The 72089-nt window shown below is 36.2% G+C and overlaps 1 pseudogene; it reads right to left on the bottom strand.

The window, feature by feature from the left end:
• Window positions 1–18140: 18140 nt before the first annotated feature.
• Window positions 18141–57548, bottom strand: LOC113926649 (annotated as a pseudogene).
• Window positions 57549–72089: the final 14541 nt, after the last annotated feature.

Below are 72089 nucleotides of genomic sequence, written 5' to 3'. Positions count from 1 at the left end.
GATCTATCAGGTCCTCACAGTGAATATCAGAGAAAAATCCCTTCACGTTTCTGGCAAGTAGAGAAAAGTTACCATTGTGAAACTCAACAAAGTATTTTCTTCTTAATAAAGCCTCCCCTCAGGAGAAATTATTTTACCAGAGCTTAACCTCCTAGGATTTTTTTAGTCTGGCCTACCTGGGAGAAAGGAAATAGCAAACTCAGCTCCCACTAGCTATCCTCTCTCACTAAGAAACACTGGTGAAGTTTACAGGCCAGAGACATAGGTTCACCAAAAGACTAGGGCATAACCAGAAGACTATAGAATGCTTCCTCTCTCTCCATGCCTCAGAATTATATTACTTTACCATTAAGAGTTACATCAGACTTCTCCTCAGGACCCATGCAAGAAAGAGTAGAGTGAAATATTTAAAGTGATGAGAGGAAAAGGAAAAAAAAACCCACCAACTTAGAATTCTGTACTCTGCAAATTTATCCTTCAAAAGTGAAAAAAAAATAGAATTTTTCAGAAAAACAAAAATTGTGGGAATTTTTTAATGAGTAGATTTGTAGTGCCAGAAATACTAAAATAAGTTCCTCAGACAGCAGGAAAATGATTTAGGTCAGAAACTCAGATCTACATAATGGAGAGCATAGGAGAATAAATAAATGAATTTAAAATAAAAACTTTTATGCTTTTCTATTCTTAATTAATATAACACAACAATTTGTAATAATAGAAACAATGTCTTTGATTATGATTCATACATATTATATATATTATGTTTATATAAGTAAAATAACAGCAGGGATACAATAGATGGGATGGAGGAATTTGGAATATTTTATTATAATAAGATACTTGGACTTCATGTGAAACAGTATAGTGTTAATCGAAAGTGGACTTGGATTGGTTATAAATGCATATTGTAAATTCTAGGGTAGCCACTATATATATTTGTACATAGAAAGATATAGATATATGAAAGATGTACTAGGGACATAAAATTGAATCATATAAAAATGAGCAGTTGAACCCACAGAATTCAGAAAAATGCAAAAATTTAGGAATAAACAATCAAGACAGCAAGTAGAAATCTGTAGCAAATAAGGTAGATAATCATGCAACTATATCAATAATTACTTTAAGCAGTAATGGTCTAGATATACAAATTAAAAGACACAGGTGGTCAGAGTGGATTGAATAACAAGAGCCAACTGTATGTTGCCTACAAGAAATCTACTTCAAGTACAAAGACATATGTAGATTAAAAGTAAAGGAATGGATAAAGAGATATCATGCTAACAATAATTGAAAGGAAGCAAAAGCAGCTATATTTATTTCACTCAGTGCAGATTTCATGGCAAAGAAATTTGCTAGAGATAATGAGGGACTTTATACAATTATAAAAGCTCAATATTTCAAGAAGACATAGCAGTACTTATCATGTATGTGCCTAAGAACAGAGTATCAAAATCCATGAGGCAAAGCTAATAGGACTACAAGGATAAATAGATGAATCCACTATTATATTTTGAATTTGAGACTTCAACATCATTCTAACAGTAACAGGAGATAAAGCAGGCAGAAAATCAGTAAGGACATAATTAATGTTAATAATACCATCAATCAACTGTATATAATAGATGTCTGTAAACTACTTCATCTAATAACAGAATACATATTCTTCTAAAGCTGGAACACTCACCAAGATAGAACACATTCTAGGTCATAAAACATACTTTAACAAATTTAAAAGAATAGAAATCATACTATGTCTGATCTCTGACGAAAATGAAATTAAACTGGATTTAGAACACCAAAACCAAGAGATAGCTTTTTTTAAAGATTTTATTTATTTATTTGACAGAAAGAGAGAGAGCATAAGCAGGCAGAGTGGCAGGAAGAGGGAGAGGGAGAAGCAGGCTCTCCACTGAGCAGGAAGCCTGATGTGGGACTCAATCCCAGGACCCTGAGATCATGACCTGAGTGAAGGCAGCTGCTTACTGAGCCACCCAGGTGCCCCAAAATAGCTCTTTTTAAAATCAATAAAATTGTTAAGTCTCTAACCAAAGAAACTAAGAGAAAAAATAAATTAAAGAGAAGACACAAATTACTCGTAACAAAAAAGAAAAAGAAAGAAAGAAGGGACATCATTACAGATCCTATAAACATGGAAAGGATAATAAAAGAATGCTATGAACAACTCTACACCAACACATCTGGTGATCCAAATGAATTTGAACAATTCCTTGAAATAATCATTTAAGAAGTAGATAATCTGAATAGGCCTATATCTATTAAAGAAATTGATCAGTAATTAAAAAAAAAAACATTTCAAAACAGAGAATGTTAGGCCCAGATTGGTTCACTGATGGATTCTATCAAATAGTTAAGGAAGAAATTATACCAATTTTCTACAATCTATTTCAGAAGCCAGAGAAGCAGAGGGAATATGTCCCACCTCACTCTGAGACCAGCACTTAATACCAAAACCAAACGAAGATATTACAAGAAAAGAAAAACTACAATATATCTCATAAATATAGATGCAAAAACACTCTATAAAATATTATCAAATAAAAACCAACAATGCATAAAAATAATTATGCACCACTACCAAGTGGGGTTTATCCTAGGTATACAAAGCTGGTTCAACATTCAAAAATTAATGTAATCCAATACAACAGTACTCTAAAAAAAGAAAAAAAATCATATAATCATATCAATTGATGAAGAAAAGGCATTTGAAAAATCCAATAACAATTCATGATAAAAACTTCACTAGGGTAGGATTAGAGGAGAACTTCTTCAACTTGATAAAGAATATCTACAAAAAATCTATGACTAATATCATACTTTATGGTGAGAAACTTGATGCATTTCCACTAAAATCAGGTAAAAGGTAAGGATGTTCTCTCTCATCACTGTTTTTCAACATCTACTAGAAGTACTATCTAATGCAATGAGACAAGAAAATGAAATAAAAGGTATTCAGACTGGAAAGGAAGAAACAAAACTGCCCTTGTTTGCAGATAACATGATTACCTGTCAAAATCCAAAAACCCAATTTAAAAAATCCAGAAATTGATTATGACAAGGTTTCAGGATAATAGATTGGTATACAAAACTCAATTGCCTTCCTACAAGTAAAATTTGATTAAAAATGTATTACCATTTACGTTAGTAGCCGAAACAATAAAATACTTATGGATAAATATATCTAAATAAAGATAAGATATATATGAGGGAAACTACAAAACTGTGATGAAAGATATCAAAGAACTAAATAAATGGAGAGATGATCCATATTCATGAAAAAAAGGATCATATTGTCAAGGTGTCAATTTTTACCAACTTGATCAATTGACAGATTCAATAAGATCCCAGTCAAAATTCCATCAATTTATCTTATGGATATTGACAAACTGATTCCAGAGTATATAGAGAGGCAAAGGACCTAGCATAGCCAACTTAATATTGAAGGAAACTATAATTGCAGAACTGACTCTTCTACTTCAAGTCTTACTATAAAGCTATGGTAACCAAGACAGTGTGATATTACCAAAAGAATAGACAAACAAATGAAATGAACAGAATAAAGAGCCCAGAAATAGAATCACATAAATATAGTCAACTGATCTTTGACCAAGTAACAGAGGTAATACAACAGAGCAAAGATAGTCTCTTCCACAAATGGTGGTAAAATAGCTGGATGTCCACACCCCAAAAAAAAAAAAAAAAAATGAATCTAGACACAGACTTTACACCTTTTATAAAAATTGACTCAAAATGGATCACAGTACTAAATTAACTCAAAATGGATCACAGTACTAAATCCAAAATGGATCACAGTACTAAAATCCAAAACAATAGAACTACTAGAAATAAAGGTCAGAGGAAACCAACAGTAGCTTGGATATGATAATGACTTTTAAATACAACAACAAAATCACAATACATAAAATAAGTAACTGGTGAGCTGCCCTTCATTAAAATTAAAAATTTCTGCTCTGTTAGAGACAATGTCAGGATAGAGAAGACATGCTACAGACTGAAGGAAAATATCTACAAAATAACATCTTATAAAGGCCTGTTACCCAAAAAATATTTTAAAAACTCAAAAATTCAACAATAAGGAAACAACCAACCTGATGAAAAAATGGGCCAAAGACCTTAAGACAGTAATGCACCAAAGAAGAAATACAGATGGCAGATGAGCATATGAAAGGGTGCTCCACATCATGTCATTAGGGAAATGCAAAACAGCAATGAACTATCACTATACATCTATCAGAATGGCCAAAATCTGGAACACTGACAATACTAAAATCTAACAAGGATGTAGAGCAACAGGAAATCTCATGTATGGCTGATGGGAACATAAAATGGCTCAGCCACTTTGGAAGGCAATTTGGTGATTATTATAAAACTAAACTTACTCTTGCATACCACAAGATCCAGCAACTGTGCTCCTTAATATTACCTAAAATGAGTTGAAAACTTAGGTTCACACAAAACCTGAACACAGATGTTTATAGCAGTTTTATTCATAATTTACAAAACTTGAAAGCAATCAATATGTTCTTCAGTAGGTGAATGGATAAATAAGCTTGGTACATCCAAACAAGGAAATAACATTAAAAAGCAATGAGTTATGAAGCCATAAAACGATAATGAAGACACTTAAATGCATATTACTAGATGAGGAAAGTCAATCTGAAAGGTTACATACTGTATGATTTCAAGTATACAACATTCTAGAAAAGTCAAAACTAGGGAAACAGTAAAAAGGTCAGTAGTTGTCAAAAGTTAAGTGGGAAGGAAGGATGAATAGGCAGAACATATGGCTTGTTTTTTGTTTTGTTTTAGATTCCACATATGAGAGCTCATATGATTATATGATATTTATCTTTCTCTGATTGACTTATTTCACTTAGCATTACTGCCTTCAGGGTCTATCCAAGTCACAAATGGGAGGATTTTTTCTTTGTTATGGCTGAATAATACTACACTGTATATAGATACTGCAAATTCTTTATTCATTCATCCATTGATGGACACTTAGGTTGTTTCCCTGCCTTGGCTATTGCAAATAATGCTGCTATTAACATGAAGGTGCAGATATATTTTCAAATTAGTGTTTTTGTTCCCTTTGGATATATTCCCAGAAGTAGAATTGGTAGATCATATGATAGTTTTATTTTCAATTTTTAAAGGATCCTTCATATTGTTTTCCATAGTGGCTCTAACAATTTACAAGCCCAACAACAGTACACAAGTGTTCCCTTTTCTCTACATCCACATCAACATTTGTTATTTTTTGTCTTTTGACAATGGCCATTTTAACATGTATAAAGTGATATTTCATTGTGGTTTTAATTTGCATTTTCCTAATGACTGGTGATATTGAGCATCTTTTCATGAATCTGTTTGCCTTTTGTATATCTTCTCTGGAGAAATGTCTATTCAGGGCCTTTGCCCATTTTAAAAATATATTTTTATATATATTTTGGATATTAACCCCTTACCAGATATATGGTTTGCAAATATTTTTTCCCATTCCATTGGGTTGCTTTTCACTTTGTTGTTGAGTTTTTGTTTTGTTTTGCTTTTGCTGTGTAGATTTTTAGTTTCAAGTAGCCCCACTTATTTATTTATTTTCTTGCTTGTGCTTTAGGTGTCATATCCAAAAGATCATTATCAAGTCCCATGTCAAGAAGTTTGTCCTATGTTTTCTTCCAAGAGTTTCATTGTTTCAGTTCTGAAATTTAAGTTATTAATTCAAGTTAATTTTTGTGAATGATGTAAAATATAGTTACAGTTTTATTCTTTTACATATGAATCCAACTGTCCAAGCACCATTCTTTAAAGAGGTATTCAATCCCCTTACTAGTAATTGGTCTATTCAGATTTTCCATTTCTTCCAGATTCAGTCTTGGTAAGTTCTATGTTTCTAAGAATTTTTCCATTTCTTCTATGTTTTCCAGTGTGTTGGAGTATAGTTGTTCATAGTGACATCTTAGGGTCTTTTGAAATTCTATGTTGTCAGTTATAATGTCTCCTTTTTAATTTATAATTTATTTTGTTGAATTGGGGCTTTTGATTTTTTTTCCTTGGTTAGTCTAACTAAGGGTTTGTCAGTTTTGTTTGTCTTTTCAAAGAACCAACTCTTACTTTGGTTAATTTTTCTATTGTTTTTCTGTTTTTTATTCCATTTATTTACGTTTTAATGTTTATTATTTCTTTCCTTCTTTTAATTTTGGGCTCAGTTTATTCTTTTCTAGAGTTAGGTTATTTGTCTGAGCTCTTTCTAGTTTCTTAATGTAGTCAATAACTGCAAAGGATTTTCCTCTTAGAACTGCTTTTGTTGCATTCCATAAGTTCTGATATGTTATGTTATCAATTTCATTGGTTTCAAAAAACTTCTTTTATTTTGTCTTTAAGTACTTCTTTGATCCATTGGTTATTCAGCAGAGTGTGGCTTAATTTCTTTGTGTTCATGAATTTTCAAATTTTTATCTTCTTGATTTCTAGTTTCATGTCATTGTGGTCAGAAAAGGTACTTGATATGATTTTAATCTTTTGAATTTGTCAAGACTTGTTTTGTGGCCTAACATAGGACCTGTCCTAGAAAATTTTCCATATGTGCTCAGAAAGAATTATATTCTGCTGTTGTGGAATGTTCTGTATATATCTGTTAGGTCCATTTGGTCTATAGTGTTGTTCAAATCTGGGTTTCCTTACTGGTCCTCTGTCTAAATGATCTCTATCTATTGTTGAGAGTGGGGTATTAAAGTCCTCTACAATTATTGCATTTATTTCTCCTTTTAGCTCTGTTAGTTTTTGCTCTTTATATTTAGGTGCTCTGATGTTGGGTGCATGAATATTTACAATTGTTATGTCTTCTTGATGTATTGATCCCATTACCATAATACAATGACCTTCTTTGTTTCTTTTACTATGTTTAAAGTCTATTTTGTCTGATATAAGTATCGCTACCCTTTTTTGTTGTTGTTACCATTTACTTGAAATATCTTTTTCCATCCTTTAACTCTCTGTGTCTGTCTTTAAAGCTAAAGTGAGTCTCTTTTAGGCAACATATTGTTGGATTGTTATTATTACCATTGTTATTCATTCAGCCATTCTATGTTTTTTCATTGGATAATTTAATTCATCTACATTTAAAGTAATTATTGTTAGATAAGAACTTAATGCCATTTTGTTAATTGTTTTCTTATTGTTTTATTCATCCAGTGCTCCTTGTTTCTTAACTTTCTATCTTTTTCGTGTGTTTTGGTATCTTCAGGTATTAATGTGCTTTTAGTTCTTTACCTTGCTTTTTGTGTAATTACTATAGAATTTTCTATTTCGGTTACCATGAGGCTTACATAAAATATCTTAAACTTATACCAACCTCTTTTAAACTGCTAAAAACTTAATTTCAATATATTTCATAAAATTTACTTTTCCTATTCTTCCCCCTCATATTTTTAGGTTATTGCCATTACAATTTACATTTTTTATCCAATATAAAAATAAATATCCATTTATCTCTCCAGATTTGGGAAGTTTTCAGCCATGATTGCTTTAAATATACTTCCTTTCCCCTTCTCTCTCTTCTTCTTCTTCTTCTGGAATTTCCTAATGTAAATATTGTTTCTATTCATTGCATCTCATAGTCTCCATGGCTTTCTTCACTCTTTCTCGTTCTTTTTAATTATTGTTTCTCTGACAGGGTAATTTCTAATGTCCAGTCCTCCAGATCACTGAATCTTCTCTATGGTCAAGCCAACTTTTGAAACTCTATTGAATTCTTCAGTTATTATATTTTCCACTCTAAGATTTCTGGCTGTTGTATTTTTTTTTCCCTACATGGGTGCTAGTTCCTTGACAAACTTCTTGTTCTGCTCATGTGTTATCTTTCTAATTTCACTTAGCTGTCTGTCTGTGTATTCTTGTAGTTGACTAAACTTTCTGAAGGAGATTATTCTGCTTTTTTTCTCTGAAAGCTCATAGATCTTCATTTCTTTGGGGTCAGGTACTGGAGCTTTGGTGGTGTCATATTTATCTTATTTTTTGTGATCTTTGATTTATTGCATTGATAATCAGGCCCCTCTTCTAAACTTTATAGGTTTGCTTTGACAAAGACCATTATTCACTAGTCAGCCTAGTTTAGGTCTCTGGGTGTGTCTGCTGGTAATATTCTTGGGCAAATGGGACCTGTTGTTATAGTCTATTTGGGGGCAAGGCAATTGTTCAAGCTCTGAGGATGGAGATGTGCAGTGTTCCTCTTACCTGATAACAGTTGGATAGGACTCTTGGCTTGGTTCCCTACCCAAAATGAGGCTACAGAATGGTCTCCACTGTTGCCTGGATTTTCTGGTCAGGCTTACTAGATGATTATTAGGTTTGGATATGATATTCAGTAATAGATGAGGCTATGAATTAGCTTCCCTATACTGGTAGGGCAGCAGGATGGGACCCAGGGCCTATAATGCTCATTATTTAGGAACCCAAAGTCAGGCCAGAGTGGGCACTAAATTCCCCGTTTAGTTGTGGTCACTGATTTTGCTTTGCAAACTGGTGAAACCATAGACTGTGTTCTCTGTTCTAGTGCCACTGTACATAGGACTGTTAAATGGGCTTTGCAGCTTCCTATGTGAGGTGGTTTTGTTCCTTGGTTGGACAAACTAAGGCTGTATTCAGTGATGAGTGGGTGTATGAATTAGATTCCCTGCCTGGACACAGCAGGAGAAGCAGCTCCAAAGCCAGCAAAGTTCTTTGTCATCTTAACTCAAGTTGACCTTTACCCCAAGTTCCATAGCTGAACAGGGCCATGGCTTTACTTTGCAAACCACTGGCTCTGCCTGCCCTTTTCTGGGCTCAAGCACCACTGGGAGGCACAGCTCCCACTGGTTGTCACTAGTCTTCCTGGTCAGATGAGGCTTGAAAATATTCCAGAGCAGGTAGGGCTATGTCTCAGCTCCCTTGCCTGAGCAGGAGGGGTAAGGACCACTCCAAGTTATTCTTAATTTTCCAAATAGGGTGTCTGACTGGGAGGAGCTGGGAGGTACCCTCAGCCTTACCTATGGATTAATCCCCCTACTTGTGCTTAGCATGGGAACATGCTCAGTATTTGGCTTTGCTCTGGGAGTGATCATCTCCACTCACCCACCTTTCTGTTGGAGTCCTTCTTGGCCACACAGCTTTCAGGAGTTGTCACCAGCCCTTCTGTTCTGGTGAAACTGGAAGATCTCCATAGCAAACGGAGCTGTGACTCCATTCCTTCCCTGCACATGGGCAAACCAGGCTTGAGGGCTGGCATATCTCTTTATTTGAGGATAGAATCAGGTCTTTGCACTGCTAAGTTCCCTAGTCAGAGTACATCCGTGACTTGCTCTTGCAGGTGAGCAAAAACTCTGATTGGGATTACAGTTTGGGCACTGCAGGTATGAACTCAGTCCACTAAGACTCTTGTGCTGGTTATTGCAAAACCCTCTCCCACCTGCATCACAGTCAGACTCCTAGTGGTTGAGCCCCCAAAGTCCCCTTATTCCTTGCAATGCAAGATCAGAGTGGAGGCTCTCCCAGTGCTGGGGGTTACTGGTTGTCACCCCCTGGATTCTCTTTATCTACTGGAGGAGCCATAGGCTTAGGTGAGACTTCTCCACATGGTGCTGCAGTGACCTGAGGGAGGGGTAATGAAGTCAATATTAGCCACTTCTCTTACCCTTTCATGCAGTCTCTCTTAGTCTCTGTGGTGTGTGTGTTTTGGGGGGGATACTTCAGCTTCATCCTATGTTCTAGGATTCTCTCAGTGCTGTCTCATTCTTGAATAGTTGTTACTTGTTCTTCTTGTGAGGGGGAGTGAAGTCAGAAACAACCTACCACCAACCTATGTCATCTTAGTGACATCATTCAATAAGCATACTCTTGGTGGTAGTGTTGGTATTGTCATTTTAAGTCTAAACATATATTTGGGATAAAGAAAATTAATACTTATGATATTGTGGTGGATAAGTGGAAATACCAGTAAGAGAAAAAGAAGATAAAAAATATAATAAAACTTGAAAGGTTAAATAGAAAGATCACAGCCCTGAACCTGAAGTATCCATTTAAACACAAAGTTTATCTTTTAAAAAATGTATTTTCTTACTCTGTTGAAAGGGCCTATAAAATATGGTCAACCCAGTAGCAATGAGCTCTCCTAGAACCTAAATTTCAGTCTATAACTTCCCTATAAATGTTTCCTTGGTATGATGGCAGTTTTATTTTCTCAATTTGGATTGGCTGTAGTATGCAGTTATTTGATCAAGCACTAATCTAAGTGTTGCTGTCAGGTATTTTATAAGTGTGTATATGCATTTCCTTTACATATATATATATACACACACACACACACACACACACACACACACACATATATATACATATATACATATATGAAATATATGGTATATTTGATATACTATATATTTGTATATGAAATATATATTTCATATAATACATATTACACATACATTAATTTTATATTATATAAATATATTATATAAATTTATGTCATATATTATATAATTATATATATCATATATTATATTTTAATTTTATATATTATATATTAAAATATATATCTGTATATATATGTGTGTGTTTGTATATAATGTTTAAATAAAATGTTAAAATTAATTTCACCTTTTATTTTAATTTTATCTTTTAAAAACATTTTAAGGTGGCTAATAAAAAATCTAAAACTACATCTGTGACTTGCATTTGTAGCTTACATTTTATTTCTAATGGGCAATATTGATTTTTAGCATCCCCATCCATCTTACTTTTTCTCCTGTAAGTTATTTGCCAGGAAAATTAGATGTTTATCTTATATTTTACTTACTAGTAAGATTCATACAGCCTAGATTTTACTGATTGTGTCTCTAAGTTTCAGTGTATGTTTTCCCATATATCTTCATTGGTAGTTAGAACTTGAGACCTGATCAGATCTAGGCTTGATTTTATTTGGGCATGAATATATCAGCATTATAATTCCATCAGATGTCACACAATATTGTGTTGTGTGTATCTTCATGATGTTAGTAGCCTCTGCCAATGATTGCCTAGATATTTCATTTTATTAGCTCTCTTAAAATGGTGATATAATTTTATTATCCCTAATCTACTTATTATTTTGAAAACTTTAAAAATTAACAATATTTACCCATCAATTATGTGGAGAAAGAAAACAGAGTTTTTCTAGTTTGTGGAAATCATACTCCATTGGTATCTTTTGACTGAACTAAGTTGATTTTCATAATGACAAAAGAAAAAAAAAGACTCTATCAATAAAACTATTTCCTTATATGTCACAAAAATATTAAGGGCAGATTTCAAATGCCACTGACAGAGAATTCCTGGCAAGATTACAGTACATAAGAAACACACCCACTGAATCTCTACAGTTTGAGTTAGACCTACCAAGACCACTTACGGATTCAATTATGTAGCATGCAGAGACAGCACAAGGAAGAGTAGTCCTGAGAGATAATCCATTCACATCCCATTAAAGCAATGAAGAAGGTTCTTGAGGAGAAACTAGCATTTCAAGAGCTCCAATCTGGGGTCCAGGGAATGCATATGATTAGACCAACCCAGCTAGAAGTAATTATCTACACATTACCTCAGACATCCTCTGAGGAGGAATTGCTTATGAGAGGATACAGTGTCATTCAATCTGATATCAGTAATTATAACAATTCATTAGAAAGGTAGAAATATACCCTCTGCTTCATGGATTAAAAACAAAAAAAAATAAAGAGCTTGAAAATTCACCACCAGCTCCAAAAATATTCCAGATCTCATTTAATATTCCAATATTATCCCTTCTTTTTTAGAATATTTCCAACCTTCAAAAGTACTCTAACTCTAAAAATCTGTGTTATTTGGATATATAAAAGGTTTTATATGTTGATGTAGAAACACTTGTATGAACTAAACACATATTAGGTGTTTGGCACAAAAGAAGAGGGAGGAAGCCATTTATTTATTAGATAAGCACATAATGATTACTTTATATGAGTCAGATATTGTGAAATATCTGTAAAGTAAGAATAGAAAAATAACAGGAAAAGCCTCAAGGATTTGTAGTTCAGAGTTAGGCAGATAATAACGGTACAGTGTGATAAATGCAATACTAGAGGGAGGGAACCTAGTTCAGCTGGGGTCATGCCTGGAAAGATCATTCTAGAAGTAGTGACAGTTAGGTTGAATATTAAAAGATAAGTAAGAATTAGTCCAAAAATATAGGGAGTCATTGATGAGACAGTGCATACATGAAACATTCTTGCCTATGAAATAAAAGATGAAATAGCATGGAAACAAAATTGACTTTGCCTTATTTTCTTCTTTTTAGCAGGGAGTTTCCTGTTATATCCATATGCATGACATACATGGTAGAAGTTTGTGAAAAATTACGTTGGTAAAGGTCAGATTACTAAAGAATTTAGGCATCAAGCTTAGAAAGGCAAGTGAAAAAATATCAAAATAAAATGAAATCTTATTTACCACTAAATTTAGTGGTGAATTTAGTGTACCCTCACTCCATTCTTTGCACACAGCTGTTCTTTACATACAACATAGCCAACTCTCCATGACCACGCAGACCCACTATTGCGTAGCAAAGTAACATAAAGGCTTGTTTCGATTTTGGTTGTCTGATTGTACTCTAGAATTCTATTGTATGTGATCTTGTCTTGCCACTTGATGTTAATTAGAGCCTGTAGCCCATGCAAATGAAACGGATATGAAACATGTGATTTCAATTACAGGCCCAAATCTCACAATTTGAGACTGTCCATGCTACCACGTCTCTATCAAGTAGGAACTTTGCCTCTATCTGGATTTTTAAAGCTACCTTTAAAAATGCTAATCACAACAGAGAGTATTGTAGTTTAGCATACTTAACAGTCACCCTAGAGTTCATCTTCACTAAGCAAACCACAGCAAACAGGAAGGACAGGACGGATGGACGGGAGGAAGGAAGGAAGGAAGGAAGGAAGGAAGGAGGGAAGGAAGGAAGGAAGGAAGGAAGGAAGGAAGGAAGGAAGGAAGGAAGGAAGGATGGAAGGATGGAAGGATGGAAGGAAGGAAGGAGAGGAAAGGAGAAGAGAGGAGAGGAGGAGGCGAGGGAGGGGAGAGAGAGAGAGAAGATGGATGGAAGGAACGAGAGAGGGAGAAAGGGACTAAACTAACAGAATATATGTCATCATATCAAGTAGTATTTTTTTTATTCTCAGATAAATTGCTTTTCATTGACTGATTCCTTAGATAAGATTCTGCATATCAAAGCAATAGATAAACTGCAAACAGTTGTACAAGTATTCATATTTAAATAACAAAATCCTAAACATTTTACTAACTATTCTGCAGTCTCCCACTGCACATAGATTAACCTCCAACTTAAATATCTGGGAAAATACATATTATAGTCAAGTTATGATATTTATGCAGACTGCCCCTGAAGGGCAATAAAATACAGAACAAGTTATGATTAATAATATAACAAGTTGCCATAATAGAGGGATATTCTGCAAAAAAACAAACTTATTTCCAGCATGTGTGTGTCATTATGTCCCTGTGCATTTTATATGTATGTGTGTGTGTGTGTACACACATGTGTGTACGTGTATGCATTTCTTTGGTGAACAGTGTATCAGAAAACCACCTTGGAAATTTCTAAAGATGGTAGACTTCTTTGATTCACCTGTGTGATTCCCTTAAAACAAAAGAAAACAAAAACAAGTAAGTTCTTCCAGAATCAGAAAGTATAGCCTCCTTGAGCAAGCTGAATACAGGGTTGCCAAAGTCACTGACAATACTGTCATTCAGAATAGACGTAGGAAAGATGCAGTTTGGCGTATGTAACAATCACACTAGAGTTCACTGCTCCTCTACACTGAACAAACCACAGTGAAGAGAGGGGAAAAAAGAAAGGATAATTAGACACATGGTTTTTAGAACAGTACTTAGTGTGTATCTCCCAAAGAGAAGCACACTCATTGATGTTACAGCTATGAGGTTGCAAGCAAAGATATGAATACAAATCCAGATTTTATGTGGATGCTCACAAACCTGGCAAGTAGTTTTGAAGGGAACTGAAATAACTGAGCTTAAAAAAAAGTGAGGATAGTGATCTAGAGTGACTGAGCCAATATTATCAGTGAGGTAATAGTTGTACCCCAACTACAAAATACACAGAAGCCCTTGCCCTAGCAGTGGACCAGCATACCAAAAGTTCAACAACCACACTACATGGCATTTAGATCGGGTTATCATAGATCACGGATTTCCCAAATTTTGGTTGTGATATATAGTTGTAGTCCCCAAAAAATAACATTAGCAAACCTTTGAGCTAACAAAGTATATCCTGATTTGGATGATAAATTACATGATCCCTCTACATTTAGAATAAAAGGCAGGAGTGAATGGATCTGACTCTAGATTTCCCTCAGGCTGGATCTAGAAACTTGATTTCTCTCCCCATCCTGGTTTCTTGGAACATTCAGGGTTGAACATATATGATAATTGTTTAGGTGGGACTGCAGGAATTTAGGCAATATACTAATCTTTAGTCTAAGAGTCTTACCGGATTACAATTCTTTCTCACTGAGTCTAATAGTGTCTCTCTTAACTCACATTCATGGAGATAAAACCTAGGACTTAGTTTTTTTGTTAGTCAGTCATATGCATCTGTGGAAGCCTACAGACTCCATTCCTTTATAATTACCAGTTCAACTTCCAAACAATGTGGATTCTATGCAGAAATTCATCCTTACTTCTTAATAAAAATTTCATAATTTCCTAAAATTTTCCTAAATCTTGCAGCCAAAGTGAGGGAGAAAAATACATTCCATGTGCACCAACTACTTTTTTTTTTTGTGTTGAGACAAAACAGGGCAGAAAGCTTGTTTGAGAATCAGAAGTGTCTAACTCTGGTTTTCTTATTACCTTGAAAATCATTAAATTATGTGGGGCTATATATTTCTGATTTTTGCAATATTAAAGTTATAATACATAACTTTGAAGATCCTTTTTTGTTCAAAGACGATATAACTCTATGACCATGATATAATAGAACTGACTACACCAGCCAAATTTAATTCTCAACTTCTTTTTCATTAAGTCAACATAATTCTTTAGGAAAGGTTTCCCTATAATTATAGCAGACAAAAATGAAGCCAAACTACAACATTTGCCAACATTATACATGACATTGGACACGAATAATGCTGGACATTTAAAAATCTCCCAGCCTCAGATTTTGCATCTTCAAAATGAGAGAGCTGGAAGGATGACTCCCTAGTTTTCTAAAATGAAGAATCTATTCCTTAGTGGAGAATTTGTTTCTTAGAAAAACAAAATTTTGTCCTTTTCCTTACCCTCTGTGAACAACACTTCTCTCCTTTCATGTTCCTCTGTCAGGATAAAAGCCTTTTACCCTAAGTATGATAGGTTATGTCTTTTAAGAAAGTATAGACAAAAGAAGTCAATTATGGGTTTAAACTTTGATAATAACTCCACGTTTTTACAGACAACTGGGTGATTTCTCTCCTTTTTCCACTCCACTTGCTCTGTCTGGATGCAGCCTGCAAGAGAAAATTCACTTTCCAGCCAGTTGCACTTAGGAAAAGAGTCTGGGAAAAATCCCCCATGCTCTGAGCCAGCTGCAGAGGGGCCTGAGTGGTTACTTAATGACTACAGCCCAGGAATGCGGGAGTGTGCCCTCCACTCTGACTTTGGATGAGCCACCCTACTCTTGTGAGACTATGAAAATAGCAGGTCAGACACTATACCTGAGCCATTCAGCTCTTGGCCTAGGGGCTAGCTTGTGCTTCCCCTCCTGTCAGGAAGGGAGCTGCAGAGGTCAGCCAATCCTGGAAACTTCCTCAGGTTCTCCTCCCACAAGAATTGGCCCAGTACGCATTATGGAGGTCATTCAAGGCCTCCATATTAGAAATTTGCTCTGACAGAAAAGTAGTAATTTTTCTAACACGCTGCAAAGTTAAACTGTCAATCAATACATGCACCAGCTTAAAAAAAAAAAAAGTATTATCTAACCATAAGACAGCCTATAAATGAATATTGTTCTTTCTTTGTAGTGAGGTGATTAGAAATAATTATTTCACACATATGCTATGTTTTATAGCCTATTAAATAAAGCTTACATGTCATATTCAACTTTATGTTTCTTCCTCTCCTAATTTATATTTTCCTAAATATATAAGCATAGTTTTATTGTTTGCAGGTAAAACAATCTTCTAAAGAATGCCTTAGTGTTCTATACCCGTGTGTATGGTGTTTCTTCCCTTCATATCAATTAACTGGATTGTTGCCACTTTGTTAGCCAGCTCTCAATCAAGCAAGGAGAACACATGAATGGAGAGACTGTTGCATATGGCAGACAGTACTGAGTAACTCTGCAGGGAATACTTTCTGCCAATTTTGGGTTCTAAATCTGCTTTATCCTCACATTAGTGTCCTCAACTGAGAAGAGAATTCCAGCTTCATTCAAAACAGTAATCCTTGTTTTCCTGTTGGAATCAGGATATATTCCTGAAACTGCATGCACAGAGCAGTAAACCAATCGCTGTGGAATGAAGTGTCAGTCTGAAATGCCTAATACAACAATTGTTTAGTCAGTATTAGGAAATGGTTTGGCTTTACATTTGAAAGTCTGGCATTTAACTTATGATTTTGTCAATATACACCAAAGGCCACAAAAAAAAAGAGCTATGATGAATCTGCTATCAACCTAACTCTGGACAGTTGTGTGTTTTGTTCTGTTGAGTTACTGTATATTCATTATAATAATATTGCCTAGATTCAAAAGAAAATGAGAAGTCCAATTCCTGATTAAAGTAGATGCAGCTGGCAGGAAAATCATGTGAGAAGGGTTTGAATGCAAAGGTTATCAGTTGATTACAGCAACCAAGAGCAGTATTTGTATTAAAGAAGCTGTTTAGTTCTTTATTGACTTGTCCTTTTAAAAATATTTATTGTGCATCTTTCTGGGTGACACAATATGCTACATGCTAAAGAAATCACAGGTGAGTATTACATAGGTATTGTGCCATGAGAATAAAATCTATTGGGATGGGTAAACATCTAAATATAATAGAAGGACCTACAAGTTATTCTTACTCCATAAATACATTATAAAACATGTTAAGGTCAGTACAATGCTATGTCATCCCTCATGCTTCCTCATCTTAGGTTGACCCCGAAATAAGGATTTGAGTGCAAGTAGTTAGTTTATTTGAAAAATAATCTTTGAAAGCACTGGTAGGAGAATGAAATGAGACAAGAAAGGGAAGGAAGCCAGTTCTGGCTTCATTAAATAACAGGTTACTTCCATGGCAACCTGGCACATGACCACTGGAGATGCAGGGAGACTGTCTAGGACACACTTCTGAATTACCCTGCTAAAGGAGTCAGGAGGACCAGCTCTTGATCCACTGATTCCTCCCTTGACATTGGTTGAGGACTACTACAGGCTACACCAACTCCCGGATACTTCCAACGTAACATGAGCACAGATCAAGCATATTCTTTTCACATCTCGGATAGAGACTCAGGTCCAGACTACAGTTTCTAACAAGGAGCTGGGAATGGTGAGGGCCAAGAGAATATCCTTGGGACAGTGACTATGTCTACTCACTCCATTTGCTGTAGCTCATTCATAGCTTTAATCACACTGCAAGCATTTTGGGAATACAACTTTATGTGAGAAATAGTATACATTCTGAGCTCTATTCCATTTTGCAATCCTGCACCAAGTTAATGGAATATTTTCTTTTTAAACCCTACCTGTTTATTTATCACTTGTTATTATACAAGAGATGTAGTGTAATGGCTTTCTAACTGATTGACCTGCCTCTGGTCTGCACCTACTCTAATCCATCTTTTTTTCTTTTTTTCAATGGATCAGATATTTTTTAAAGGGTCTTTCAGCTTTATGGGTTGGTTCTATTAATTTCATATGTGTCTAGGACTTGCTAAGTCAGAGAAATTCAACTCAACAGCAGGCTACTGTAACACAGTGGAGTGGAGAAGGGGGACTCTGGGGAACCCAGAGTCCAAGTATTTTCAAAAACTTCTTTCTCCATAACTCACATGTTGCAGGCATCATTTCATATCATGGCATATATGACGATGGCTGGATGGCCCAACAGTTGGTTCCTAGACATAGTTTCTAGAAATCTCTCCAGGTTTTGGGAAGATGCATCATTTCTTGAAATATTCTGGTAGTCTCTGTAATTGCAGTGTAATCAAAGATAAATAGAGTTTTCTTTAATTCCACTAATGGAGTCCAGAAACCCAGTAGCACCAAAGAGTTGAGACCAGTCGAGCTCATTGGTAAGAGAGCTATTGGTAAATTAATGAAGGATTGCAAAGACAGCTGTGAAAGTGTGATCCATTCAGGAGAGATGTGAAAATGAGCCCCAGCTGAGTCTCCCAGCAAAATGATTCCCCTGGGCTGTGAACCTTCACAGAACTTCTTCTCAAATGGAATTCCATCTTTTGGATCAGCACCCCAAATGCCATTACAGTTTGAATCCTCATGTATATCCCAGTTGTCTGGCCTTCTGCCCAGGTACGCAATTTGTTGTTGTCATTGTAGTCTCTCCCTCGCCAGTGGTAGCCCCTCAAGGTTGGAAAAATGCTATATTTGTCTCATCTTTGAATGGCACAGAATTTTCTAGAGTTGATTTAATCCTCTGACAGATCTTGGCCTAAAATAGGAGGGAACAAACATCAGAAGTACTTCTGAAATATTTCAGAGTTGGGGATTTCTTTACAATCTGTCTTGCCTTCTCTAATGTAAATTTCCATGGCTCCTTGGGAAGTGGGTAGAGACGACATAATGCTTCGCCAATGTCCTGCTTACAAAACTCCAGGGTATGACACACCACATCAGCATTCATATCTGTGCCAAGCAGTTTGATGAGGTCCGGTCCAACCATTCTTATCACTAAATAGCAGGTGGTCTTCAAGAACAGCTTTTCTTCCAAAAGGTGGTCATTTTTCTATTTGTAGACTTGCAGTTTTGTTCTCTCAGAACTCCATTCGACTTCTTGGGTGTTCAGAATGATTTGATAACTATCTAGCTGTGTTTGAGGGACAAGAGAGCTCAGGGTCCTCCTGCTCCTCTGCCATCTTAACTCCTCCCCTCATACCTTGTTACCAGATTAACATTTCATGTCTTCCTTTATTAAGCACCTCCAGTGGTTCTTCCATGCCTATGAAGGCATGCTAAAATGTTTTAGTCTAATGTACATAAAGGCTGCATTTTGCATTCTATAGAACTTTTACTTTATTATTTTGTTTAATCTTCACAATTCTGTGGATATTATTAACTCACTTTTAAGAAAAAAACTAAAGAGTTTGTGATTTTTCCCCCAAAGAATTTAAGTGAATTCCTTATATCTTACACTAAGAATAGGAGTTGGAATTTGAACCCAAGTGTGTTGCTATCTTCTACGTACACTCCATTTATCCATTTTCAGTGTTTTCTGTCCTACCATGTCCCCAGCAAGGCCAACCCAGACTCCTTTGCTTATACTTGGTGCTGGAAGGCACCAGCAAGAGATAGGGTTTCCATAGTTTTGTAAGCATAGGATATCACTGGAAACAATACATCACTTCGGTATCAATGTCCTCACATATGATTTAACATTTACTATGTATATAGACATCAGTTTAGTACTTCATAATGTGCAAGGTATATAAAAACAGTCCTTTGTGTGACACACACACACACACACACACACACACACACACACACCCCAAAAATGTATAAAATGAGACTCTCTATCTCAATATTAGTTTATCTCTGTCTCAGAATAAAACTTAGTTATGAGTTTCAAGACCATATCAACTTGCCAAGGAGATGGGCAAGAACATGACTGTTTTACTGCTGTTATCTGACCATCTCCAGCCTGTCAGAGAATTTGGAAAAGCCAAGAGGTAAGTTGGGAATCAAAGTATTTCTCTGACAAGAGCTATTCTGTGAGTCCCATCTCCCAAGGGGTACTGGGGTAGAATGGTTGTCTTCTGACCTTCATCTTAGTGAAAGGAGTTTCAAAGAAATAACTCAGCAAGCTTGATTGTATTCCCAGCAGTCTAGTGACACCCTGGATGAGGGTCAGACTCACAAGTGAGAATTTTAAAGGGCAAAAGGCTGTAGCTAAAGCTGCCTGCTGGGCAGCTAAATGAAAAGCAGGGCATAATTGAAAATAACTGCACTCCTACTGATGGCAGATCAAAGGGGCATGTTTCCTGTTCTCTACATAAGAGAAATTTGGCCAGAGTTGGTTTAGATACTGCAAAGAGGGACAAATGGAGGAGCAAGTGGACCTCAGCAGAAAGAGCCTGAGATAGTATTGCCAAATGCTTTAGAAATGAGGGAAGAATCTTGAATGGTCAGCTCAAGGAGATACGTAAACACATGTCAAGGGAAGTAGAGATGAGAGAGAGTCTTAAGGAGAGAATTTCCTGAGTAACCCCTAGAAGTATCTCTAAGAGAGCTGTAAATGTTTGCCACATCCCGAAGAAACTGATGCCAGATGGGCCCCATAGGTAACATATGGGAAACCTATCTTTTTTTTTTTTCTTCTACTACAGGTAATCAACCCAAAAGGGAGGAGAGAAGCTTTAATTTTAAATAAAGTTTAGAGGCTTTATTATTTTTGTTGTTATAATGGAGTAGACAGAATGACTACTAACCTTATATTCTTTGTTTGATAAAAATGGTTTGGAAGACTTTTATTTTCTGAGTGACCAAACAAAATCAGAGATCAAGTTCTAGTGGTCAGTTTGAAGACATTTATGCTCTTATGCATGTTCGACATCAATAGATTCTTGAGAAAAATGGTCCTTTGTATAGAGATAACTGTCTTATATATTTAACCTTTAAAGAAGAAAACCAAACTCTCCTGAAAGATTATCATAGATTTCTGACATATAATTGCATGTAAAATGGAATGAGATACATTTAAAAGTTTTTCTTTTTTTAAATGTTTTGAGAATGAGAAAATCCCATTAAATTAATAGCATTCATTTAAATCTAATTACCAGAAAAATGCATATTAGTTATTTTACCATTAACACCTGAATTACAGTAAAAAGGTATACCTGAATATTGAAGATAAATCTGGTATCAGAATTTGAAACAAACTCCCTGTTGTTTCATATAGAACAAAATAATTCATAGTATATACAACCAGATAGATTAGAGATTTAATTATATAATGCCTTCAAACAAAGCCTGAAAACCTCTAATCTTAAGTATCAAAACTTTAAAGATCAAGACACAAAGAAAATGAATGAACTGATGAATGAATTAATCAGTTAATCAATTAATTCAGACCCTGGGTAGGCAGAGAGAGAAAGGACCAAGAGACTATATTGCCCCCAAGGAAAATAATGTTAATAATGTGTTCCCTCTCTTGCTATTATTTATACATAAAGAAAGGCTTCTCTGAATAGGACTATATAAAGAAAGTTGAATCCAAGTAAAAATGAAGACAGAACAATCATTAAGTAATATGGTAGATAAGGGCACAGAAAAAAAATTAACTGAAATACTGGTTGGGCTAACATGGTTTAAAGTTGCACTCAGAGGGATACCTAATACTTTCATGCATTTTTAATATAATTTTCTTCAACTGGAATTTTGTATATCATCGGAAACAATTAAATACATTGTACTCTACATAATCAAGAAGTGTTCTCACCACCAGCAAGGATACTGTGAAACCACCATTCTGGTTTTCCTGCCCTCATAATCCTATCTATGGATTACAGGCCCCTAGATAGGTTTTGCTAATTAATCTTGAATATGTTACTGTCCTTGAATTTATCAGGGCCTGATTACTATTTTAATTTGCCTCTTTTGGATATGCAATCTGTAGATATTCTTTCAAAACATTCTTTTAAATACAGCCATGATGGTAGCAACAATACACAGGAAATCTGTGTAAGAGCTCATTATGAAACAAATTGAGACATTTTCAAAAATACAGTAAGAGATGAGATATGAGAATTCCTATGATCATAACTTGTTTCTGTCACTAACAATGTATTTGTCACATGACTGCAGTATCTGTTTTGAAGTGGGATGTTAAAAGAGATATGGCATACAGTGAGAAGCAATTGTCATTATGGTAAACTCTTCCCATCACTTTCTAATGACAAGGAAAATATCATTAAGGGTGAACTGTCTGGTTCACTTTCGAAAAGACTTCAATACAGAGGAGAGTGAGTTAAGAAAGATCAGTCCAGGGGAGCCTGGGTGGCTCAGTCGTTAAGCGTCTGCCTTCGACTCAGGTCATGATCCCAGGGTCCTGGATCCAGCCCCGCATCAGGCTCCCTGCTCGGCGGGAAGCCTGCTTCTCCTTCTCTCACTCCCCCTGCTTGTGTTCCCTCTCTTGCTATGTCTCTGTCTGTCAAATAAATAAGTAAAAAATCTTTAAAAAAAAAAAAAAAAGAAAGATCACTCCATCTACTTCTTGCTAGAACTCCTATTAATAGTCTCTTAGGGTAACTCACACTCTCGTTTCTTGAAATCATTTTTTCATATTGCAACCAGAGTGATCTTATGAAAGTACAACGTTAATATGATACCCATTTGCTGAAATTCCTTCTGTGGCTTTTCATTACTCCTAGAAAACTTTTTTTTTAAGAAAATAAAAGATTAAATCCCATAATCAGGAGACCTGCCCAGTCTATCTCTTGACAGTCTCCAACCTCACATCACACTGTGTCCTGTGCTCATTCAGTCATGAGGACTTCTTTCAGTACCGCCTCATTTTGATTACTCCTGCCATTGTTTTGCAGATTTAATTCTTTCTCTCTTGAACTCTTTTACTTCCTGTTTTACCTAATTTATGACTATTCCTCCTTAATATTTGTCTTTGCCACAAGAATGTTTTCTTGGATAAGCTCCTCAGTTAAAAGCTGCCTGTCACACAATTCCTTAGCAATATGCATTTCTTTTTTAGAGCCCTATCACAGCTTCAATTTTAACCATTCAGAGGTTTTTACTTAATGTTTATTTCCTGCCCTTTGCAAGAGGGTAAGCTCCATTAGGACAGAGGGGGAGGAAATCTGTACTTGCTCAATGTTGTAGTGCTAGTGCTCAACTAGCTAAAATTAAGAATTCAGAAGAGAGTGATATTTACTTTAAAATTCAAAAATCTTAGGAGACCCTTATGGTGAGGACAGATCAAAAGATATCAGTATGATGTATGCTTCCTACCCCTACCTGAGCCTACAAACCTATTTGGGAAGCAAGAATTATGCACATGAAAGATAGTTAAGTATAAAAGAGTACATTACACAGATTAATAGCATAGTAGTGATAATATACAGTTTTAAAAAGATTGCTATTTATTTTAATGTTAAATGAATTTTAATATAATTTTTATAGTTATAAATATTTTAAATTTATAAAATATAGTTTATAAATTATATTTATATTTCAGATCCACAGATTTTGAATTTTGTTTAAATAACATGCATTGTATATATTTAGTATTAATATTAATGTGTTACTATATATATTTGTTCACTCCAAAATAATAGACAAAAAACTAAGGCTTAGTGAGACTAACTTCTCCAAAATCCAAAAACATTCTGACAGTAATACAAGTATATGGACAGCAAAACAAAGAGAGGTGCTCTATGACACCAAAACTAGAATTTATAATTTCCCTGAAAATTAAAAATATAGGATAATAAAAGCATAGTTGGCCTGTTTATGAAAGTATTTACTACATCTGGCGCAACAGATTTTTTTACTTTTTCAATAACCTAATTGTGCTTCTTTTGAGGATTTTGAGGATTTTAAGTGAAAGAACTATAGGCAACAAAGTGAGGGTTGCTGGAATGGGGGTGGGGTGGGAGGCATGGGGTGGCTGGGTGATAGACATTGGGGAGGGTATGTGCTATGGTGAGTGCTGTGAATTGTGCAAGACTGTTGAGTCACAGATCTGTACCTCTGAAACAAATAATGCAATACATGTTAAGAGAAAAAAAAAAAAAGAAGATAGCAGGAGGGGAAGAATGAAAGGGGGGGAAATCGGAGGGGGAGACGAACCATGAGAGACGATGGACTCTGAAAAACAAACTGAGGGTTCTGGGGGGGCGGAATGGTTAGCCTGGTGATGGGTATTAAAGAGGGCACGTTTTGCGTGGAGCACTGGGTGTTATACGCAAACAATGAATCATGGAACACTACATCAAAACCTAATGATGTAATATATGGTGATTAACATAACAATAAAAAAATTAAAGAAAAAATAAAATAAAATAAATACTATAGGAAAGGTGTGGAAGACAGTTTGGGGAAGACAAGGTCTGAGGATAGGAAAGTCACAGATTTTTGGTTTTTTGTTTCATTTAAATTAATAGACTTTAATTTTAGAGCAGTTTTAGGCTCACAGAAAGTGGAGAAGTACAAAATTCCCATATATCCACCCCTTCAGCTTCCTCTATTAACATCTTGCATTGATGTGGTACGTTTGTTAGAACTGATTAGCCAATATGAATACATTATTATTACCCAAAGTCCATAGTTTTGATTAGGATTCACTCTGTAGTACACATTCTATAGGTTTTATCAAATGTATAATGTCATTCATCCTATCATACAAAATAGTTTCATTGCTTTAAAAGTACCCTGTGTTTCACCTGTTCTTCCCTCTCCACCATCCCAAATCCCTGGCAATAACTGATCTTTTACTATTTCATTCATTCATTTAATATAATTTATAGAATATCATTCTACTTAGGTAACATTACAGGTGCTAGAGATGCAATGCTCAACAAATAGACTGGTTCCTAATTTCCATGAACTCTATTCTATTGGTGGGAGATGAGGAGAAAAAGATAAATGAAAAATACAATATTTAGAAGAGTTTAAAAATAAAATACCATTATAAGATAAAAAAATAAATGAGGGAGGAGGTATTTTTTGGAGATGTGTGACTTGAGATAAACACTAAATAATAGCAAGTGTGTTCTGCAAAGTTCTTAGGCTAGGGCATTCCAGACAGAGCAAACCCAAAATACAAAGGTTCTGATACATCAGAAAGGGTTTGGTCTGTTTTAGTGCCAGAAAAATGTCTTCATGAAAAGACAAAGAAACGTTTATCACTCCAGTAGCAACAAGCACCCTCAGCACACAGACCATCTCTGTTTCCAAATAAGACACTTGTAATTCCTCATTTTCCTGAATATCTCACTGATAGTCAACTGTTACCAACTCTCCTTGAGCTGCTCTCATACTCTTGTGAGTTTATACTCCCACCTCTCTGGCTCTCCTGAGATCCTTTTTCTCTGTTTTCCTTCCTCTAGCATACACAAAAATGTTGGATTTCTTTTTTGGAATGAAACGTTGGTTCTTCTTTTTGTCTCTGCCATCTTTCTGGGGATAATCTTATTCAAGCCTGTGACTTTAAATATCATACTACTCATAAAATATTCTTGCTCAATTTTTGTTAATGAAACACACACACAGAAATTTTAACTTAAAAACACAAGAGTCATCTTTGACTCTTTGATTCCTCCGTCTGTTTGCCTTCCCTATCCAACAGAATTCTAAATTCTACATATAATATATTAAAACCTATCTCTAATCAGATCACCATTTTACAGTAGTGTAGCATTATCATTAAGAGCATGTTCTGTGATATCAAGCTTCCTGATGACTATTCTGTCCTATCATTAATAGCATGATCTGCAGGAAGTGATCACCTCCCCAAGCTGTATCTCTTCATCAATACATTAGTTGTAGCAATTCACATATGAGATGTTTAGCATGTGCAGACCTTACACTCTTCAAAGGAATTAATTGAATGGACCTAAATGTAAAACACAAAAGTATAAACTCCTGGAAGATACATAGAATAAAACAAAGATGACTTTGGATATGGTATATCACCAAAGATACAGTCCATAAAAAAAAAAAAACTAATTGATAAACTGGACTTCATTAAATTTGAAGGAGGTACAAACTCCTAGAGGGGAGGTGAGTAGGGGTATGGGTGAAATAAAGGGTATTAAGAGGTAAACTTCCAGTCATAGAGTAAGTCACAAAGATAAAAAGTATAGCATATGGAATATAGTCAATAATAGTGTAATAACAGTGTTTGGTAACATATGGTGACTATACTTACCATGGTGAGCACTGAGTAATGTATAGAATTGTTGAATCAATATGTTTTATGCCTAAAAAATATGTTGTATGCCTGAAAATAATATAACATTTTATGTTAGTTATACTCCAAAAAAAAAAAAAAATTGTAAACTGCTCTGTGAAAGGCCCTGTTAAGAGGAAAGACAAGCCACAGATTGGGAGAAAATATTTGCAAAATACATATCTGATTAAGGATTGTTCATCCAAAATATACAATGAACTCTTAAAACTGAACTATAAGAAAACAAACTGATTTAAAAATGAGCTAAAGGCCATAAAAGACACCTGAACAAAGAATATATGCAGACTGCAAATAAACTTATGAGAAAATGTTCCATGTCATATGTCATCAGGGAAATGCAATTAAAACAAGAAACCACTGCACAACTATTAGAATAGCCAAAATCTGGAACACTGATAACACTGCATGTGTGAGGATGTGGAGTAAGAGAAATTTTCATTTATTACTGATAGGAATGCAAGATGTTTCAGCCATTTTGGAAGGCAGTTTGACAGTTTCTTACAAAAGTAAGCATACTCTTAGCATATAAGACCCAGCAACTGTTCTCCTTGGTATTCACTCAAAAATTTATGTCCATATAAAAACCTGCACACAGATGTTTATAGCAACTTTATTCATAATTCACAAATCTTGGAAGAAACCAGATGTCCTTTAGTAAATGAATGGATAAGTAAATTGTGGTACATCCAGAAAATGGAACATTAGTGAGTGCTAAAGAGGCATGAGCCATCAAGCCATGAAAAGACATGGAGTAAACTTAAATACATATTACTAAGTGGAAGAAGCCAATCTGAAAAGACTAAATACTTTAATATTACAAAAACATGATATTCCTGAAAAGGCAAAACTCTGGAGATGACAAATAAGATCAGTGGTAGAAGGCCAGAGAGATGTCTAGGGATAGAAGACCAGTTTTAGGGTAGAAGGCCAGAGAGATGAATAGGCAGAGCACAAAGGATTTGTAGAGCAGTGAAAACACTTGATATCATTCAATAATGATGGATAAATTTCATTATACGTGTGTTCAACCTCTGAATACACAACGCCAAGAGTGATTCCCAAGGTAAACTAGAATTTGGGTGATTATGATGTTAACTTAGGTTCATTCTTGGTAGAAAAATAAAAAAGTGCAATTCTGGTGAGTGATATTCATAACGATGGAGGCTATATATGTGGGAGGGGCAGGAATGTAGGGGTAATCTATGTAGCTTCCTCTCAGCTTTGTTGTAAACCTAATACTGCTCAAAATAAATAATAATAAAGCTACAAAATAAACTTCACAAACTTCAAAGGAAAAAACATGTCTAGGCAGGATGGCACATCATAAACTCTTATTAAAGGTTAGCTATTATAATTGTTGTCACGGTCATTCTTATTATTATCACTTCATGGCCAATGCTATAACCCTAGCCCATATCACTAGGCTCATCCTCTACAACGTCACTTAACTGGTTTCCCTCCTTTCCCTGTTGCCCCTCTCCAATGCATATCTAATCAGCAGCTGGGATGATTTTTTTCTTAATGAAATTGGAATCATATTATTCTTTTGTTTGAAAATCCTCTGTGATAGCCTTTTGCACTTAGATTGATTTTGAAAATCATTACGTTCTATGATGCCGAATGCAATCTGGCCCTCATCCATCCTCCCAACTTCAACACTTGCTACTCTTCATCATGTCTCATACACACCCCTTAGCTGAAAGAGGTTTTCTTTTCCTAAATCATGCAAAGGTCTTTCCCTTCATTGGCCGTCCCCATCCCTCCTGCCCATGTCCATCTTTCTGGAATATCCATACAACCAGTCTTCACCTTTGTTGTTTTCTTTTCAGACTTCAGCTTAAACAACACTTTCTCAGAGAGACCTTCCCTGACCATTCAATCTGAAAAATCTCTCCCATTCTTTACTTTCAGAATTTTTTTTTTCATTTCTGGCATGTATTTTACCTTCTAATTAAATACTTGACTATGTGTTACCATCATCTTACCTATTTCCCTCATGAAGACAGGGTCTGTGACTATGTTTTTTTTTTTTTTTTAAAGATTTTATTTATCTATTTGACAGAGAGAGAGACAGCGAGAGCAGGAACACAAGCAGGGGGAGTGGGAGAGGGAGAAGCAGGCTTCCCGCCGAGCAGGGAGCCCAATGTGGGACTCGATCCCAGGACCCTGGGATCATGACCTGAGCCGAAGGCAGATGCTTAACGACTGAGCCACCCAGGTGATATTGTTAATCACAGTATACCCACAGAGTTGTATATAACATTATCACAGGGTCCAAGCTGAATAAAATATTTGTTAAATAAATGAAAAGTGCTCAAATAATTCATGGAAAGGATATGGAGTTTTATTAAACATTAATCGGGAAAATTAAAGGCCACATATTCTCAAATCTTTTATAAAATAATAATATTAGCTACATTTATTTCATACCTATATCTGCCAGGCAAAGTATATAGGTTATTGTATATACCTCACAGCAAATCTGCAACTTATACACAATTATATACATTTTTCTAATTTAAAAAATGAAGCTCAATTAGATTAAGTAGTGTGCCAAATTGCCCAACTTGTAAATAACAGAGTTTCTAGATCTGTGAGGTTCTAGGATCTTCTTCTAACACCACAGTATGGCCATTAATGTAGATTAGACATTATGTATTCAAAGTGCCAATTTCTCTGATGAGAAACTGAGGTACAGAGAGACAAAATGCCTTACTGAATGCCATGCAATTAGCAAATAAGAGAAAAGGCTTCTGGACTTCCAATCCAAAGTGTTTTTATCTCCTCTGTGTTGAAATACAAATAGCAGTTAAAACAACAATCATTTCAGAAAATCTTAATAACTTATCTTGTTCAAGCAGGAGGTCTATAAATAATTTACACTATTGTTAAAGAGTTTTTCTTTCTTCCTTAGAGGAATTATGCCTCTTCAGTGTTTTAGGTTTTTAAAAGAATTTATATTAGCCTTTGTAATTTGACACTTTTGAAGTACAAAAAAAAAATCCAAGCATATTGCAAAAAATATGTGTTCTAATTAATGATTACTTTTTGTGTCTTTCAAATTTTCTTCATCAAATTCTTTTATTATCATGTAGAAAAATACAATATTATAAAAATAGATTTCTGTATATTCAGACCACTTTACTTGTAAATCTGAAAGCTATTCTAAAAACAGGGTGAAAAAATGATAAGGTAAAATAAAAGCAGGATGACAGGAAGAAGCAAGACTAAATAATTACTGAAAGATATCTAACCAGTTTTTATATGAGATCAATATTATGTCTGTAGGATGACAGGAAGAAGCAAGACTAAATAATTACTGAAAGATATCTAACCAGTTTTTATATGAGATCAATATTATGTCTGTCTCCATAGCATATTTACATGGCTCAGAAAACATTATTACATATATTTTTTATAACTAATGGAAACAAAGTTTCCAAAAACCAAGTAACAACAAAACAATGTCAATAACATTTATAATAAATATATAACATTTATTAAGGAAATAATATGTGGCAAGCCCTGTGCTCTGAAAAATTTTTAAAATGATCTATCTCATTTAATCTTCATAATAACCTAATACTAAAAAGAAAAGACCTTTATTATTCTTTTCACTCATGAGAAAATTGCACTTCAGAGAGTTTAATTAACACCAGTGACTTCCTAGTTGGTAATGAAAGAACTATCATTCTGACCTGGATCTTCCTGGATCCCAAGTCCATAAACTTATCCAAAACAATGAAATTGAACTTTAAAACAATGCCTTTAGAAAGAGCAATATTTCTGAAAATGGTTAGAATATTCTTCAGAGGTTCCCCAGTGTGTGTTGAAGGGTTGAGAATCATTAACCTACATGAATAGCTTCTAAAGTGCTTGCAAATAGGTACAAAGTAAGTTATACAGGTTTCCTCCAAATCAAGTAAATATCATTTTATATATACTGCATCAAAGATTCATCTCAACTTCATTGAGCTGTACATGCATGGGCACTGAATTGGTTTGGAAAGGAGGAGAGTTTCAGGGGCGCCTGGGTGGCTCAGTCTTTAAGCATCTGCCTTCGGCTCAGGTCATGATCCCAGGGTCCTGGGATCGAGGCCCGCATTGGGCTCCATGCTCCGCGGGAAGCCTGCTTCTCCCTCTCTCACTCCCACTGCTTGTGTTCCCTCTCTCACTGTGTCCCTCTCTGTCAAATAAATAAATAAAATCTTTAAAAAAAAAAGGAAAGAAGGAGAGTTTCAAATAGAGGGAATCATGGAGGGAAGAGAAAGAAAGGTGCCTTTTTAAAAATAATTTTTTATTGTTATGTTAATCACCATACATTACATCATTAGTTTTTGGTGTAGTGTTCCATGATTCATTGTTTGTGCATAACACCCAGTGCTCCATGCAGAACGTGCCCTCTTTAATACCCATCACCAGGCTAACCCATCCCCCCACTCCCCTCCCCTCTAGAACCCTCAGTTAGTTTTTCAGAGTCCATTATCTCTCATGGTTCGTCTCCCCCTCCGATTTACTCCCCTTCATTCCTCCCCTCCTGCTATTTTCTTCTTTTTTTTTTTTCTTAACATATATTTCATTCTTTGTTTCAGAGGTACACATCTGTGATTCAACAGTCTTGTACAATTCACAGCGCTCACCATAGCACATACCCTCCCCAATGTCTATCACCCAGCCACCCGTCCCTCCCACCGCCCACCACTCCAGCAACCCTCAGTTTGTTTACTGAAATTAAGAATTCCTCATATCAGTGAGGTCATATGATACATGTCTTTCTCTGATTGACTTATTTCACTCAGCATAACACCCTCCAGTTCCATCCATGTCATTGCAAATAGCAAGATCTCATCCATTTTGATGGCTGCATAATATCCCATTGTGTATATATACCACACCTTCTTTATCCATTCATCTCTCTATGGACATCTTGGTTCTTTCCACAGTTTGGCTATCGTGGACATTGCTGCTATAAACATTGGGGTGCACGTACCCCTTCGGATCCCTACATATGTATCTTTGTGGTAAATACCCAGTAGTGCAAATGCTGGATCGTATGGTAGCTCCATTTTCAACTGTTTGAGGAACCCCCATACTGTTTTCCAGAGGGGTTGCACCAGCTTGCATTCCCACCAACAGTGTAGGAGCGTTCCCCTTTCTCCGCATCCCCGCCAACATCTGTCGTTCCCTGACTTGTTAATTTTAGCCATTCTGACTGGTGTGAGGTGGTATCTCATTGAGGTTTTGATTTGGATTTCCCTGATGCCTAGCGATGTTGAGCACTTTTTCATGTGTCTGTTGACCATTTGGATGTCTTCTTTGGAAAAATGTCTGTTCATGTCTCTGCCCATTTCTTTTTTTTTTATAATTTTTTTTAAGATTTTATTTATTTGAGAGAGAGAATGAGAGAGAGAGAGAGAGAGAGAGAGAGAGAGAGCGCATGAGAGGGGGTTGGGTCAGAGGGAGAAGCAGACTCCCTGCTGAACAGGGAGCCTGATGTGGGACTAGATCCTGGGACTCCAGGATCATGACCTGAGCCGAAGGCAGTTGCTTAACCAACTGAGCCACCCAGGCGCCCTCTGCCCATTTCTTGATTGGATTATTTGTTCTTTGGGTGTTGAGTTTGATAAGTTCTTTATAGATTTTGGATACTAGCCCTTTATCTGATATGTCATTTGCAAATATCTTCTCCCATGCCATCGGTTGTCTTTTGGTTTTGTGGACTGTTTCTTTTGCTGTGCAAAAGCTTTTTATCTTGATGAAGTCCCAAAAGTTCATTTTTGCCCTTGCTTCCTTTGCCTTTGGCGATGTTTCTAGGAAGAAGTTGCTCTGGCTGAGGTCAAAGAAGTTGCTGCCTGTGTTCTCCTTTAGGATTTTGATGGACTCCTGTCTCACGTTTAGGTCTTTCAACCATTTGGAGTCTATTTTTGTGTGTGGTGTAAGGAAATGGTCCAGTTTCATTCTTCTGCATGTGACTGACCAATTTTCCCAGCACCATTTGTTGAAGAGACTGTCTTTGTTCCACTGGACATTCTTCCCTGCTTTGTCAAAGATGAGTTGACCATAGAGTTGAGAGTCCATTTCTGGGCTCTCTGCTCTGTTCCATTGATCTGTGTGTCTGTTTTTGTGCCAGGACATACTGTCTTGATGATGACAGCTTTGTAATAGAGCTGGAAGTCTGGAATTGTGATGCCGCCAGCTTTGCTTTTCTTTTTCAAGATTCCTCTGGCTATTTGGGGTCTCTTCTGGTTCCATACAAATTTTAGGATTATTTGTTCCATTTCTTTGAAAAAAGTGGATGGTATTTTGATGGGGATTGCATTGAATGTGTAGATTGCTCTAGGTAGCATTGACATCTTCACAATGTTTGTTCTTCCAATCCATGATCATGGAATGTTTTTCCATTTCTTTCTGTCTTCCTCAATTTCTTTCATGAGTATTTTATAGTTTTCTGAGTACAGATCCTTTGCCCCTTTGGTTAGATTTAATCCTAGGTATCTTATGGTTTTGGGTGCAATTGTGAATGGGATCGACTCCTTGATTTATCTCTCTTCTGTCTTGTTGTTGGTGTATAGGAATGCCGCTTATTTCTGTGCATTGATTTTTTTTTTGAAGGTATAAATTTGTTTTTTTATTGGTATGTTAATCACCATATATTACATCATTAGTTTTTGGTGCAGTGTTCCATGATTCATTGTTTGTTCATAACACCCAGTGCTCCATGCAGAACGTGCCCTCCTCAATACCCATCACCAGGCTAACACATCCCCCTACCACCCTCCCCTCTAGAACCCTCAGTTTGTTTTCCAGAGTCCATCATCTCTCATGGTTCGTCTCCCCCTCTGACATACTCCCCTTTTCTTCCTCTCCTGTTATCTTCTTCTTTTTCTTTTTTCTTAAAATATGTTGCGTTATTTGTTTCAGAAGTACAGATCTGTGATTCAACAGTCTTGCACAATTCACAGCGCTCACCGTAGCACATACCCTCCCCAATGTCTATCACCCAGCCACCCCATCCCTCCCACCCCCAACCACTCCAGTAACACTCAGTTTCTTTCCTGAGATTAAGAATTCCTCATATCAATGAGGTCATGTGATACATGTCTTTCTCTGATTGACTTATTTCACTCAGCATAACACCCTCCAGTTCCATCCACGTCGTTGCAAATGGCAAGATCTCATTCCTTTTGATGGCTGCATAATATTCCATTGTGTATATATACCACTTCTTCTTTATCCATTCATCTGTCGATGGGCATCTTGGCTCTTTCCACAGTTTGGCTATTGTGGACATTGCTGCTATAAACATTGGGGTACACGTACCCCTTCGGGTCCCTATATTTGTATCTTTGTGGTAAATACCCAGTAGTGCAATTGCTGGATCGAACGGTAGCTCTAATTTCAACTGTTTGAGGAACCCCCATACTGTTTTCCAGAGGGGTTGCACCAGCTTGCATTCCCACCAACAGTGTAGAAGGGTTCCCCTTTCTCCGCATCCCCGCCAACATCTGTCGTTCCCTGACTTGTTAATTTTAGCCATTCTGACTGGTGTGAGGTGGTATCTCATTGAGGTTTTGATTTGGATTTCCCTGATGCCGAGCGATGTTGAGCACTTTTTCATGTGCCTGTTGGCCATTTGGATGTCTTCTTTGGAGAAATGTCTGTTCATGTCTTCTGCCCATTTCTTGATTGGATTATTTGTTCTTTGGGTGTTGAGTTTGATAAGTTCTTTATAGATTTTGGATACTAGCCCTTTATCTGATATGTCATTTGCAAATATTTTCTCCCATTCTGTCGGTTGTCTTTTGGTTTTGTGGAGTGTTTCTTTTGCTGTGCAAAACGTTTTTATCTTGATGAAATCCCAATAGTTCATTTTTGCCCTGGCTTCCCGTGCCTTTGGCGATGTTTCTAGGAAGAAGTTGCTGCGGCTAAGGTCGAAAAGGTTGCTGCCTGTGTTCTCCTTTAGGATTTTGATGGACTCCTGTCTCACGTTTAGGTCTTTCAACCATTTGGAGTCTATTTTTGTGTGTGGTGTAAGGAAATGGTCCAGATTCATTCTTCTGCATGTGGCTGTCCAATTTCCCCAACACCATTTGTTGAAGAGACTGTCTTTTTGCCATTGGACATTCTTTCCTGCTTTGTCAAAGATTAGTTGACCATAGAGTTGAGAGTCCATTTCTGGGCTCTCGATTCTGTTCCATTGATCTATGTGTCTGTTTTTGTGCCAGTAGCAAACTGTCTTGATGATGACAGCTTTGTAATAGAGCTGGAAGTCCGGAATTGTGATGCCGCCAGCTTTGCTTTTCTTTTTCAGTATTCCTCTGGCTATTCTGGGTCTCTTCTGGTTCCATACAAATTTTAGGATTATTTGTTCCATTTCTTTGAAAAAAGTGGATGGTATTTTGATGGGGATTGCATTGAATGTGTAGATTGCTCTAGGTAGCATTGACATCTTCACAATGTTGATTCTCCCAATCCATGAGCATGGAACGTTTTTCCATTTCTTTGTGTCTTCTTCAATTTCTTTCATGAGTATTTTATAGTTTTCTGAGTACAGATCCTTTGCCTCTTTGGTTATATTTATTCCTAGGTATCTAATGTTTTTGGGTGCAATTGTAAATGGGATAGACTCCTTGATTTGTCTCTCTTCTGTCTTGTTGTTGGTGTATAGGAATGCCACTGATTTCTGTGCATTGATTTTATAGCCTGCTACTTGACTGAATTCCTGTATGAGTTCTAGCAGTTTTGGGGTGGAGTCTTTTGGGTTTTCCACATACAGTATCATATCATCTGCAAAGAGTGAGAGTTTGACTTCCTCTTTGCCGATTTGGATGCCTTTGATTTCTTTTTGTTGTCTGATTGCTGTGGCTAGGACTTCTAATACTATGTTGAATAGCAGTGGTGAGAGTGGACATCCCTGCCGCATTCCCGACCTTAGGGGGAAAGCTCTCAGCTTTTCTCCATTGAGAATGATATTCGTTGTAGGTTTTTCATAGATGGCTTTTATGATATTGAGGTATATACCCAGAAAAGTGCCTTTTTAAAAATGAATATAGTCAATGTGATTAAGGCTTATAGAATAATGGGTTAGTCAGACTCTCCTTCACCTGATAACCTTTGCAAAAGCATTATCATTTTTTTCCCAGATCCCTGTCATTCAATTTTCCCATCTGTAAAGTAATTCTTACCTTGAAGTAATAAATCTTACACTATAGGATTGATGTGGGAATTAGGTACATAAAATGTACTACTATTTAAGCAGAAACTTACTCTATAATGGTTAAATGGCTGAAAGAAAGGGTAAGTGGGAGGACTTTGTAAACATGAACTTGACAGATAGGCAGGAGGAAAAGAGTGAGGAGGACAAGGAAATTCTGTCATATTAGGAGTTTCAAATTAATTCTGAACATGGCTATTATTTTAAAAATCAAAATCCTCACTGCATGAAAGAATTTATAATAAGAAACAAATGTATAATCACATTTGTGTGATTTATATAAATCACTATTCTGTCCTGTAGTGCCAAATTTAAGATGGATTAGGGGATTAAGGAAGACAAGAGTATCTGGTAAACAATGTATACAAACTATTTCAGTAATCCAAACATGAAATTATTAGGGAAAAGAAAAAACCAAAGCTTCAGGGATGGAAGAGAGGACTGCAACTGATATTTAGGAGGGAAAATAATAAGTTATGGTGGACAATTCCATGTGAGTATAAAAAGTAGCACTTGAAAAATCCAGGTTTCCATCTTGGGTATTATTTAACTAGATAATGGGGCTGGAGAGAAAAGAAATGAGTTAAGTTTTGTTCATGTTGAGGTTATAAAACAGTCAAGAAAGAAACAGGTGGCAAGGATAGGAAACTGCTTCTCTTAACAATGAATCATGGACCACTACATCAAAAACTAATGATATAATGTATGGTGATTAACATAATAAAATAAAATTTAAAAAAAGAATATCAGACATTTATATTTTGAAAAGAGACATCTATGATCAAAAGGAAAAATGTCTCATTCCCCATTAATACTCCTCAACATATAATAAATGCAAAGCCCGGTTCCATCAATAACATAATTCCAATGGAATAAGAAATGAAATCACACTGATTGTGTTTATATTAAATTTGTTCACCTAAATCCTATACTATTTTTCTATAAGCTAAGAAAGTTGGGGAGTTAAAAACAGGAATTTATTAATGTGATTAAAGATGCATGTTTTTGCTTTGCCCTTATGATGTAGGAAATATCTGTAATCCTTGAACTACACCAAGACACAGCAACTGACTCTGCTAAATATACAAAAAGTCGATCCCTTTACTGTTTCATAAAATATTCATGAATTTTAGTCTCTGCTCATAATGAAGTTATTCCAAGAACAAGAGAATATATTTAATTCAAAAAATTAAAATGACAAATTCTGGGACACATCATTACACTGTGTTTACGCTGATGAATATTGACCTCAATATCCACGATCCTGAGACTCTGATAAGTTGAAGGGTTTGAAAACCAAACTAAATGAATAACTGATTACAAAAGCTCATAAAAAAGCTGAGGGAAGGGCTGTCAGTTTTTTATTACTCTATCAGTTAAAACTCTCTGTTGTAGATAACAGAAAATCAAATCCAAATCAGTTTAAGAAAAAAATACAAGGTTGGGTGCAGCTTTGGAGTGGCTAAGTTCAGAATCATCTTGGTCTGGTTCTACTGAGTTGCTGCCATTCCTAAGTGCTACTCAGTTGCCCCCAGATTTCTTCAGCTTTACATCAACAAACCAAGTAGACAAGAGTTCGAGTTCCTTATAGAAAATTGGTTCTCATTAACTTTGATTGACTTTACTTGGATTGAAACCCCTCCCTAAAGAAATAATCATAGCAAGAAAGATGGAATGTGCTGATCGGCTTTTCCCGAGTCACATTCTCCAACTCTGGTAACCAGAAGAAATGAGGCCAGCTTCATCCAAAACATATGAGCTGAGTTCAGGGTAATGATGTTTCACAAAGCAAAACTGAGGACTGTTTATAGATGAAGAGTGTGTTGATGCTGTACTTCAAAATATCAAATGCCCATGCAGTATAAAAAACTTGGAACTGTTCCTGGCACATACCAAGGATAGAAAAAAAAAATGTATTTGATCAGTAAATCTTAGGAGATTCTCTAGAATTCTATACCCACTGAATTTATAAGTCAGTGCAATTCACAAGCAATTACAACACAAAAAATTTATCTTTATATGAACAAGTAATTCATTCAAGTTGATATATAAGTACAAATGAATCTGAAAAAAAAGTTTACCTGTATATGATCATTAATAAGATACCATTTTCATTTATCAAATGGGCAGTTTTAAAAAGATACTGCTGATTGGCGAGGGTAGAATGACAAGGATCTAATACACAGAAGAAAAAAGGAAAATTACTATAACATTTCTGCTGAGCAGTTGTCAATGTAAATCAAGATCCTCAATATTGCACAATAGCGAAAAATTGGAAACAATCTAAATTTCAAACAATGTTTAGGTACCCCATGATATTCTCCAGTGATGGTTAATACTACAGAATCATGCCAAGTGTTTTGAAGACTATGACAATATATGGGGAAGTGTTTATGATACAAAGTGAAGCGAAGTACCAGAGACAATTTTGCATTTATTTATCTCTCTCTATTTATATATGTTGCAAATTTTTATATACTTATATATCTTGCATATATATGTACACACATACATTACACACACATGTGCACACATACAGATACACACTGACAAGAAATGTACAAAATACATTGGTTTTTGAAACTTATGGTTTTCATTAGATCATCAACAAATTGAGAAGTCTCCATATCATACTTCATATTTCAAATATCCTTCAAGAAATAAATTTACTTTTATAATTAAAAAATAATTCTTGCTCCTTCTTTTACTAAGTATTAGTGACTTAGATGATCATTATCTCTTCTCTAAATCTTTACCATAACCTTCAAACGATTCTCCTCTCTCACTCCCTGCTTCTTATACATTCCCCTGAATTTTGCCACTTGTCTTTCTAATAACCTATATCTGTTTGTAATCCTTCCACATTTTAAAATCCTCAAGGTTGGGGTGTGTGGGTGGCTCAGTTGGTTAAGTGTTGGACTCTTAATTTTGGCTCAGGTCGTGATCTCAGGGTTGTGAGATGGAGCCCTGCATTGGGCTTGTGCTGGGCGTGAAGCCTGCTTATGATTCTCTTTCCGTCTCTAAAAATCAATCAATCAATGAATCAATCAGTAAAATCCTCAAGGTTTTCTGGTACGGACTATATCAGTAATCTCTGTGATATTGTGTAAAAGGTTCCTCACAATCTGCCATCAGCAACCTACCAGTTTCATATCCTGCTCCTGTCTATGTACCTATAAGTATGGCTCCAATACTCCCACAAAAGCCAACATGCTTGGAAAACTACACAGAATTTTATCACTCTGGTTTTTGGCTTATGACACTCTAGATCCCAAAATGTCTCCCCCACCCCCTTCCTGGCTGCCAAAGCCTCACTTGAATATTTTCTACTCTGTTAAATTTCCCCAAATTCTCCACCCCAGGTAGACTTAATTTATCTTCTGTAAATCCAAGAGTGGCCGGTGGTATAATCTTCATCCTGTATCCCCCAATGCACAGAAGAGCAAAACACTAATAAGTATTTGTTAAGTAAATAAATAAATGAATACCTATAGTATAAATAGGTATTTATTAATTTATTAATAAATCACAAAATGATTTCAGAATCCAAAGGAATAATATTCCTAATTCCTTCTGAGAATTTAATTAAACTGCCATTAGAACATAATTCCTTTTAGATATATCAACATTTGTTTCTTTTAACTTAGAGTCTATGGCATCTGTTCTCCCAACTCTTTACCTTCTTGCTTTTGATTCCTATGCAATATCCTTCTTTGTATCCCACACTCCATCCACAGATGCACCTCAAAATATACTCATGTTCTTCTTTACCTATCTATATTTTCCTCTAAGAGAATTATATAATCTCAGTTTATCTATGAACCCATATCATGATAGTTCACTAATTTCACTTTATCTCTAGGTTCATATTTAAATTTTTACTTGACAAACACGTATTAGTTCAGTGTCTAAAACTCACTATTGCACAGCTGACCTCATCATCACTATTCTTTTTTAATACACATCACTTTTTCTAGCAGTAAAGCCTATCAATGACAGACATCTTTCTTTTTTAGCTCTCCATCATTCCATACCAGTAATTCTCATTTTCCCTGATGTCACTCCTGTATTTTTATTTTCTGCCCATCCTTTCAAATTTCTATTTTCTAGTGTCTAAATCAAGTAGTTAGTTATCCATCTTATACCCTTAAAGTCCAACTTGCTTTTTCTTGTTTGCCAAACCTTTTTAAAAACCACACTTATTTCTATGATTTTACATATGCATATATGAAAGTATATATATATAAATTTTCAGCAAATCTCCCCTAATTCTAAATTTTCAATTGCTTGAAGATTGAGTCTAAACTCCACATCTACTTCCATTTTTATCTTATCAACCAGGTCTCGTCACAGTAGACAGCATACAGGAAGTGCTTAATATATGTTTGATGAAATGAGTTAGTATTCATGAATTAGTTCACCTGTACTTCTATCCCCAAACCATCCAGGTGTTAAATCGTTAAATATCACTGGTCCTAGTGCTTGCTATACCATATATTCATAATTCACATGGGTTTTACAAAAATGAAAGATCAGCAACTATTTTGCTCCTCAACAAATGGTACTGGAGTTTTTAAATCAGCTATTTTTGCTCTGACAATTCCCATGATTTTGGCCTATAAAAGGAGTGCTAAGACAAATGTCATTCAGAAAGTCAAAGGGTAGGTTTTTATGAATTTGTATTTCCTTCCCCAGGGAGATGCTGTAGAACTTTTATTAGCTCTATTCTCACAAGCCTAAAGGAGTTGGTAAAATCTAAATTCTTTATTCCCTCTATGGAATAATATCATCATAGAGTTACAGCTACTGTAAGTGAAGGTCTATGTAATATACTTTATTTAGAAATTATTCTTAAAAGTAATAGAAACCATCTGGCTATCCACTCCCTCACTTACTTACTTACTATATAGCCAGATTTATGAGTTTGTGCGCTCAGGACTGCCTACATCTTATGAGTATTGAAGTAAGAAGATACATGAAGAAATAGACTTTACTGACATACTATTTTGATCAGACACTGCTTCTTTAATCTTGACAGCCTTCTTAAAAGATAAATAGTAGATATTCCAAGATATATTTCCTGAGATAATACAAATATACTCAAGTGGCTCCCTACCTCAGCTCAGCCCATGTTTTCAAAAAGGAGAGGGCTAATGTTCTCGTCTTTTGTTGGAAAAGGAAAAATTGATTTAGAATTGATGGTTTCATGATCACTTGGAGCTTTCTCAGTGTATCATCAATTACATGCATGGAACTTTCACTATCTTTGTTTTATGCCTTATATTATAGTGAAGATTGAATGAAAAAATATCATTTGTCATTAATCTGGCATTAATAAAAGCCTGTGATTTACTTGGTAGAATTTTTGGGCCTCAGTTATTACATTGTGGCAGGGTTTTATTGAATTACCCTGTTGGGATCTCCCAACACAAAATTTGGTTAAGATCTTGAGACTGATGATGTTACATACATATGCACACCAAGGGGATGTGAAAATGTTTATTACTTCCAAGATGGGGCTTTTTGGGGGATAGCAGTATAGAGCCCAAGCAGGTCTGAAAATGGCCTGAGAAGCAAGGAAGGAGAATGAATTTGGGGTTTTACGGTACTTAGATTTAGGGCTGGGGTTATGGATCCTGCCTGGCTTGAATTTCCTGCCCAGACCAAACACTTTATTTATTTGTTTATTTTCAGCTTGCTCATATGTGAGGCAAAGGTAAAGCAGAAGAGATGGCACTTTAAATCTGTCAGCAGTTAAACAGCAAAATTGCGTTTTAGTCCCATTTTATACATTAGAAAATTTTCCATAGCTCAGAGAGGTAAGTAGTTGAAGATCACAAAACTTTCTTGTCAGAACCAGAACTCATCTCAGAAGACAATTTTAAAATACTTGTTTTTTTTTTTCCCCACCATACCTGTACTGCCTTCCTCAGAAGGAAGTGACTTGATTAAAAATTAATCTGAGTTGCTTCTATATTTCCATTTAAAAATGGCGCCTGGGTGGCTCAGTTGGTTAAGCAACTGCCTTTGGCTCGGGTCATGATCCTGGAGTCCCAGGATCGAGTCCCACATCAGGCTCCCTGCTCAGCAGGGAGTCTGCTTCTCCCTCCTCTGACCCTCTTCCCTCTTGTGCTCTCTATCTCTCATTCTCTCTCTCTCAAATAATAAATAAATCTTAAAAAAAGAAAAAGAGAAAAGAAAATGTTTCCAAAGACTTGCTGTGTTGGAATGGATCTAAAAAGGAATTACAATTGAAATATCTGCACTCCCTGATACAGACACAATGTGTCAGATCAGGACCTACTTTTGGAAATCATTGTCATCTAACTAGTAGAATATTTTAAGATATGATTATACTCTAGTACTCTGGCTCCTTCACCTACCCAAATAAATCAAACAATTCCTACCAACTGTGCTGCATGTTATAACAAGGAGATACAATGTCTTTAACTTCACTTGTTCAGAAGCAGTGGGGGTTCAGCTTAGAGTCAGGGTTCCACTGCCTGCTATAAGTTTACTTGTCTAGCTTTGACTCCTATTGCTTAGGTCCTTGTTCTGGTGCCTGCCTGTATAAAAGACTCATCTCCTACCTCCTTGAAATCCTGGCATTACTGCTTGTCCTTCACCTATTACGTGCTCCAAGGTAGATGCTGGAACATTGGATGCTCCCAGGTCTCTGTTTTATCAAACATACCCGATCACAGTTTATATCATAGTATATCTTGCCTTCATCTTACACCCTCCTGGGAGCATCAGAGGAGAGGCAACATTATTGAGATCCTATACCTTAAAATAGCATTCATTGGAACAAAAAGACAAAACTTGGCTCTGTATGCTAGGTTCTCTCCTCCCCACCTCTGGCCTGCCTACTCCTCAAGAGGCTTTCTTACCTGGACAAAAATAAGTGCAGAACTCATTTCTTTTTTATTTTTAAGTTTGTTTGTTTTTTTTTTTTTTTTTAACCAGTACTCATTTTTTAGTAACTACTGTCTTTCATGTCTATCATGTCTGTATTTACATGCGCCCCTTGTCATAGAGTCTTTGAGGTACTGCTTCTCGGGGTTTTCAGAGGTCTGAAAGGTTAAGCCTTTAGAACAGTTTAAGAATTTGATAAATGGCCAGGAAGAAGTTTCTCACAATTTACTAGTTTTGTAAACTGCGTTGGTTCTTGCTGATTCATTGTCGACTTACTCAGGAGGGTCTGATAAAAGATAGATTCTATTCTTATTGTCTCCATTTAATTACAGGAAGGAAATTTAGTATCCTCAGTTCTAGAAATCTTCTCATTTGATAGAAATACTAAAGCCATCAACAGTGTGTATCAATGATGGACTCATGTAATTCTCCAATCCACTCTCTTCCCCAGGCCTTTCCCAATGGTAAAATGGAATCTGCTATCTTTGTGGGGTCTAGAAACTGACCTTCTAATTTAGACCAACACAATATAATAAAAACAACCAAATGAATTATCATTTTTTAAAGATTTTTTATTTATTTATTTGAGAGAGAGAGCATGAGGGGCAGAGGGAGAAGTAGACTCCCCACTGAGCAGGGATCCCAATGCGGGGTTCAATCCAAGGACCCCGGAGATCATGACCTGAGCCAAAAGCAGAGGCTTAACTGACAGAGCTGGCCAGGCACCCCCCAAATGAATTATCTTTATGCACTAAAATGCTGAAGTTCTTGGAAAGTTAATCTATACTCCTCTTAGGAGTAAAGTACCAATAGTTCACCTTTTTAATCATATGTAATATGATCACCTTTTCATTGCACGCACTCTCAATTTTCCCTTTTCTGGTTGAATATTAGTATTTCTAAGGAAGACATTTTCACTCAAAGGAGTTTTTTTCAACTTATCTTATTCTCCCTTCATGACCAGGCTCTAACACCTCTTTCTACTGCATCTTCTTTCTTTTCCTTCTCAATGATTTTTTGTTCTTAGTTTACTAAAGTGTTTGCACAAGTCTTCTCTATTCTAAACATCTTGCTGCTCCTCTGATCCCCCCTTAACCTAATGTCCCAGCACCTTTCTCTTGTCTTCATTTAAACTTGTGTTGTGAGAAATCCATTATGAAAAAAGATGGAATATGAAAAACTTTCTTTATGATATTAATTATATCTTGTGATCTTTTTGAATCTTAATTTCCTTTTCCAGGAAAAATGGTTTCTTTTAGTTGAAAGATTTATAATAAAATATTAATTCAAAATAAAAACAAGAAAGAAAAACATGATTTTTTTTTTAATGTAAGGGTAATTAAGTTTTGTCTGCTATGCGTTACTTCTTTTTCTTCTTGGCAGAATCAAAGAGGGGCCATTCTGTTGTCAAAATTTGGAATGTAAACGCAATTAAAAGATTTGAAGAATAGTAATGGGATGAACCTCATTCCTTGGCACTCAGTAGTCATTAAATCAATGTTTGTAAAGGAATTTTCAAGCAGAAGCATTTCATATTGTGTCTTATATTTTACCACAAAAGAGTGGTGAGGATCAACTTGAATACCATGCAGTCCTTACTGTGTGACTTTCCGTTTCCAACTGTCCTTCACTACAAATGTATAAGAAAAATAAAAGAAGAAAAGATTTTTCCCTAAATTTTGGATCCTCTCTTCCTTTGTTAATTTTAATTTGGACCTCAAGGTAGCTAGTTTTATTATTATTCATTATTGCCTTATGATCTTCATTATCATCATTATCATCATGTTGCACTCATAAAATAAAGCCTACTTTAATATTCACTGTCACCTTTGTCAGAAGAAAAGTTATGCCTTCCAGAATCATGAAATAAAATCAATAGCTGATCCCTGTAGATTAACACCATAATGTGATGACTGCCCAAACCCACAGTCTCATCTGATAATATATGCTTTTCTTCTATCTGATTTAAAGTTTATAGAAATCAAACTAAATGATAATTATAACCTAGGATCTATGTAGGCAAACTGATAGATGTCATCATTATTGAAATTAGAAAAGGTATAATTAGCTAAAGTTATTTTAAACCCATTTATCATCTTAGTCATTAGGGTAGTTCTGAAAACATCTATAAAATACCTCAAGGACCAAGAATTCAATATAAATTCGTATCAATTCAAAATACAATATGCTAAACACCTGCTATCTTGGGCTCAACAATAAATGATAATGAAGTAGTACGTTAACATGTAGATCTGTTAAGAGAGACCAATGTGAATAGTGATCAAACAATGTCAACGAGGGTAAAATTGTTAAAAAAAATGTTAACAAAATTTTTCTCTTTAGTGATATTAGCCATCAAAATTATAGTTTACACACAAATCAAAACTGTTTTAAATAATTTGGTATGTAATCTTATGAGAATATCAAGCTGGAAAATGGTAATATTATCTTAGATTTCACACACTAAATTTACAGAGTTGATATCTTTACATTATTTTCCCATAATATCTTTAATTATGAATACAGGTATGAAGAATATTTCTCATACACTTCTGGGAAAATAAGTCAGGCATAATTTTATTAGGATACTAAAGTATTATTTTGAAGGATTCTAAAATCATTTTTTGTATAAAAGGAAAAGATTGCCTTTTGAGTACTTTTGTTTTTATTTTTTTATTTTTTTGACAGTCTGCACAAATATAATTGAAAGTGTAATCATTGTATTTTGGTATCACAAAGAATCAGTAGCTAAGTTATTAAACTACAAATAAAAATCATGTATTTTGTTTTAATCTTTATAATGAAAATTGTTTTCTCATAAAAAGATCAAAGTGTGCTTACTACTTCCTTGGATTTTTAAAGAGGTAATGAGCAGTAAACTTAGCAATTACTCATACATATTACTCAATGTCATTCATTGAAGAGCAGCAAACTATGAAGAAGGAAAGATATCATCTATTAAGGGGAGAGACTTTGGTCCAATTTTATACTCCATGAGTTCTCATTCTTCATTGTAATGCTTGAATAATTTTATGCACGGCATTACAAATAAAGGTAGAAAATTCTTGAAGTCTGTTTGACTGTGGTTTAATTGAAATGCCTCTTCCACAATCGTGTGTGCTAATTCAACCAGCAAACTTGATGTGCTTTTAAATGATACAAAGCTAGATAGTATATCACAATTTGCAAATGATACATCATGATGTTAAGAAAAATCTGTGTTGCTCCTACCAATCCACTGGCTTGGGTTTCTGTAAATCTTTTTTATCTGCACCAATAATTACCACACTTCAGCAAGGCAGCTTTAATTAAATGTCATCCTTTAAAATCAAGAAACACTTACAAGGTCAAGTAGGTCTAGGATAAAACTAAAGTTTGCTCTCAAATCATGGATTGCTTGATATTCTGCTATAAAGAAAAATTGTAAATGGGGCCTACATAATTGTCCTCATACAATTTTAATGAGATTTTGACCAGTTTGGAATTGTTTCCTCTGTATAATTTTGCATCTGTTAGTTGAACAATAATACTTTCTTACTTTTGACTGTGAAAAACTTTCCACAGGAAAGTATTTCATGCAATAAGTCTGGTATTTCCTATTTTTATGAAAATCAGTTTAGGAGACTTATAATCAGTTTTGCCAAACGAAGTAAAAGAACTACCTGGGTTACAATTCCCTAACTGCTTTGTAGAAGTTCAAAAGATAATTTTGTTAACTGTTTCATTCTATTTATGTGAATGTGTGTGTGTGAAATTATATGAGATATGTTATACAATTTCTAAAATATTAAAGGGATAACCAGATCACATGTTGATTTCAATTGTTTGAGAAAAGTATGAAACCTTGAAATATTCAGTGCTTACACACTGAAAAACAATACCTTCATTCTTTCATTCAATTCTTCTATTTTGTATCTACCATATGTATGTGGAAGTGACACATAAAGAAATGGACGATTATTCTATAGGAATAGTTAGACAATGCAGGAGCTGCAGTTTGAAAAAAATAACATTTGTTAATTACTTCAGTGCAAAAATGACATCATATGAACATATGAATGAACATACTGTTCATCCATCTGATGAACAGTAACATCAAACCTGGCCCAAGATCACTCAACTCATTAATGGTAACAGTGGTATTTGAACCCAGTCAGTGGGATTCTAGAGTATATAATCATAAGCCCTAACTCTTCAGCCTCTAATAGGTAAAAATTTGCAGTTTGAACAAAACAGGATTTGAAAGACTATTGAATAAAATGGGGAAACCTGAGCAAAGATTTTGGTATACCATTGCATTATATGTTGGGCAGACTTGGACACAACTTTCTCAATATGCAGTCCTCTCTCCTTTTCCAGACTCATCTCAAATCTTGAATTAAGTCATATGCAGTGTTCATATGCATACATTCTCATCTCTATACTTTGTATATACTCTCACTCCATTTCGAAGCCCCTCCCATCTTTGGCTTTTCCAATATCCTTTAAAACCCAACTAGGGATCCACACTTTCACTGTCTTTCTATCTCCTATCTCTCTTCTGTTCCCTTAAAGTGCCCTATGTATATTACTCTATTGAATTTAACACATTTTCTAATTAGTTAAGTAATTATCACTAGTGTCTCACACAATAACTAGCCTAGTAAATACTGATAAGATTTTGTTGACCTAAATTGAACTTAAGCATGAACCTTGTGTTTTTATTGTTTTCCTTTCAGCCTGCTACATATTAGAAATTCAGACTTTTAAGGACTAAGTGAACGGGTTATGTGTGTGCTGGACATGTGCACGTGACTTAAGCCTACGAGGCCTGAGCTTGAATCCCATTTCTACCATTTAATTGTCATTTAATTTGTCCAGATGTTCAACTTCCTTAAGCCTCTGTTTCTTCATCTGAGAAGGGAAAATGAAAACTATCTTCCCATATGATCACCAATATAGAATGAGATAATGTATGTGAAACGATCACTATAGCACTCGATGGAAAGTCGATGTTCCATATGTGGTGGTTATTAGGTATTAACTAATTAGGCATTAACCTAGTTAGGTTTTTGGTATTAGTATCAGTGGTATCATGAATGTTGTCATTTTTATTCCTTAAACATCCCCCAAACATGATTCTTTAACAATAGTCTAGATAAAATAATGAATTAGGAACATTTACAAACTAGTCAATATAAAGATTAAAAGATTATAAATAGGCAATATAAGATTGAGAATTTTTACTATTTCAAAGGAAAAAAGAAAAAATATTCTAAAAACAAATATGAGCATCTTTTACAGAGGGAACTAGAGGGAGTTATAAGTTGACCGAATTTGAACAAGTTTCATGTGACTACCAAGCTGTCCACTGATATTCATTTCCTAGAGACTACTAAATTGTTCCATACTTCTGGAAAAAAATCATTTAAACTCCCTTTTCATTATGTATACTGCCTTTGAGAGACCAGGGACCTTCCTAAAGAGACATTCAGTGTGGGACTAAAACCATTTGAACCATTGACAGAGTGAAAATGGCTTATATTAATGCAAAATGAGACATTACTGTAAATGTTAAAGACTTTTTAGAAGACTTTTCATAATATCTTGAAGTTATCCATATCTATTCTAGTCATGCAAAACTTTAAATTTAGTACTTTCTTAGGGCAGTCAGTAATATGCTGTAGTTAGTCACACATGAATTAGTAACTAGTGTCACTGGAAAATCAATGTGAACTAAGCTTTTTGTGAAATTTCAACACAATTCATATAGGTGTTTTGAGCCACTTATTCTCTAGTTGCATTTAGTATCATTTGTTCAAAATACACAGAAGGAAGAACATTCTTATTGAGTTAAAGGCCTATGTTTCCCAAAGTGTATAAAATATCATTGCTTTACTAATCTTATCCATATCTTAATTTAGGGACAAAAAATATTTTAAAAATTCAAACAAAGCATTTTGTACTTCAGCTCTAATAAAATCTGTGCATTTTTTATTATATTTGCAAATTATACAAACATTGTTAATGCTGAAGATATTTAAATGTATAAGACAGAATAAAACTGTATTTTCTTAAATTTATTAAGTTTGATGATTTAAACCAATGATTAAATGCTTTTAAATACTGATAATTACATACAAGGATATTTTTGTATGCACAATAAAACTGCACAAATATACTTGAATACACCAAATATGATTTGACATCCTTTTTTTAATGTTTGGACTTTTAATGTAGAAGGAGAAGTATTTTATTAGTGTTTGATAAAAGACTCTTGTTTGGAGAACATAGGCAGTGATTCTACCTAATAAAATGTCTGAATTCTCCACTGGACCTTCTCCTAGATTTTTTTTCCAAAAATTGCTTTATCAATATAGTTCATGTATTTTCAACTAAGAGACAACTATTAAAATTACCCTACTATTGAGTCCTTGATTCATTCATCCATTTATTAATTCCAACCTCTATGGAGTTTTTACCCTGTGCAAATCACACAATTTCTGCTCACCTGGAACATTTTATTTTTGTAAAGAAAACTGCTTTATAAATATCAAAATGATAACGTTATAGCATAATAACCACATTAAGGTACAGAGAAAGCTGTTTAGGAATGCCTGGGGGGAGGGGAAGGAATCCTTAGAAGGAAGGAATAATTTCAATTATGAGATTCAGAATTTCATAAAAATAGTGACGTTTGAGCAGGGGCTCAAAAGATAACTGGGGTTCCATCAATGGAGTCAAAGGAATGGCATCAGCCAAGGCAGAGATCTGGGGGAATGCAGAGTATTTGAAGCATTTCACATGGGCTGATTAGGCTGTTTACTCAGGGACAGAGTGTGAGATAATTTGGAAAAAAATTTGCAAAGTTCTTGTATGCCAAGTTACAAAGTTTAAACTTGGTTTATACTTAACTAGTTTGTTACTACTCTGCCTCATATTGAAATATATTTTCTTTCACTTATAAAAATGTTTAAACTAGAATAAAATAAATTAACAGAAATGTAAAGGGAAATACTAGCACTCCACTTGGTAGGGTTATGAGCAAGGACATGAAAGAATAATATAGAATTGAAATAAAGAACATCTGGAAGTGGTATGGACAGAGAGCAATGGGTTACAGGAGGTGGATTCTAGAGGCCTTGACCCTTGTTTTCCTCACTTCTATTTGGAAAAGTATTGATGTACTTATTGGACTACTATGGACCTAACCAGGTTTCTTTGGGCCGAGAGCACTCAGTGTGGAAACAAAAAAGGCAATGATAGAGGCATTGCAAAAAAATAAATTCAGAATAACTTGCATATTGAAGGACCTTAAGCAATTAAAGTAATTGAGGCCAAAGAAATATATGCCAAATTTGCTTGAGCAATAAGATGAACAAATATTTTGCCTTTCTAAAAAAAAAAAGAAAAAAAAAAAGCAGTTTCCTATTCAGGCTTCCACAGACATAGAGACTGTCATGTCAGCCTTTATCTTGTTTCTTGGGAACCCCCAGCCATCATATAAAAGGTCGGACTTGCTGGAGAGACCTTGAGCTTGCACTGAGATAGAGGGAGCCCAGGTGAGCCCATCCCAGTCACCAGATGAATACCAGCAACTGGAGCATAATAATCACCCAGATGATGCCTCAGTGATGTGCCTGTGTGAATTCCTGACCCACAAAAGCATGGTGTTGCTTTGAGCCGCTAAGTGTTGTATAATGTATTACACAGACACAGATGAGTAGAAAAGCCTACTTCCCCAAATTTTGTATAAGAAGGGTCATCCTACTTCCCAGAACTTTATATAAAATGAATTAAAGGATTCATTTATCAAATAATAAATATGGAGTTTTATAATAGATGCTAGGATCATGCAAATGAAAAAAAAAAAAGATATAAAGTCTATTCTCTAGAGGTCACAATCCAGTACAATAGAAAGGGAAATTAATAAAATAAGTGGATAGGATAACTTTAGCCATATCAGAAGTTTGCAGAGAGTAGCTGGGCAGAAAAAGAAAATACCATGAATGTAGAAAAAGCAAAGGAAAACAGATTCCGTCATTTAAAACGCTCATTGGTTAGGTGAACATGCAAACTATAAATAAGATTTTCAAAAGCAAACTTTCACATACATTTAAGGTCACAAACAAATGAGGGAATTTTTGAGTCCTTTAGAAAAAAGAAAAATTAACTTGGAATTTAAGATAGCAGAAACTTTCCTCAGGTGTCAGGAGTTACCCAATATCATCATAGAGAGTTCATTTATTGGTCCTATACCAATTTTTCCAGAAGAAAGACATTTTTCATGGGAAAGGAATTCTTCCTCTTTGTTCAATTCTTTTGTGACCAATATATATATGTATATTTCAGTGTAGAGGTGGTAGTTATGGAATTAGATACTAGTTTTCTTCCTTCTTGTTATGTTTTAGACATGTGGTGAAATAAGCTCACCAGTTTTTCCTAAAACTATTTGTTGAATCTAAATCGGCCCGTCGATATTCTTAGTCCACTCATTTATTTGTCCTGTACAGTTCTTCCATATGTGTTGACAGAAGGAGTGACTCTCAGCCTCCTGCATCCCAATTATCCTATCTCCATCTTCCTCATTTTCCAAAAGCTGGTCCCATTTGCACTCTCAGTTCTACTCCACAAGAAAGACCAATTATGACCAATTCTGAAGAACTTAAGCACTGCCTCACAGTCTAATGTTTGAGTACGCTTTCTATGATAATTTGTCTTTGGGAGCAGTGGCCCATAGCTGACTTTTTGGCCCCATTTTGTTCCCCTAACCTTTCTCACTGCTAATCCAACCAAGATATGGCCAATATTGAGTAGCAGATATTACAAGTGACTGAAAGCCACCTCCTTCTTCCCTAAGACTCCTATTAAGACAGTACTTCTCCACCCATTTCTGAAGTCAGACCTTCCTCCTTGTATAACAAATTGTATGTGACTCTACTTTTTGTCCCTTTTGCCTAGTTCCATATTTTGTTTTTCCTCAGTCATCTAATACTTAAATCTGTTCTTAAGAAGGACAGAGGAAATGACAAGAGAGCACCACTCCCACCCCTGATTAAATGAAAGTGGCACGCAATCTTTTCATTAAGGAGTAGATCACCCATATAATTCTGATTCTTCTTTGACCTTTATTATCTAGTTAATTTGAAACAAGATTTTCAGAACTGAATAAAACACAGTCAAAACAATATACTTATGCAGGTAGACATTTCTTCCTTAAGTATATCCCCTCTGTTCCATATCTTGTAATACTGCAGGGAAACTTCCTTGTCAACAATCTGTACATCTTCTTGCCAAAGTCATTTTCTCCAGTTCCTGACAAGAAGCCATAATATTAACAAGAATGTTCATAGAGTATAATAAAATCCATTTTCCTTCACTACCCATGTAAAGGAGACTGTTTTTGCATTGGAAATTATTAATCTCTGAACCTCAACTTCTTTTTTTGAGATATAAAGTCACTCATGCATTTTTGGGAAGGTACATTCTGTCCTCTTTCTCGGGCCATGTCTTGCATGCTGGGGGTGGGAGTAGATTCAAATTTCTCCATTCTTCATTGCCAATGTATTCTGGAATAACCTCATTCAGAGTGATTCAACCATCTTCTGGATCCTAAGGCCTCTCTGAGAGCTGTTCAAAGTGCTATGACATTTTTGGGAGAGTAGTAATTATTTTTAAAAGTAAGTACAAGACTTCATAGAGGAGGAAAAGACCTCATGGAGGTAACACTAAGGTTAAACTTTTAAAAGATAAGTAGAAGTGTGCTGGGTAAGAAACAGTAGAAAAGGAATACCCACCGAGGAAAGAGCTTAAGGAAAGAAACAAAGTTTTGCAATAGCATACAGTAATATGGAAGGGAACACCTTTACAGTGCCCTGGGGAAGGGGAAAGCAATGAGATTTGAAAGTGAGATTTGGGACAGAGCAGGAAGGATCCTGAATAACATGATAAGGTTATTTGCTTTTATGTAGGCAATAGGAAAAAGGTAAGTAACAGGTTCTTTCCCACTCTTCTGGATTCCTGGAAGATCTCCAGTTTGGAAAGTTGCCTGAGATAATTAGCATGATAACAAGTAGAATCTTAGAAAAGAAATCAAAAGACAGGTCTTTATGTAAAGGATGCCAACAGGGGCTCTGCGGGAAAGCTATCACTTGTATAAATAGAGATACCCAGAGCCACTTTTTTTTAAGATTTTATTTATTTATTTGAGAGAGAGAGAATGAGAGATAGAGAGCACGAGAGGGAAGAGGGCCAGAGGGAGAAGCCGACTCCCCACCGAGCAGGGAGTCCGATGCGGGACTCGATCCCGGGACTCCAGGATCATGACCCGAGCTGAAGGCAGTCGCTCAACCAACTGAGCCACCCAGGCGCCCCCCCCAGAACCACTTTTAAGAGTACCAAATCCTATATTTGATTTGCACTGGAAGAACTTCAGAGAGGAAATGGAAGTTTGGGAAAATGACTTGTGTAGGAGCCAAATCTGTTACATACTCCCTAAATTGATACAACTGGCTTAAGCACAGGGACAGTGAAAGTGGCAGAGTTAACAACTTTGTGGCAATAGATATAATGGAATGGGAATGTTGAATAGGAACAGGAGGGTGGCCTGGAAAGGGGGCTGTGAGGACAAATTTTGCATAACATTACATAGGCAAATAGATGGACAGGGAACAATAGTACGAATTAGGAAGCACTCAAAAGCCCCAAATGCTTTTGCCAAGCATATTTGCCCTTGTTTAACCAAATGCATGTTAACAATTGTTCAGCTTAAACAAACTTGAAAATACAACCAAAAGGACAGGGGGAAAAAAAAAAAAAAACCTTCTTTCAGAAATTGGCTCTAAGCTTGTTTTTTTAGAGATGTCTTTGTTATAAAGCAGGAAGACACATTTCTCAGAGTTTTTCATCACCAGTTTTCTTTTTCTTTATAATCAGATGTTCTATCATTAAATTCTGGCTGATTACCTTGGGGCAAAAATATGTGTCATGTTTGCCTCTTGGATTTTGTTTAGCTCAAACGCACTATGCTTTATGTTTTTCAAGTGGATGTTAGAGTTAGGTCTGACTTGTATAGAGTTTTGATCTACTTCATAACAGCTTTCTTTTCCACCTTCTGTTAAATCTGAGGATTGTGTCTAATGGAAAAGCCACAGAAAACCACACTGAAAGCAAAATGAAAAACAAAACAGAACAAAAACATACCTTTGACTTTTACTTATTACCATCAGTCCCTACACACCACTCAGTTATACTCTTAGTCCTAATAGGCTTCCAGCAATAAAATTAACATTTCAAAACCCAGAACCTATTACTGCAGTTTAGTAGTATTGTCCAACATTTCTCAGGGTCCAAATCCTACAAAATGGATGGGAGGTAATTTTGAAAAAATAAAATAAAATTTCCCCTCTCTTTGCTGATGAAGATATTTCTAAGCAAGGATATAACATGATTTTCTAGGTGGTAAAAATCTAATGTGTTTTCTGCCTTTAAATTAAGGTAACAATTTGGCACTCACAAAGTAATCTTGGCCATGTATCTAAAAACAAAAACCAAAACCCTTGTAGCTGCCAGGTGTCTAATTTTCTGCTTGTCACATCCACGCGAATGAACTAGAAAGCGAGGCTGTGTGAATAACCTCTGCAAGCCCAGTTTGTTCTTCAGTTAAGTTGGAAATTAACATGGCCCTCCCAGCCTTCTAGACTTCTACGTGTTTTCAAATTCAGTTAATATACAATGAAAAACCAAAGCGCCCCAAAGCCAACAGGGTATTAGGCTCTTTGGCCTTTAACCAGAGAATGTAGATCACATTAATATACAGTTGTCCTTATAGGTTCTAGCTATAGAAGATGAGTGCATCAGGTGAATAGTGCAATAATGATTTCTAACATAATCATATGTATGCCAATTAGTGAATTGTGCCAATTTTCCACCAATTCAGTTAATAATTTAATAACAGGCTGTGTGTAAATGGACAGTCATGCCCTTAGTCATCTCTGAAGGGAAATAACTTGATTTAAAGGGAATATGTGTGCCTCCCATTCCAAATATAATAGGCACAATGACAAACCAATTGGCAGAAACTAAGGAATTATATATATATTGTCCTGTTAAATGCTCATAAGACTGTGAAGTATTTTTAATTAAAAAACATAGATAAAGACCTTGACACTCTTTATAGTGACTTGCCTAAGTTTTTAACTATTAACTGAGTGAATTCAACTTCCAAAGTCCCTTCTTCAGTTGCTACCATGATTTGGTGACCTGAAAATAGGATGAAAGGCTGCCTACTATTTAAAGAAGAATGCTAGAAGTCCCAAACAAACAAGAGTGTAAAATATAAAAACCACTAAGCAGACAATTCATTTTGAATAAATAATTGTAAAATGGGGAAAATGGCAATGCCAAGGCCACAAAAGTACCAGAATAATTTACTTAACCAGGCAAGAGGAAAGTAAGCAAACTAAAAAAGGTTGTGATTATCAAACGCCAATTCTACTGAAAATTTGAGCAGACCCTGATTTACTAACATTTGCAGAAATCTGAACAAACAAGACAAATCAGATTAATAATTAATTCACAATTGACAAAAATCATTAGGCTGCAGAGCTGTTCCCATTAATTGCAGATCCCATGTGACATTCACCATATTACCACTCATACCAATGTAGATATGAGCAAACTGTGAGCTGCCGACAATGGGGAAGCTGCAACACAGATCAATGCTGTCATTATGAAGACAAAACCAGCACACCAAAATGCTTTCCTCCCACTGTCTAACATCATCCATATTGATGTTTTCTGTCAATATATAATAATACACTGTCACACTTGATGGGACAGGAGGAACAGATTACAGAGAAATTGCCCTGGAATATATTTTTATACATTGTTTCTCTGGAACGGTATAATCAAAACAATTATTGATTCAGGAACTTTGATTGCTTGTCCCTACAAGCTGCATGAAGCATGACAGGAGAAGTTACATATTTTTATTCACTTTACCATTGTGTTTAAAAGTGTTGGTTAAAAGAAAAATCTAGAACTTATTCTGCTCACACTCTCCCTTTGCTTCCACTGACACAGGTTGTAGCAATTCTTGATTTCTCACTCTCTCTTAGCAAACACCAAAGTCTCCATCTCCAAAGTCTAGTCCCAAATGAGCTTACTCTCTTCACCCATTCACCCACCCTCGTCTGAGGCACCGTCGTGTTTTGCCTGGTCCTGAGTTACTGCCCTAATCTCCTAACACATTTCCTTCTGGCCCAAGTGAGATTATTAAAATTGTAGTCACTTATCATCAATCCTCTGTTCAAAACTTGCCAGTTGTTTCTCCTATTGCTCAGAGCAAAAACCAATGCCTCTATTGAGATGCAATTAGCTCCTCAAACTCAAACCCAATGCTCCACTGCCCTTGTGATCTCATCTGCTGCTACCCTCCACCCTTCCTTATACAGCTCAACAGCCTCATGGGCCCACTGGACCTTCTTAAGACACCCCAGGGAACACTTCTGCATCAGGATATCTTTATGTACATAGCCCACCACTTGGAAAGGCCACATTCTCCGTGAGCCCTCCTTTATATCTGTACTTGTCGTCCTTGTTTTTCTTGTCTCTTTTCTGCTTTACTTTTCTATAGCAATTGTTAAAAATATTCTATACATTAACTTATATATAAGCTTTATCAAGGCACTGATTTTTGTGGGAGGAGGGAGTATTTTTCTTTTTTTTTTCAAGATTTTATTTATTTGCCAGAGAGAGAGAGAGAGAGAGGCACAAGCAGGGAGAGCGGCAGGCAGAGGGAGAAGCAGGCTTCCTGCGGAGCAGGGAGCCCGATGCGGGACTCGAACCCAGGACCCTGGGATCATGACCTGAGCTGAAGGCAGACGTTTAACCATCTGAGCCACCCAGGTGTCCCAAGGGAGTATTTTTTTTTCTACTATTGGTATTCTCAGCAACTAGAACAGTCCTTGACACATGGTACCCTCTCAATAAGTAGTTTTCTCAATGAGTAAATGAATCACTCGATCAAGACAAACATATATCAGAGCACGAATAATCTAAAACACTAAATATGAAAGCTTAGGTTAAAAAACAAAAATTCTCACTTTCATTTCATCTATGAAAGTAAACTTCATGTCATGTCAGCCATTAAACAAGTAATTACTGGGTTGACTATTTTACTCATATCTTTCCATTTACCAAAGCAAATCACTGTTGCAGATCTCAGTGAAATTGGTGAGAGGCTTTAGTATTTTTTTTTTTCTTGAGAAAGAGAGAGCGCACATGACGGGGAGAGGGGCAGAGGGGTACAGGGAGAGGGAGAGAGAAAATCTCCCACCTAGTGTGGAGCTTGACACAGGGCTCAGTCTCACAACCCTGAGATCATGACCTGAGCCAAAACCAAGATTTGGTGTTTAACCCACTGAGCCACCCAGACACCCAGGGCTTTAGTATTCCTAATTGTTTATTCAGAGATTTATTCTCTATTTAGTATAAATAAATGGAAATATAAAGGGTTAAAAACTTAAGATTGAAAGTCTAAGAGCCACATCCAATTGGAAATCAATGTGAAATACAGAGAAACATGTCTGACATTACATGGGGAATTATGTGATAAAATTCAATGTATGCACAGATCTTTAGGAATAAGTCTATTAGTAAATTGAAGTATACCTGGACCTAAACCCATTTTGTTTGTTTATATAAGCAAGAGGGCATATGAAGTTATTGTAATAAGTCCTAGAGGTTGAGAAAGTGATATGTAACTCCTGTTTAAGGGGACCAGTATATCTCTACAGTGATATCTAAATATCAGGGACCATAGTAATCTTAAGTAACTTGTGCTTGGTCATTGGGATGGTTAATTTCATATCTCACTTTGGCTGGGCCATGGTCCCCAGATATGTAGTAAAACATTATCCTGGATGATTCTGTGAGGTTGTTTTTGGATGAGAGTGATATTTAAATCAGTGGACTTTGAATAAAACAAATTACTCTTCATAGTGCAGGTGGGCCTCACTGTATCAGTTGAAGGCCTGAAGAAAACAAAAGACTGACTTCCCCTAAGCAAGAGGAAATCGTACCAGCAGACAGCCTTCAGACTTCAAATTGCTACCTTGTCTTTCGTGGATCTCCAGCTTGACATCCTTCAGACTTGAACCACAGATTTTGAACTTGCCAGCCTCCATAACTGTGGATCAAGTCCTTAAAATCCATCAACCAATCTCTCTCTCTCAATAGATAGATAGATAGATAGACAGACAGACAGACACATATGTATTCTGTTTCTCTGGCAAACCCTAACACAATTATTATTGGAAATATAAGTATTTTAATCAATATACTAGTGAAGAAGAGATATTAAAAATTTAAGCATTATGAGATAGGAGTTAAGATTATAGATTCCAAAGCCAGACTACCTAATTCTAAAGTTTATCTTCATTATGTTTAAGCTTGAATTTCCATTATCTCTAAAATGGGGAAAATATTGGTGACTCTGATGTATAGATATCATCAAGATTAAGTAAATGTCTAAAAAGTATACATACGCACTTTAAAAGGAACCCGGCACTATATGGCTCCTAGCTACTTTAATAATTATTTTCTCAGAGATGGAAAAGATTATAGAGCTCACCCAGTCCAAATCCATCAAAGACAAGTAAAGTAAATTAGACCCCAAACCTTATGCTCAGGATCAAAGAGCTGATGAATGGACTCAGACCAAAACCCAGGTCATCTCATTTGAGTCTTGCTGCCTTAACTGCACTCATATATCAACATTAATTACTGTATTCAACATGATAAGTATGAGGAAATGGGATATAAGACACACATGACTTTTTCCTTTTATTTATTTATTTTTACAGTTTTATTTAAGTAATCTGTACACCCCTCATGGGGCTCAAACTTATAACCCTGAGATCAAGAGTCATACACTCTTCCAACTGAGCCAGCCAGGTGCCCTATTTCCTGTTAGATATAACTGCTGTAGATGATAAAATAAACACATGTCCATTGCTGAAATTTTGGAAATCCATAAAGCACAAAGATTATCTGCAGCACTTCCACCTATATACATAATATTCCTTATTTTACAAATAGAGATTATATATACTGTTTTGTTCTTTTAATTTACTACTATATTTCAAAATTTTTCGTTTTTAATTATCATTTTATATTTTCACAAAAAGTACATTTTATGTGACACCTATTTCTTAAGATGTTTTCAATAAAAAAAGATGTTTTCAATAATGTATACTTCCAGTTTTGAAAGAATTTCTTTTTCTTTTTTTTCTTTTTAGAGAGTAGGACAGAGAAAGAGAGAGAGGTTTGGGGAGGAGCAGAGGGAGAGGAGAGAGTGAATCTTAAGCAGGCTCTACTCCTAGCGTAGAGCCGGATGTGGGATTCACTCTCACGACCCTGAGATCATGATCTGAGCCAAAATCAAGAGTCAGACACTTAACTGATTGAGCCACCCAGGCACCCCAGGATTTATAATTCTAGACACATCATGATTCAAATGGGTCATTAGAATTGGAAACACTGCCACATTTTCTCTGTACCTATGATGACAAACACATGGCCATGCTTATGGTAGATACCTGAAAAAATGCTTGTTAAATCCATAAAAGGTCTTTCTCTTCACTGAATCAGCATTCATTGCAATTGCAGTATTGCATATTTAATTAGTTAACGGAATTAGTGATCTTAATTCCTAAATAAAGACATATAATTGAAGTCAATTGTCAATTGGAATTTCTTCATTCTTATACTAATTTATATGTAATGATTGGTTCATAATGTTTGAGCACATTTTCCTTCAATTTTGTCTCTGTCATATGCCAGAATTGGTTTTTTGAAAGTTACTTTCTTAATGACTTCCAACTAATTCCTTCACAATAGTTACATTTAAGTGATTAAAAAATGAAATAAGCATGTTTAAGCATAGCCACTTTTTTCACTGCAGATGTTTTAAAAGTTCCAATCATAGATAATTACTATAATTAATGGATTTTTTTTGATGCAACAATGATTTTTTTTCAGACTTTGTATGTATTATTTTATCTCTGATTTTCTCTCTAGAGAGGTCTGAAATTTAACTGTATTATAGGTTTTTGTAAAATGGGTTTTTTGCTTTTAATCAAAATACAGCAAGTGTCCAGATGGTTGGGCTAAAGAAAAGCCTACAAAGTCTCATTTGTGTTCCTAACTGGTGGATTTAACAAAAATTAAACAGCAAAGCTTTCTAATTGTGATACTAATATATTTTCTTTCTTACAAATAAACTCACAAAACCACTGTTAAAATGATCTTCTTAAGAATACAAAATTGTATATACTTTATTTTCTAAAATCTGCTCTTTGGAACTAAATAAAAAAGAAGATATATTAAATTATTAACAAGTATTTGTTCTATATAAGGAATTATAGTTCATTTTTCCCTACTTTTATTTGTGGGTATTTTCAGTTTCTTTATTAAAGTATATGATTTTATATGGATACTATAAAATATTTTTATTTGCACTCCTTTTTTTTATATGCTCTCAATTTAGTGTCCAAATCTTTAAGAACTCATAGAGGAAAAAAAAAAGCATCCATTGATTTCAGCAGGCCAGGTACTGAATAAGAGCTTGACTATTAACACCGTAACATTTCATCATCACAATACCGCTTGTTATGGATGTTATTGTGCTTTTTCTTTAATTTATTTATTGTTATGTTAATCACCATATATTACATCATTAGCTTTTGAGGTAGTGTTCCATGATTCATTGTTTGTGCATAACACCCAGTGGTCCACGCAGAACGTGCCCTCTTTAATACCCATCACCAGGCTAACCCATCCCCCTACCCTCCTCCCCTCTAGAACCCTCAGTTTGTTTTTCAGAGTCCATCGTCTCTCATGGTTCATCTCCCCCTCTGACTTACTCCCCTTAATTCTTCCCCTCCTGCTATCTTCTTCTTTTTTTTTCCTTAACATATGATAGATTATTTGTTTCAGAAGAACAGATCTGTGATTCAACAGTCTTGCACAATTCACAGTGCTCACCATAGCACATACCCTCCCCAATGTCTATCACCCAGGCACCCCATCCCTCCCACCCCCCCACCACTCCAGCAACCCTCAGTTTGTTTCCTGAGATTAAGAATTCCTCATATAAGTGAGGTCATAGGATACATGTCTTTCTCTGATTGACTTATTTCACTCAGCATAACACCCTCCAGTTCCATCCACATCGTTGCAAATGGCAAGATCTCATTCCTTTTGATGGGTGCATAATATTCCATTGTGTATATATACCACTTCTTCTTTATCCATTCATCTGTCGATGGACATCTTGGCTCTTTCCACAGTTTGGCTATTGTGGACATTGCTGCTATAAACATGGGGGTGCACGTACCGTTCGGATCCCTACATTTGTATCTTTGTGGTAAATACCCAGTAGTGCAAATGCTGGAACGTATGGTAGCTCTATTTTCAACTGTTTGAGGAACCTCCATACTGTTTTCCAGAGGGGTTGCACCAGCTTGCATTCCCACCAACAGTGTAGGAGGGTTCCTCTTTCTCCGCATCCCCACCAACATCTGTCGTTCCCTGACTTGTTAATTTTAGCCATTCTGACGGGTGTGAGGTGGTATCTCATTGAGGTTTTGATTTGGATTTCCCTGATGCCGAGCAATGTTGAGCACTTTTTCATGTGTTGTTGGCCATTTGGATGTCTTCTTTGGAAAATTGTCTGTTCATGTATTCTGCCCATTTCTTGATTGGATTATTTGTTCTTTGGGTGTTGAGTTTGATAAGTTCTTTATAGATTTTGGATCTTAGCCCTTTATCTGATATGTCATTGCAAATATTTTCTCCCATTCTGTCGGTTGTCTTTTGGTTTTGTGGACTGTTTCTTTTGCTGGGCAAAAGCTTTTTATCTTGATGAAGTCCCAATAGTTCATTTTTGCCTTTGCTTCCCTTGCCTTTGGCGATGTTTCTAGAAAGAAGTTGCTGTGGCTGAGGTCGAAGAGGTTGCTACCTGTGTTCTCCTTTAGGATTTTGATGGACTCCTGTCTCACGTTTAGGTCTTTCGACCATTTGGAGTCTATTTTGTGTGTGGTGTGGTCCACTTTCATTCTTCTGCATGTGGCTGTCCAATTTTCCCAACACCATTTGTTGAAGAGACTGTCTTTTTGCCATTGGACATTCTTTCCTGCTTTGTCAAAGATTAGTTGACCATAGAGTTGAGAGTCCATTTCTGGGCTCTCGATTCTGTTCCATTGATCTATGTGTCTGTTTTTGTGCCAGTACCATATTGTCTTGATGATGACAGCTTTGTAAAAGAGCTGGAAGTCCGGAATTGTGATTCCGCCAGCTTTGCTTTTCTTTTTCAATATTCCTCTGGCTATTCGGGGTCTCTTCTGGTTCCATACAAATTTTAGGAATATTTGTTCCATTTCTTTGAAAAAAGTGGATGGTATTTTGATGGGGATTGCATTGAATGTGTAGATTGCTCTAGGTAGCACTGACATCTTCACAATGTTGGTTCTCCCAATCCATGAGCATGGAACGTTTTTCCATTTCTTTGTGTCTTCTTCAATTTCTCTCATGAGTATTTCATAGTTTCCTGAGTACAGATCCTTTGCCTCTTTGGTTAAATTTATTCCCAGGTATCTTATGGTTTTGGGTGCAATTGTCAATGGGATTGACTCCTTGATTTGTCTCTCTTCTGTCTTGTTGTTGGTGTATAGGACTGCAACTGATTTCTGCACATTGATTTTATACCATGCTACTTTACTGAATTCCTGTATGAGTTCTATCAGTTTTGGGGTGGAGTCTCTTGGGTTTTCCACATACAGTATCATATCATCTGCAAAGAGTGAGAGTTTGACTTCCTCTTTGCAAATTTGGATGCCTTTGATTTCTTTTTGTTGTCTGATTGCTGTGGCTAGGACTTCTAATGTTATGTTGAATAGCAGTGGTGAGAGTGGACATCCCTGCTGCGTTCCTGACCTTAGGGGAAAAGCTCTCAGCTTTTCCCCATTGAGAATGATATTCGCTGTAGGTTTTTCATAGATGGCTTTTATGATATTGAGGTATGTACCTTCTATCCCTATACTCTGAAGAGTTTTGATCAAGAAAGATGCTGTACTTTGTCAAATGCTTTTTCTGCATCTATTGAGAGGATCATATGATTCTTGTTCTTTCTTTTGTTGATGTATTGTATCACATTGATTGATATGCGGATGTTGAACCATCCTTGCAGCCCAGGGATAAATCCCACTTGATCGTGGTGAATAATCCTTCTAATGTACTGTTGGATCCTATTGACTAGTATTTTGGTGAGAATTTTTGCATCCATGTTCATCAAGGATATTGGTCTGTAATTCTCCTTTTTGATGGGGTCTTTGTCTGGTTTTGGGATCAAGGTAATGCTGGCCTCATAAAATGAGTTTGGAAGTTTTCCTTCCATTTCTATTTTTTGGAACAGTTCCAGGAGAATAGGTATTAATTCTTCTTTAAATGTCTGAAAGAATTCCCCTGGGAAGCCATCTGGCCCTGGGCTTTTGTTTCTTGGGAGATTTGTGATGACTGCTTCAATTTCCTTAGTGGTTATAGGTCTGTTCAGGTTTTCTATTTCTTCCTGGTTCAATTTTGGTAGTTGATACATCTCTAGGAATGCACCCATTTCTTCCAAGTTATCTAATTTGCTGGCAAAGAGTTGCTCATAATATGTTCTTAGAATTGTTTGTATTTCTTTGGTGTTGGTTGTGATCTCTCCCCTTTCATTTATGATTTTGTTGATTTGGGTCATTTCTCTTTTCTTTTTGATAAGTCTGGCCAGGGGTTTATCAATCTTGTTAATTCTTTCAAAGAACCAGCTCCTAGTTTCGTTGATCTGTTCTACTGTTCTTTTGGTTTCTAGTTCATTGGTTTCTCCTCTGATCTTTATTATTTCTCTTCTCCTGCTGGGTTTAGGCTTTACTTGCTGTTTTTTCTCTAGCTCCTTTAGCTGTACAGTTAGGTTGTGTTTGAGACCTTTCTTGTTTCTTGAGAAAGGCTTGTATTGCTATATACTTTCCTCTCAGGACTGCCTTTGCTGTATCCCAAAGATTTTGAACAGTTGTGTTTTCATTTTCATTGGTTTCCATGAATTTTTTTAATTCTTCTTTAATTTCCTGGTTGACCCATTCATTCTTTAGTAGGATGCTCTTTAGCCTCCATGTATTTGAGTTCTTTCCGACTTTGCTCTTGTGATTGAGTTCTAGTTTCAGATCATTGTGGTCTGAAAATATGCAGGGAATAATCGCAATCTTTGGTACCGGTTGAGACCTGATTTGTTACCTAGGATGTGATCAATTCTGGAGAATGTTCCATGGGCACTAGAGAAGAATGTGTATTCCGTTGCTTTCGGATGGAATGGTCTGAATATGTCTGTGAAGTCCATTTGGTACAGTATGTCATCTAAAGTCTTAATTTCCTTGTTGATCTTTTGCTTAGATGATCTGTCCATTTCAGTCAGGGGGGTGTTAAAGTCCCCCACTATTATTGTATTGTTATCAATGGGTTTCTTCGCTTTTGTTATTAATTGCCTTATATAATTGGTTGCTCCCATGTTCGGGGCATAGATATTTACAATTGTTAGATCTTCTTGTTGGATAGACCCTTTAAGTAGGATATAGTGTCCTTCCTCATCTCTTATTACAGTCTTTGTTTTAAAATCTTATTTGTCTGATATAAGGATTGCCACCCCAGCTTTCTTTTGGTGTCCATTAGCATGGTAAATGGTTTTTAACCCCCTCACTTTCAATCTGGGGGTGTCTTTGGGTCTAAAATGAGTCTCTTGCAGACAGCATATTGATGGGTCTTGTTTTTTAATCCAATCTGATAGCCTGTGTCTTTTGATTGGGGCATTTAGCCCATTTACTTTCAGGGTAACTATTGAATGGTATGAATTTAGTGCCATTGTATTGCCTGTAAGGTGACTGTTACTGTATATTGTCTGTGTTCCTTTCTGATCTATGCTGCTTTTAGGCTCTTTCTTTGCTTAGAGGACCCCTTTCAATATTTCTTGGAGGGCTGGTTTCGTGTTTGCAAATTCCTTTAGTTTTTGTTTATCCTGGGAGCTTTTTATCTCTCCTTCTATTTTCAATGACAGCCTAGCTGGATATGGTATTCTTGTCTGCATATTTTTTCTCATTTAGTGCTCTGAAGATATCTTGCCTGTACTTCCTGGCTCGCCAGGTCTCTGTGGATAGGTCTGTTACCAATTTAATATTTCTACCATTGTAGTTCACATATCTCTTCTCCCGAGCTGCTTTCAGGATTTTCTCTTTGTCTCTGAGATTCGTAAGTTTTACTATTAGATGTCAGAGTGTTGACCTATTATTATTGATTTTGAGAGGGGTTCTCTGTGCCTCCTGGATTTTGATGCCTATTTCCTTCCCCACATTAGGGAAGTTCTCTGCTATTATTTGCTTCAATATACCTTCTGCCCCTCTCTCTCTTTCTTCTTCTTCTGGGATCCCAATTATTCTAATGTTGTTTCATCTTATCGAATCACTTATCTCTCGAATTCTGCCCTTGTGATCCTGTAGTTGTTTCTCTCTCTTTTTCTCAGCCTCTTTATTTTCCATCATTTGGTCTTCTATATCACTGATTCTCTCTTCTGCCTCATTTATCCTAGCAGTTAGTGCCCCCATTTTTGATTGCACCTCATCAATATCCTTTTTGATTTTGACTTGGTTGGATTTTAGTTCTTTTATTTCTCCAGAAAGGGTTTCTCTAATAACTTCCACGCTTTTTTTCAGGCCCAGCTAATGTCTTTAAAGTCATGATTCTGAACTCTAGGTCCGACATCGTACTAACGTCCGTATTGAGTAGGTCCCTGGTTGACGGTACTACCTCTTGTTCTTTTTGCTGAGGTGATTTTTTTCGTCTTGTCATTTTGTCCAGAGGAGAATAGATGAATGAGAGAACAAAATGCTAACAGGTTAACAACGTCCCCAGCAAATATACTGTTTACAAATCAGAAAAGACCTGAAACCAGGGGAAAAGAAAGGGAAAGAAAGAAAAAAGAAAGAGAAAAAAAAAAAGATAAAAACAAAAACAGAACAATACAAAAAAAGGAGAATATGATCAAATATGATCAGGCTAATGCATAAATGAGTGCCACACACTAGATTTTGGGCATATTTTGGTCTGTTTGAAAAAAGTGCCTCCTAAAATTTTAAAGGAAGAAAGACATATATGTATAAAATAAGGGAAGATATAATGAAGGGATAAGATGACTGTAAAGATGAAAATTATAAAAGATTTTATAAAAGGAATTGAAAAGATAAGTTGTTTGAAAGAAGAAAGAAGATGATTTAAAAAAAAGAAAAAAGAAAAAAGGGAGAGAATGTGATCAGGCAAAATACTAGAACAAAGCCATACACTAGTGATTTAGGGTATATTTTGATCTGTTAGAAGAAACTGTATCTCAAAATTTTAAAGAGAGAAAAATTTATATATATATATATATATATATATATATATATATATATATATATATATATGCCAAAAATAAGGGTAACTACTATGAAGGGATAAAATATGACTCTAAAAATGAAAAATAAAAAATGTTTTTTTTAAAAAAGGGATTGATAAGATGTTGGTTGAAAAAGGGAAAAAGAAAAAATTTAAAAAAAGAGTTAAAAAAATTAACTTTGATGAACTAATGAATCATGGTAAAAAAGCCATGAATTCTATGTGCAGTATTCCCCTAGCGCTGGAGTTCTCCCATTCTCCTTGATCGGTAAACTTGGTCTTGGCTTGCTGGCTGTTCGTGCTGATCTTCTGGGGGAGGGGCCTGTTGCCGTGGTTCCCAAATGTCTTTGCGGAGGCTGAATTGCCCAGCCCTTGTCGGTCCGGGCTAATCAAGCTGTTTGGGTTTGCTCTCAGGAGCTTTTGTTCCCCTGCAAGCTCTCGGTACAGCTTTGGAGGACCAGGGTGAAAATGGTGGCCTCCCAATCTCCACCTGGAGGAGCTGAGAGCTCGGGGCCCTGCTCCTCAGTGCGCCCCAGAGAAAAGCAGTCACTCCTGTCTCCCCGGTCTCCAGCCGCACTCCGTGCTCACCCAGCCTGTGACCGAGTATTTCTATCTCTGGCACCCGACCCCGTGTGGAGTCTCCAAACCCAGCAGATCCCTGCGGTGCATTCCCACGCTGCTCCTCCCCAGGGAGGGAGGGGGGTCTCCCTAGCTCTGCCGCTTGTTGGGTCCCTGCTGGAGGAGCAGTGGCCCGACTGGGCCGCGGATCACAGTTTATGGCAACCCCGAGCTGAGAGCCCGCGCCTCGGCTCCGTCTCTGCAGCCGGCTTCCCCGCTCCGATACCTGGGAGCTCTGCCGCACTCAGGCATCCCTGGTCTTTCTGTGACCCCGAGGGTCCTGAGACCACACTGTCCCACGAGGATTCCACCCCCCGCTTAGCCCCTGGAGTGACGTCTCTCAGCGGAGCCGACTTCTAAAAGGTCCGATTTTGTGCTCCGCGGCTCTATCACTTGCCAGAAGTGGCCGACGGAGGCCCCCTCCCCCGCCGTCTATCCTCCCGAATATCACCTCGGATTCACTTCTCCACACGTCCTACCTTCCAGTAAGTGGTCGCTTCTCTGTTCAGAGAGTTGTTGCTACTCTCCTCTTCGATCTTCTGTTGAGTTCGTAGGTGTTCAGAATGGTTTGATCCCTATTCAGCTAAATTCCTGAGACCAGACGAAATCTAGGTCTCCTACTCCTCCGCCATCTTGCTCCGCCCCCGGATGTTATTGTGCTTTTACAAGCAGCAAGCCTGGCTTTTCTTTTTGGGTGATTCTGATTCTAAAGCCTATGCTCTTTCAAATTTAACAAAATAGCTTCCCAGGAGGTATTAAAGCATGCTTTTTGGTTGTTATTTGTTTGTTTATTTGTTTTTAATGATAGCTGAGGAGGGTATATTTTGGAGAAGCCCAAGCAAAATAATTCTTATTCTGGAAGTTGTTGCTGTGATATTTTATCCTATTTATAAGCTAACAAACTAGCCAGTCACATATTCATAGCTGCTGGTAGAAGACACAAGAATCTTGGGTCAGAGATAGAAGTCTTTAGTACCCATGGCACAAAAGGCAGCATAAACAGCTTATTTGTTCCCCTTGCTCTAGAGGAATGACATAGATGGACACAGAAGGATACCTGCAGGTGCTCTCAGGAGAGGAGCCCTAAGCTTTGGGGACCAGTTCTTTTAAAATGGTCAGCAATCAGGTCTTTTTTTTTTTTTTTTTTGTTTCAGTGGGAAATACTATCTCTGTCTTCCAGGGCTGTTAACTTTACAAACATCATTGACAAGATATTCAGAACAAAGTGCAGTTAGGACCTGACTTGCAAGATGCACAGAAAATAGGAAACCATGAAGAATTGTCTCTTAATATTCATCCTTTGTTTCTACACTCTCTTGGCTTCTGATGAAATTTCCATGATTATACTATTCTGCTGGCCACTCTGATTAATCTGGACAACAGAGGCTTGGGACTATATCTGTTCAATTTTTCTATACAGCCATTAATTAAGTTTACAATCAACAGGACAATGATCAGCAAGATGAGGTTAACCTGAAGTATTGACCTCATCCATGGCCTAGGGACAGAAAATAAGTCAGTTTAGCAGTTTTCTTAAATCATCATAGCCTACCTTCAAAAGCCAGGTGACTTGTCCTTAAGTTTTTACATTGATACTACCCTTGGTCCAAAAATTAATCCAGGTAAACAGGAATTAGTAGTAAATGTGCAGATTCTGCTTTAGCCTGAAGGGAGGAAACGTAGGGCAATTCTATCATTCATAAGAGCCCTGTTCAGTGGGCTGAGTCGGATCTGAATGCTTTCTAGAGCTGAGGTGGTATTACTATTCTCTTAAGCTAAAGTCAGAAACAAATTTGGACCACGTTTTCTAATTGAATGAACCTCTTTGTAGAAGTACATGACCACAAGGTCTGTATAAATAGTGAGTCTGTTTTGCCTCTGGGAGATCTTTACAGTTATCTGAATATTGCATGATCTACTGCTGTTGTTTCTTTAAATACTTGAAGGTATCTTCACCTCTAAGGTGAAAGTTACTGTGTTTTAGGGAAGAGCACCTCTAAGGTGAAAGTTACTGTGTTTTAGGGAAGACTGCAAGTTGATGCCTGACATCAGGGGGGCACGCATGTCTCGGCCAAAAAGTGTTGTTTACAATTGTTGAAGCCCTCCTATTGTGACCTTCATCAGTCTGTGGGCACAGGTTGACATTACTTCCAATGTATTCTCTTGGCTAGCTGTTAGTCCTTACAATTGATAGTTAAAATAATTGAGTTAAATTCTTGTTTGAAGGGACTGAGTGTGGTTGTTCAATCTGTCCTGTTTCATCCATACCACAAGCCAAAAGGCATTCCTTTGCCCCATGAAATGACTGAGTGATGGCTATAGGAGTGGGCATAGAAGACATCTAAAGGTACTGAAAGGTGTTTTGCAAGGAGGTACAAGAGCTGGGGCCATCCCCCAACCTTTCCTATTGACTTCTCAGTAAAGTTAAGGGGAATTACAGTCAAATCATGGTTAGAGAAATCTATCAGAGGATGATTCCCAAACCACTTTCATGCTCAATGATTTACTAGAAAGACCATAGGACTCAGAAAAACTATTATACTCAAAGTTATGGCTTATTACAGTGAAAAGATGTCAATTTAAGATCAGAAAAGGGAAAAGGCCCATTGAACAAAACCAAGCACAAGCTTTCAAAAGTCCTCTCCGAATGGGGTTTCACGAACACACACTTAATTCTCCTAACAAAGTTGTCTAACAACATTCGTGAAGTGCTGCCATTCGAGAAAGTTAAACCAAGCCTTGATGTCCACAGTTTTTCCTGGGGATCCTGGAAAGGTACATCAGGTGGAATCAGCCCAATTTTGCAGGGGCTCACAAATCCAGCATGCAATGGTAGCCCTTGCATCAGAAACAGAGTCCTTTATTTTGTGCCCAGTCTATAATGGTTCATATATTTCCATGTTCTGTAGGATAATGGCTCCAGGCAGCAATGGTGACTTTATGGGTGGCATAGCAAATGGACACTTCCTAGGTTCAATTGTATGAGTGACCCAGACATTTTGATCTATCTTTAATCTTCCAAGCTATAGCTGTCCAAGTTGAAAACAAAGCATGATGCAAGCAACAGCCCATGAGCCAAGAAAATATAATAACTTTCATTAAGGGGAATATTGTCCAGAGTTATGAAAATGAACTTGAGTTCTGAGTGCTGAGTGAAGTGGCCACTTGCATTTTTTGATTCTGAATAGCTGGTACTGAGGTTGAACATCGACAGCAATTTAATAGACACCATTTGTTTTCAGTTTAACCAAGCCATTAGTGAAACAGGCCCAGGCTTATTGAGCCGGCAGTTCTGTTTCAGAGAGCAGGATGGCTGGAAAGTTCCCCACAAAACCTAACTATTACATTTCATGTGAAGTTGAGGTGCCACCAGAGCTCAATTGTATTCTTGAATTTCCATTTGGTTGAGAGACTTTTTTGGTCCTTCCTGTCTTGTTAGTCATTGAGTCTGAATGGATCTAGCTCCAGTTGGGAATATCAGACCAGAGAATCACAAGACCTCTATAGGTTAGGCATTCTGTTTTGAACAGAACTGAGTAGGAAGCTAATAGGAAGCTAATTCAAAAGATATGGAATTGGTAGCCATGTCAATAAACTGATATATTAAACATTTTCTCTGGTTCAGCCTCCCTTTGTCATAGGATCCAATAAGCAAAATCATCACTCACAAAGACCTAAAGCACAGGTCATTAGGGTTGTGATGTCCCAATGGTACTGATACTGCTGTACATGTCACCCTTCCATACCAGGATAATGCCCTCTGGCTCTTTGTGAGCATTCACATTAAAAGCGTATAAACCAAAACAAAATAAATTTTCAGCACTGGAAACCATAACAACAGTACATTAAGGTAACCCAAAAGGCTCTGCCCACAAAATCATATTTGTTTCCTTTCCCGGCCATGCTGTTTGTCCAAACTTTATCGGTTGAATCCAGGCATTCTTGCCACATAGGATGGTGACCTGTTTACCTACATCAAACAGAGTTCCTGCACCTCCCCCAAATTCCTCAGCTTACTCAAATGAATGTGTATGGCTGTGGTCCCTTTTGGGGAAAGAAGGATTTTGGCTTCACCCTTAATTATCTTTTTCTTAAAGCAGCTAAGGTTGTATTAGAGGGAAGAAAGGAATTAGGGGACACAGAAGAAGAAATTATTCCACACCAATGAGCAAGATTTTGCTTTGACTTTTAATTTTGACTGCTAGCTGGATACTCAACCAAATCAACTTCTGACATTTTCAAAATACCCATAGCTTTCTTGGACAGGTACCCATTGCTAACACCCCTTTGTCTCAGCAGCTACAGCCATACTGCTTTCTAACTGAGCTCTTGTGTTTGTACCTCATTGTCATGGAGTCAGCTTTTTGAATTACCATGGAGGAGAGTGATCAGGGACCTAGGACCATTTGGGCAACTAGTTCTAGTCCTATTTCCTCTTTTTGTGATATAGGTGGTTTTAATTTTTATATCCTGTGACTTTGCTAAACGTCTTTAAAAATGATTATTTGGTGTTTTTCTCCATAAGCAAATATGATTTCAGTGAATAAAAACAGTTTTACTTCTCAATATGGATCACTTTGTTTTTGAAAAGGGAAGGGAGGGATTATTTTATTGGCTAGAACTACCAGTGCTTTGTTGAATAAAAGTAGTACGATTGGGTATTATTACCTTGTTCTTGATTTTAAGGGGAAGGCATTCAGTCTTTTATCATTTAGCAGGATGTTAACTATGGGTTTTCATGCAGGCCTTTTATCAAGTTGACAAAGTCTCCTATTCCTAACTGGTTGCCTGTTTTTATCACAGTACTGTATTGGATTTTGATAAGTGCTTTTTCTGTCTGTTGAGATGATCATGTGGTTTTCCTCCTTTTTTCCAGAGGTTGGCAAATACAATTCACAAGTTGAGTCCAGCCTACCACCTGCAAATCAATATTTTTGTAAATAAATATTTAGTGGACACGTCATATTTACTCTATTCAGCATAGTTCAGCAGTTCCCATGCTGTTCCATTGACTTCAAAGTCTAAAATATTTACTATTTGGCCTATTACTGAAAAAAAAATTACAAATTTGATTTATTCTTTTAATATAGTTGTAGGACATTAATTTATTTGCAGATGTTAAATCAAATTTGCATCACCGAGATAAATTCTACTGGGTCATAGTGTACAGTACTTTTAATAAATACTTTGATTCCATTTGCTAATATTGTGTTAAGGATTTTTCACTATATTCATGATGGATACTTTTCTGTAGCTTATTTTCTTTTGTCTGGCTTTGGTCTCAGGATAATATTGATCTCATATAATGAGTTGAAAAGTAGTCCTTCTCTCCCTAGAACTTCTGAAGAATGACTCTGTATTATTCCTTCTTTAAATATTTGGTAAAACTCACCAATGAAGCCATCCGAGCCTAGACTTTCCTTTATGGAAGTATTTTAAATTACTAATTTCTTTACTTGTTATAGTCTATACGGGTTTTGTAGTTTTTCTTAGGTCCCTTTGGTAATTTATGTCTTTTTAGAAATTTGTTTCATCTAAGTTGTTTAATTTGTTGTCATAATGTTGTTCATAGTACCCCCTTATATGGAGATATTTCA

The sequence above is a fragment of the Zalophus californianus genome, chromosome 4 (assembly GCF_009762305.2).
Source record: "Zalophus californianus isolate mZalCal1 chromosome 4, mZalCal1.pri.v2, whole genome shotgun sequence".
Taxonomy (NCBI): Eukaryota; Metazoa; Chordata; class Mammalia; order Carnivora; family Otariidae; genus Zalophus; species Zalophus californianus.
The sequence above is the reverse complement of the archived record's forward strand: the minus strand, read 5'-3'. Positions and strand labels throughout refer to the sequence as shown.